The sequence below is a fragment of the Pinus tabuliformis genome, chromosome 1_2 (genome assembly GCF_031772625.1).
Source record: "Pinus tabuliformis cultivar Carrire ecotype Pingquan chromosome 1_2, CPIR1, whole genome shotgun sequence".
NCBI classification, from domain to species: Eukaryota; Viridiplantae; Streptophyta; class Pinopsida; order Pinales; family Pinaceae; genus Pinus; species Pinus tabuliformis.
In genome coordinates, this window is record NC_142298.1 from 269,981,355 (window position 1) to 270,053,443 (window position 72,089).

Below are 72,089 nucleotides of genomic sequence, written 5' to 3' on the forward strand. Positions count from 1 at the left end.
CTCATCAGAGCCATGTACCCAGTGTACCGATCTAGTGACCTCGTATGTTTGTGCTTTGATGTGGGTGCTCCCACATTCTCTAGCATCTTGCAATAATCTGTCAGCTTCCCTAGTCTGCTTCCTTCCTTATCTGGATGTATCTTCTTGAGTGGATGTCTCCACTCTCTCCTTCTCTACTTGTGGCTACTCCACAACTTCTTAAGGTTCTTCCTTTGAATCCAAAATCTCTTGACCAGACTGCAACTGAAGCTCCCTCAAAAGAAAACACCTCATTGCCTTCTCCTCATCAAAATTCACATCTTGTCTGATCATTGTCATCCTGAGGGATGAAAAGTACACCCGATAGTTGTGAAGTGTATCAGTGTACCCCTCAAATATTCCTAACTCTTTTTTCAGCTCTATATTTTTCCTTGCTTCCTTGGAAACATGATAGTAAATTTATGATCCAAAGATACTTAAGAGTGACACATCTGGTTTCTTCATTGAAAAATCTTCCTCTGGCATTCTCATCCCAAGAATCCTGTTAGGAATCCTATTTTGCAAATAGACCGATGTGTTGCATGATTTAGCCCACAAGTGTAGAGGTAGGCTTTGGTCATGCAACATCGCTTGTGATGCTCCCACAATAATTTTTTTCTTCCTCTCAGTGACCCCATTTTGTTGTGGGTTATGAGGTGTTGTCAACTCCCATTGAATGCCTTCCTTTGCACAAAAAAATTTAAAATCATTCGACATGTACTCACCATCGTTATCGTTCCTTAGAACCTTCACTTTCCTACCCGTATCTTTCTCAACAAGTTCTTTAAACTCAACAAATTTGGAGAATATATGGTCTTTGTTCTGCATGAAGTAGATCTATCACTTATGTGAGAAACCATCCACAAATATAACATAATACCTGTGCTTGGCAATGGAGGCTTCTAGGAAATGTCCACATACATTAGAGTGGATCCTTTCAAGGATTGCATGTACCCTGTTGTCCCAATCATTGAAGGTGGATTTTTTGTACTTCCCCAATGTACACCCTTTGCATGTATCTCATTTCTCTAGTGCTCCATTGGGGGTGGGGGGTGATGAGCCCCAAATTTAGTAACATTTTGGGCTAATTTGGCCTAATTATCCTTGTTCAATCCTTCATTTTTCATAACTTATGAATTATTTTTTAGTATGTTATGTCATTTGTACGAATAAGGGTAGTCACTCTTCCTAGGTGGCTAACACATGCTCATTTCAGGTTTTTTGACACATGTTGGAGCAAAACCGAGCAGTCATGGTCTAGGAGACAGCCAAGCTTGGGTTGAGGATTCGTAGGGGGGTTGTCTATGGCATTAAATAGCCTCCCTCGGGATCTTCACCCCCAACTCCGAGCTCCAAAGGCCACCAAAACCGGATCTAGAAGGCACCCAGACAGATTTTTGGAAGGAGTTGTTCACTCACAGTTTGGATAGCTAAGTCCCATAGATTTAGGAGACCAGCTAGGGCCTCGTGGTGTATAAATGTTAAGGCCTCAGCCTTCGTAAGGGACTTTTTGGAAACTCTTGCATACTTTGCACTACAGTGCTGCTAGCTCCATTTTGTTCTCTTGTAGCCATTGTTGGCATAACTCTTGACTTATGATTATTTTTTGATAATGAGAAGCAGTCAGATTTGATATCAGCTCTGAGTTTTCTATAGGAGCCATAGCTCTCGGGGTTGGGCCCAACCTGAGATCCTAGGGCCTCCTTCTTTGTATTGTTATCTTTTCTTTATGCATTGTGATTTTCCTTTTATGCATTTGAAATGTGGTTCTGTTGAGCAAGATTTAGTTGTGTTGGTTAAATAGGTCACTGTTGAGGAATAGAATTGCTTCAAATGTGTAGAATAGATTGGTAGGATAATAATTGATAAAGCTCCAGGAAAAGGGGTTGTCCACACTCTCAGTTTCACCTCTCCCTTATTGGATCAGGGGCTGGAATTGCAGAAACAGTGACGCCCAACAAAAACACTAGTTTGCTTGACCATGCAATATTTGGTGTAATGTCCTCATTTGTAGAAGTTAGTCATGCGTTTAGACCTTTTGAGATGTTTCTTTGCTTCAGTTTTGTACATGGTTCTCTTTATAAATAAAGCTGTTGTTCATTTGTTTCGTTGACAGTTAGGATAGATTAGCTAAGATTTCGATTGTGTGCAGGACTTGGTTGATTCGGTTAATTGTAAACCGTGCAGGGCATCTCCATCACTCTCTCATCCACCTAAGCTTCGTCCAGGCCAGCTGCTCCATCTCCTAGTTAGGTTCCTCATCTCACAACTGTTCTTCTGCCCACGTAACCCTACCTTCTTGCTCTTCCATTGTCTTAGCCTTCTTTAAGTCAAGTCAGCTTTCCACACCCTCTCATCACTCCATCCATCAGTCCCTGGGTCATTTCAGGCCCCTACCCTACCTCCCTATCCATTCATGCATCTTATCTCACTCACCCATCCTCCAAAATCCAATTTTAAAACATCCTGTAGAAATTCCTAAACATCCTGTAGAAATCCCTGAAACATCCTGTAGAACCCCTGCAGACTTCCTGTAGAAGCTCACAAATGAGGTTGCTAGATAGCCAAACTTTGTGAAACTCTCCAGAAGGGTGTTAGGGACTCCTTAGACCCTCTCTGAACCTTCCCAACCTTTTCCAAGCATTTCTCTTCCTTGATCCACCCCTGCACAGTAAAAAGCCAGTTAAAACACATGCATGATAATTCTGATAACTTATTTGAAAATACAAAAAGATGTTTCCTTCAAATAGAGGTAGCCTAGACATGTGCATTTTTCCTTCATAGAAGTAATGGCATCTCTTTTAATAGTTTGCATTCTCTCCTCTGCATCAGTAGGACTAGCTGGTAGAATTAGGGTTTGCTAGGGTTTATGTTACTTTTTGGCTTTCAGTTTCTTTCTGCAAGTAGATCAACTTCCTTTGAGTTAGCTTCCATCCATCAGTTAAAAGGCTTCTTCTAAGAGCTCATAGAAGTTGGCCTAATCCCCTAGCGGACTTGTGCCAGCTGACCAAGTGACAGCTGCGGCAAGAGCTAGTACTTGTGCATACAACACCATCGCTTCCAAGTTTGTTACGAACTACCGGGTTGATAAAAGTAAAGAAGGGAGTCCCAGGAGTTGCAGCATTATTGCTGCAATACTGGAGCCCACCATCTTTTTGGCGCCGTTGCCGGGGAAGCGTCAGAGTATTGGTGATTGTTGCTTTTCTTCTATTTTCCTACACTCGCCTTCTTCTAAATAGTTTATTTCATTTCCATTCTACAATTTCATTTCCACAATTTCAATTCTGCAAGCATAGCTAAGCATTTCAATTCTGCAAGCGTAGATTAGCATTTCAATTCTGCAAGCGTAGACTAGCATTTCATTCCTGCAATTTCATTTGAGCAACATAGCTTAGTCATTTCAATTCTGCAATTTCAATTCTGCAAGCATATATTAGCATTTCATTCCTGCAATTTCATTTGAGCAACATAGCTTAGTCCTTTCCTGCTTTCATTTCAATTCCGCGTTTTCATTTCAGCAAGATAGCTAGTTGCAGTTCAATCTATTTTCAGTTTTGCAGGTGCCAGAGACAAAGCAAAAAGCAATCAAAAGCCTTTCCATTTCATGCCTCATAGGAATAGAGATAAAACCGGCAAATTCTTACCCAACACCCCCACCCCTTCACTGAGTCACCCTTCTCTCTTCTTTGGTGACAGTGATCTAGAAGAACCTATAGGTGAGCCTCCTGAGATATACGAAGATCCTATAACAGAAGAAGAGTTAGAGAACAGTCCACCTGAAGCCATGGCTGAAAACCGAAACGGTAGAAGAAAAGATGAGAGAATAGAAGGTGCCTTTCCCATATGAGAGACCAATGGAGACATGAAAATGAAAAACATAAGCCCCTCCGCTTTACCTCACTTCCATGGATTGACTACTGAAGACCCTGATACCTTCCTGTTTGAGTTTGTTGTCCTTTGTCGAACCTATGACTATACAGAAGATGAGCAAAAAGTGAAACTCTTTCCCTCTACCCTCAAGGATGCCGCATTACGCTGGTTCATGGGCTTACCTGGAAACAATATCACCACTTGGGCTCAGATGCAACAAGCTTTCAATACCAAATACTGGGACTACTGTAGGTCCAAGGAAGCCAAGGGAGAAATCTTTCGGATGACCATGGGAAATGATGAGTCTTTAGAAGATTATGAGGAAAGGTTCCAACTTAGCTATAAACGGGCCAGGTGCACACTTGACCCTGAATCTCTCAATTTTGTCCTGCTCCGAGGAGTCCCTGAAGACCTTCTAGATACCCTTCACATGCTAGCTGGAGGAGATATTTACCAACTACCTTATGAGGATATAAAGACTGTGTTTAGAAACCACTCTAGGGCAGCCCGGAAAAGAGGCAGGGGAAACCCCCTTTCAGCTAGTACTACTTTCTCCAAGCATGAGTTTGTTAATCAGCTGGAGGACCTCAAAAGTGAGGTGAGACAGACCATTGCCATGCAACTTGATACATTCTGAATCTAGCAAAAGAAAGAGGAAGCTGAGAGGGCTTTGGCCATCTTCTGTCCTAGGTGTACAAGGAAGCACCCTAAGAACGAGTGTCCATTACACTCGGTAGAGGTATGTTTCGTTTGTGAGGAGGACCACCCCACAAACCAATGCCCAACCTTACCTGGGTTTAAGGCCATATACCAAGGAACTGAGGCACCCACTGAACCTCTCTACTTCCTCAACCAAAGGAGGCCACATGGACCTAGACCTTACCAGCAGGGGATGCAAGGGACATCCCAAGCTTATTATAGCCCCAACCAATCTTCTCCTATGCCTTCTTGGGGTCCCCCTGCTCATCCTTCCTGGTCTGTGCCTCCTCCATGGTCTTACCCACCTCAATACCATACTTAACCCACTACTCATTCGTTTCACTCACATGTCCAGCCACAGCCTCAGTGGAATGCACCTCAACTGGGGTGGAGGCCCCAGTATAACACTCCTCCCGCCATTTTGCCTCCTCCACCAGCTCAACCACAACCATTACCTCCTTCTCCTCCTAGACAACCCCAAATGCCTATTCAACCGAACCCGAATCCCAACAACCGACAGGCCCAGCAGGTATATACTGGGGAAACAACATGACCTACCTATGTTGTGGAGATCCAGGAGATCAACCTGCGATCCGGGAAGACTCTTCCGGATCGCCAACCTCCTCCCCCAGAGGACAAGGAAGATAAATAGGAAAGTGAACCCAAGGCCACTCCACCCTTTCCTGAGAGACTAACAGTAACCACACAACCCGACCCAGAGGAGAATGAGCTTCTGGGAGAACTCAAACAGTTGTGTGTGAGAATACCACTTCTCCAAGCCATCAAAGATGTACCGATATAAAACAAATTGTTTAAGGAAAAGTGTTTCAGGCACCCAGGCAGGCGAAAAAGAGATGCCTCAACCATCAATGTCATAGGACAACTGTCTGATCTTATGTTGGGGCAAGTAATCTATCCAAAGTATTTGGATCTTAGGAGTCCTGTAGTTGATGTCCACATCAATGGCACCATCATACCCCACACTTTGATTGATTTAGGGCTTCCATTAATGTGATGACCAAGGATACCATGCTCAAACGCAACCTTCAGGGTTCCTTAAGGAAGACCTCGACGGTCCTGCAATTGGCAGATCGCTCCACCGTGACTCCCGAAGGGATTGTGGAGGATGTCTTGGTCTCTGTTGACTCTTGGGAGTATCCTGCAGAATTCTTGGTTCTTCAACCAAAGGCAAAGCTTACTGGATACCCCCTTATTTTGGGAAGACCTTGGTTAGCCACTGCGGATGCTTACATAAGCTGCCAAGCAGGAAACATGACCATCAAAAATTGTCCTATGTCCAAGTAGCTAGTCCTATACCCTCCTGCCCAACCTCTATTAGAGCATGACTTACCACTTTGGTTGGAAGAAGGAGAAGAGGATGAGGTGTACTCTGCACCCTTGTGCACCTTAGAAACCACCAGGGGAGGTCCTCAAACCGAGGATGATTTGATTGAGACCTTGATTCAGAATCCGCCTCCCAGTGCATTGTCCTTAGAGAAATTGGTGGAGGATACTCAAGCCAGCACCTTAGTGGACCTTTGTGTGACTGATCCAATCTCTCCCATAGTTAAAAATGTGGAGTTTGGCCCCGAGAGAACGTTAAAGATCAGCTCCTCCCTATCTCCTTCCCAGGAAAAGGAGTTGTATAGTCTATTGGCCAGTCATCTAGATGCTTTTGCTTGGAGCTATAAGGAGATGAAAGGATTCCATCCTTCGGTCTGTACCCATCACATCTACATTAAAGAAGATTGTAAACCGGTCAGGCAACCTCAGAGGAGAATGAATCCAGCCCTTAAGGACATTGTCAAAGAAGAATTGCAAAAATTGTTGGATGCAGGATTCATCTACCCCATCTCGGATAGTGAGTGGGTGTCCCCTCTGGTGTTGGTACCCAAGAAAAATGGAAAGTGGAGAATCTGTGTGGACTACCGAGAACTGAACAAAGCCACCAAGAAAGACCACTTCCCTCTGCCTTTCATAGATCAAGTGTTGGATGGACTGGCGGGAAAGAAGTTTTTCTCTTTCCTAGATGGGTTCAGTGGGTATAACCAGATCCAAATCAGCCCGGAAGACCAAGATAAGACCACCTTCACTTGTCCTTGGGGTACCTTTGCTTACCGAGTCCTTCCCTTTGGGCTATGCAACGCTCCTGCCACTTTCCAAAGAGTAGTATTGAGCATATTTTCTGAGCTGATCCATGATTCGGTGGAAATCTATATCGATGACTTCACTCCTTATGGGTCCAACTTCCAGGAAGCATTGTCCAATCTGGGAAAAGTTCTAACCAAGTGCATTGAGATGAACCTGTCCCTTAGTCCATAAACACTCATCTCTTCCAAGGTTTGGGCGCAATATGGTCATAGTTTAGCCTTCTACAGGAAGCTACAGGACTTTCTACAGGAAGTTCTGTATTTCTACAGGAAACATCTTGTAGAACCTTTGGACGGGCCAGGACCGACTATGTAGAAGAATTTGAAGCTCGAAGTCCGATGAGGAGGCATGCAACCAATTTTTTTTCTCCATCCCCCACTACTGTCACCTCCTTTCACCACCATTACTGCCATATGATCGAAATACCTGCACAGTCATACCAGAACGTTGGACTCTTAGAAAAAATATTTTTAAGTGGGAAATAAAGCATGCAGAGGCTCAACACTTTACCTGTCAAGGAAATCTAAGGACCCTGCACCTGTGAACGTGACTCCACTATTTCGGCATGCACCCCAGGAGGAGAAACAGCTACAGGATGTCCTACAGGAATCCTGTAGCAGTTGATCTGGCTAGAGCACACACCATGAAGGAACCTGCAACTCATGAAGCCGGCGCATGCACCATCCACAGCCAGGAAACCGGTCTCGCAACCAGCAGCAGTCAATGAAGAGGAGCTCCCGTGGCTGTGCACGAAGCAGCAGCAAGCGGATCCATCATCCCTCGTCCTGAAGAATGATAAATATCACGTCCACGACCGCACAGGTAAGTGCCTCACCCTGTTTCGTCAAATTACATAAGTTGTACTCTAAAATGTGTGTAACTATGGAAATGAATGGATTGAACAAGTTCGGTAGCCATTCAACTGGCCACCACAACTAGTCTGACGGCCTCGTCGGATCCGAAAGGCTTTGGTTATGTCGATAAGACAAGAAATGGACATGTGGGAAGCGTCCAGTCGGAGAGAAGCGGCGATCTAACAAGAATGGCGGTGGTAGATATACAGGGAAGGATTCGGCGGTCAAGCATACATGCAGCGAAATGATAGCAGGTGACGTCGGCCAACGGGCCGACAGGGACAGCTCACCCCCGCGCCACGAATTCCGCAAGAATTCAAATCCGCCAGCTGAATCACTTATGGCGCACTGCAATCATTTATTCTCAACCGTTTTGCAGCCGAGTACGCATCCTAAATTCTCTTAAGGCTGTTAACCCAAGTTCTTGGCCTGTTCCAACGTCTTGTTGCTGCACAGAAGGTCCAGAACCACTGAAGCGCTCCCCAGAATCCGTGCATGACTTCTACAGGAAGCTGCGCTACAGGAAGTTCAACATTATGAAGGAATTTGGATTGTTCACGTCGAAGGTGGCAATTCTAGAATGAGGTAAGCCTGAACATAGTTCTCCCATGCAATTGGTTCGAAAGGTGGTGAAGTCGACGTGTTGAAGGGGTAGGAAACCGTGAATTAAAGTCTGTGCATGAATTTACAAGCGTTTTCTTATCGCTGCATGAGAATTGTCGTCGTAGTATGTATGCGGGATTTTCTCCAGGGTTTGATTTATAATTGAGCCACTGTTAAGGCTCACTCGTAGAAAGTTGTGAATTTTATAAACTGTGTGCATAACAGAGACATAGCTCTGTGCTATGTCTAAGAAAATCCCGAAGATCCACTTCTGTATACGAGCAAGCAAGCTCAGGACAACAAAGCAAGTTTTTACCATGCAGGGAGGGTTCATTAGAAAAGAGCCTACATATTCAAAGAAGTTACGGGAAACCCCTGAGGTGGTGGACTTGTTTTCTCGTGCACAATGGATGTCATTCTGTGACAAGCTTCAAGGTCACGATGACGAGGTTGTAGAAGAATTCCTGCGATCCTTGAAGCCAAAGTCAAAGACATTGGCCATTGTCAACTTCAGAGGATTGACCCTCAAACTCACCCCACAGTTCATTAGCAGAGTAACTGATCTACCAATGGAGGTACCCTAGGATAATGAGGAGAGAAAACTGGGTCAGAAAGCTAAGAAGGAGTTCTTCTTACCAGAGGAACAATTCTCAGAGGACAAGAATGGAGTTCGAAGAACTAGCCTACAGTTGTTCTAGAGTGAGGTCAGCCTCCAGATTATGAAGTATATTACGTGCGAAGGGCGATTTAGCATCGTGTATGGATATCATTTCCGGTTGCTCACAGAACTCAGGCACCAAATGGACCTACCCTCAGAGAAAAGGTTGAGCATTCCTTACTTCCTCCTGCAATCCATGACTGAGTGTGCCACCAAACTGAGAGAGGGAACGCCAGACCAGATAGCCCATCATGGGCTCATCAAGCTCCTCGTGGAAGATGCACTCCACACGTACACTGTCCCTCTCTCTTGGGAAACTTTTCGAAATTTGACTAAGGATGATGACATTCGAATTTTTGTTGAGGAGCTCACCTCCTCTAGCAGCGAGGAGAAGGAACACACTCAAGTAGAGAAGAAAGGTAAAGGCCAAGAAACCCTGGCCAAAACACCAAAGAAAGAACAGAAGGGGAAACAAGAGAAAAACCAAGCTGCCAAAATAGAGGGTGACAAAACCACACCAACACCCAGGGAGAAAAGACTACAGAGCAGGGTGGAAAGGACTGAAAAAGTCCACGTCAGTGAGGGCACCTCTAAGGCAGCCTCAGCAAAGTTAAAAGAAAAAGCACCCTCAGCCAAGCAGGCTAAAACGGTGCCGTCTGTTTCTACAGGAAGGTTAAAAACGGCTTCTACAGGAAGCCAGAAATCAGCCACTACAGGGCTTTCTACAGGAAGTCCTGAGAAAGGAAAACAGAAGGAGAAAACGGCCGAAATTCTTGCTAGGGAGGCAGCAGCTGTGCTGGCCACCCTAAGTACCTCTCCCAAGCCAAAGGAAAAATGAAAGAGGGAGACTCCTCTGTATTTCAAAGTAAGGAGGAGTGTAAGAATTAAAACTGGCAGGCCCCAACCTCCATCCAAAGACCCAATTACCATTGAAGACACCCCTACCTCGCCAAAGGAGAAGTCCCCCTCCAAAGTATCAGTCACTTATGAGCGGGGGAGCCCGAAGACAACTACCTGGAGGGAGAGAATGGAAAGGTTAGCTTCAAAAACCCCTCTACAGGATGCTGAAGCCGTTCTACAGGAAACATTGGCCAGGCTCAAGGAGACCGAAAGAATGGAGGGGGAGGCAGCCAAATCACCACAAAGGGAAGAAGAGGTAGAGCACATTATGGAACCTAGCCCCCAGCCCAGCTTGAGCTCTTATTATAACTTTTTGGAGGCCGGGAAAATCATTCCACAGAAATTCACAGTGCCGCTTTTCTTTGCACTGGAGGAAGAAAGAGTGAGGACCCACACATGGATGAGAATAGCTAAGTCTAAAGGAGTAGCAGATATAGGCCCCTTGGAGGAACAACTCAAGGAGGCAAGAAGAGAATTGGCTATGGCAAAACATGTGGGAAACTGCCAGCGAGTATTTCTACAGGAAGAGAATGAGAAGCTCAAACTGCAGCTACAAGGACAGAGGAAAGAAAGGGGCACAGCATCAGAGGACACTACAGCAGAACCTCAAGGCAAAGAAGGAATGCAAGCTGATCTTGAGGAACTAAACCAGCAACTACAAGAAAGAGAATTGCAAGCAAACATAGAGATACAAGCTCTCAAACAGCAGGTGCAAGAAAAAGAGGCACAACTGGCCTGCATGGCCAGTTGGGCTATGGATGCTCTGCAATGTAGACAGCCGGCCAAATCTTATGGCCTATACCTACGGGACTAGTGGCTGCAATTCCAAATTAATGCATTGGCATAGAGGGGTATCTCCCAAATCCAAAACCCCCAGCAATTCATAGATTTATGCAACAGCGGCTCAACAGAGGACAAGGCCAAGCTATCAGAGTTCTACCTCCACAATTTGGCCCTTCCAAATGTAACTTCATGGGACCCCAACATATTCGTGGGAGATATGCAGTTGATGGCACTAACTTCATGGTTAAACCACGGAGAAAAGAGAGCGACAGAGGTCAAAGATGTTATGAACCGAGAGTTACATGAACCACTGCTGATTAGAGCAGATCCAGGGGACCCCACCGCATTGATATCAGCCCACCAGCACCTAGAAACCAACTCTCATGCTTTATTAAAATACATGGATCAGTAGGCTCAGGCTATAGCACACTTCGAGGATATGGAGCGATTATTAAGGGACAATTGTGTTCATGCTTGCACCCGTAGGTGGAACACATTGTCCCACGGCCTCAAAATCAGGGAATATCACACTCCAACTAGAATGAGGGAGGCCCTGGCACGGGTGCCTCTCTACAAGAAGTCCATGCAGAACCTCCAGGCCAGCTAGATCGGCCTCAAGCTAAGCCCACCTTTGCTTTTGGGATTGGTAGAAGGAAGCACAGAAAAAGAAGAGCATAAGCAGTGGGAAGAGGTGGAAAAGAAGGTCGGGTTCCATGACAGTGAGGAGGATACTACTTCAGAAGCCTGGGATGTGAGAGTGGTGATTAAAGCAATGAAAGACGAGGAGCTTGACTAGTTGCTCAGGGATGAGCAATCATTTTAGCAGGGGGGTGATGATGAGCCCCAAATTTGGTAACATTTTGGGCTCATTTGGCCTAATTGTCTTTGTTCAATCCTTCATTTTTCATAACTTATGCATTATTTTTTAGTATGTTTATGTCATTTGTACGAATAAGGGTAGTCACTCTTCCTAGGTGGCTAACACGTGCTCATTTCAGGTTTTTTGACACATGTTGGAGCAAAACCGAGCAGTCATGGGCTAGGAGACAGCCAAGCTTGGGTTGAGGATTCGTAGGGGGGTTGTCTATGGCATTAAATAACCTCCCTCAGGATCTTCACCCCCAACTCCGAGCTCCAAAGGCCACCAAAACCGGATCTAGAAGGCAGCCAAACAGATTTTTGGAAGGAGCTTCTCACTCACAGTTTGGGCAGCCAAGTCCCATAGATTTAGGAGACTAGCTAGGGCCTCATGGTGTATAAATGTTAAGGCCTCAGCCTTCGTAAGGGACTTTTTGGAAACTCTTGCATACTTTGCACTACAGTGCTGCTAGCTCCATTTTGTTCTCTTGTAGCCATTGTTGGCATAACTCTTGACTTATGATTATTTTTTGATAATGAGAAGCAGTCAGATTTGATATCAGCTCTGAGTTTTCTATAGGAGCCATAGCTCTCGGGGTTGGGCCCAACCTGAGAGCCTAGGACCTCCTTCTTTGTATTGTTATCTTTTCTTTATGCATTGTTATTTTCCTTTTATGCATTTGACACGTGGTTCTGTTGAGCAAGATTTAGTTGTGTTGGTTAAATAGGTCACTGTTGAGGAATATAATTGCTTCAGATGTGTAGAATAGATTGGTAGGATAATTGTTATGAAACCAACTCAAGAAAAGATAGAAAAGAAAGATCAACGCCTTAGAATTCAGCCTCTTCGAGGGGGCAACCTCCTTTACATTACATAAATGAACAATTCTTGGATGATACAAATGGAAAAACCTCCTTTCTATATATAGGAGTCTAAGGAGTCACAATATAATCCAGCCGACCTAACAATAATAATATAAAGCCACAAAAATAACAATAGAGGAATTCTAAGGGGCACAGAAATAACAATATGGGGGTAATAGGGGCACAACAATATAAATAAGGGGTATAACTACAATATTAATGGGGTAATCACTAGTATTATAGGGACCCAACATGCCCCTCTCCTTCAAAAAAGTGTTGTCCTCAACGCTTGAGCAGTTCTGGATACTTCTGCATAAAATTCTCATCCTCCCATGTGGAATCTTCAGCGGATAAGTTCTTCCACTTGATAAGATACTTTGAAATTGATCGATTTCGTAGCTGTCGATTTCTTGTTTCTGTGACTGCTTCCGGTTCCAATATAATTTTTCCTTCCTCGTCAAGTTCTGGCAATATTGTTTGAACTGGGAGCTTGTCGCCTATAACCTTCTTTAAACATGAAACATGGAAAACTGGGTGCAATCGAGAAGCTGCAGGAAGCTCCAATTTGTATGCCATAGTACCAATCTTTTCCAACACCTTGTACGGACCATAATACTTTGGTGATAATTTATTATCCTTCTTAGCTTGCTTTAGGGACATTTGCTTATATGGTTGTAGCCGTAGGAATACCCAATCACCTACATCAAAACTTCTTTCACTGCGATGTTGATCTGCCTGTTGTTTCATTCTATTTTGTGCCAACACGAGGTTATCCTTTAAGAGTTGGAGGACTTGTTGTTGATGTTCGATGTGATGTTCCACTGCCTGAACCTTAGAATTTTCTCTTAAATATGATGTGATTGATGGTGGTTGGTACCCATAAAGTGCCATAAATGGGGTCATTTTTGTTGCTGTATGGAAGGAAGTGTTATACCACCATTCAGCCAGAGGCAACCATTTGACCCATTGTGTCTGTTTATCAGATACAAAGCAACGAAGATATCCTTCCAAACATTTGTTTACTATCTCAGTTTTCCCATCAGATTGAGGATGATAAGATGAGCTATGAGCTAACTGAGTACCAAGACAAGAAAATAATTCTGTCCAAAAATTTCCAGTGAAAATGGGATCTCTGTCACTTACAATAATCTTGTAGCTTTTGAACTGTTTCCATAAATGCAGTAGAAACTGTACTGGCTTTAAATGGATGTGATAATGCACAAAAGTGTGCATACTTGGTAAGTCTGTCAACTACCACCATGATGACACTCTTTCCCTCAGACTTGGGTAAACCTGTGATAAAATCCATTGAAACCTCCTCCCAACGTTGGCTTGGAATGGATAAAGGTTGTAATAGACCCGGTGTCTTAATTGTTTCAACTTTATTTTGTTGGCAAACCAAACATTCCGCCACAAACTTTTGAATATCTGATTTAAGGCCATCCCAAAAAATTCCTTCTTAACCCTGTGGTAAGTTTTTAAAAATCCTGAGTGCCCTCCTAAGGGAGAAGTGTGCAATTCCATAAGAATCTTTTGTTTTAGCTGGGAATTCTTACAGAGGTATAAGCGATCTTTGTACCATAACGAATCATTTTGCCAGCTAAATGTATCAGAAGTACTGGAATCTTGTTGTAGCTTTCGAATAAGTGCCCACACTTCTTCGTCATTCTTCCATTCCTCCTTTGCTTCGTTTATCCAATCTGGTTGGATAATAGAAATGGCACACAACAATGCTTCCATATCCTCATCCTTTCTTGAGAGTGCATCTGCCACCACATTTTGCTTCCCTTTTTTGTAGATGATTTCAAAGTCATAACCCAACATCTTTGTGACCCACTTTTGTTGCTCTTCAGAGGATAATCTTTGTTCTAAAAAGTATTTAAGGCTATCATGATCCGTTTTTACCTTGAAGTGTCTTCCCATTAGGTAGGGTCGCCATTTCTTAAGTGCATGGAGTATTGCCAACATTTCCTTCTCATAAATAGCTTTGCTTAAAAACTTTCCCTTGATTGGACGACTTTCAAAAGCAATGGGTCTTTCATCTTGCATTAGAACAGCACCAATTCCATTTCCTGAAGCATCACATTCCACAATAAAGGTTTTTGTGAAGTCCGGTGTAGCTAAGACCGGTGCTTGGCACATTGCCTCTTTAAGATGTTTAAAGGCCTTTGTTGCTTCCGGAGTCCATGAAAATGAATCTTTCTTCAATAATGTTGTTAGAGGTGCTGCTATTCTCCCATAATTCTTAACAAACTTGCGATAATACCCTGTCAACCCAAGAAATCCTCGCAGATGCTTTATGGATGTGGGGATTTTCCATTCCTTAATGGCTTTAATTTTGCTAGGGTCTACCTTAACTCCTTCATGAGATACAATATGACCCAAATATTCCACCTCCTGGACTCCAAAGAAACATTTGGATCTTTTTGCATATAATTGTTTCTCCTCCAATAGTTGTAGCACCTTGTCAACATGTTCAACATGATCCTTCCAAGACTTGCTGTAGATTAGTATATCATCAAAAAATACTAACACAAATTTTCTAAGGAATGGTTTGAAAATTGAATTCATCAAACCTTGAAATGTTGAAGGTGCATTGGTAAGGCCAAAAGGCATGACCAAAAATTCATAATGACCCTCATGAGTTCTAAATGCCGTTTTCGGAATGTCTTCAATCTTCATTCTGATTTGATGATATCCCGAACGAAGATCCAACTTGGTGAAGTAAATTGATCCATGCAATTCATCCAGTAATTCATCAATGACAGGAATGGGGAACTTATCTTTAATAGTGAGCTTGTTGAGCTCCCTATAATCTGGACACATGCGCCATGATCCATCCTTCTTGTGCACCAATACTACTGGAGCTGAGAAAGAACTTTGACTCGGTTGAATTATACCAGCCTCTAGCATTTCTGCAACCATACGTTCAATTTCACTTTTTTGGACATATGGATATCTGTACGGCCTGATGTTTGGAGGAACACTTCCTGGAATCAGATGAATAGCATGATCATGATCACGCATAGGTGGGAGACCTTTGGGAGTCTCAAATACCTTGGAATGATTGTCCAGGACTTTTTGGAGATCTGGAGAAATAGATGATTCCAATGTGGAAACATCTAGCGAACATAATTGTGCAATTACACCTCTTTGCTCCTTTTTTAGAAGCTTTGTCATGCCATTAGAGCTGATTATCTTTCCTGGTTTCCCTGCAATACCCCTTAATTCAACTTCCTTTCCTTCCATAGAAAATTTCATGAAAAGTTCTTGAAAATTAAAAGCTATTGTACCCAAGGATTGTAGCCATTGGACTCCTAGTACAACATCAGCACCTCCCATTGGAATGGAAAGCATTGGGCTAGTCAATACATATTCTCCCATGGATAGCTTGATATTATGGCACTTTCCAGAACAATTTATTGTTCCTCCATTTGCAATCATCACTTGACACTCTGGTGCTGGATATAGGAAGCAATTCAATTCTTTTGCTACCCTACAATGAATAAAATTGTGGGTGCTTCCTGAATCAATCAACACTATTACCTTTTTCTTCTTGATTTTTCCTTCTATCTTGATGGTTTGAGGAGTGGTAATTCCCGCCAATGCATTACAAGATATGGTCGGATTTATTTGTTCTTCATCTAGGCTTTGTTCCTGGAATATATCCTCTTCTTTTGACCTTTCTTGCTCCTTTTCTTCTTCCTCTTCACAATCTATGTAGAATAATTTCTTCTCAGCACACTTATGACCTTTTTTGTATTTGCTATCACAATTGTAACAAAGCCCTTTTGCTCTTTTTTCTTCCAATTGTTGTGGTGTCAACCTTGTAGGTTGTGGAAGACTATGGGCAACAACACTTCCGTCTTTATAGTTGTGAATGGTATGCTTCCTAGTTGCCATAATTTTGCTTTCCATTTTTCTTGCTAACCTGAATGCCTTCTCTAATGAATCAGGTTCCCAAAGGCGCACATCATGTTGGATATTATCCTTTAAAGACCCTATGAACACATCAATCCTATGCTCCTCTAGAATATCTTTTACCCTTATGTTCAATTTTTGGAACTCCTCAATGTGCTCCATTATTGAACCCTTTTGTTTGAGACTTATCAATTGGCTAAAAAAAGTGTTGCTTTTTGTATCCTCATAATGTGCTATCAATTCTTCCGTAAAAATTTCCCAAGTGATAAATTGTTTACGAGAGCAAAGCCATTGATACCATACAAACTGATTTGGTTCCAAATATAAAGTTGCCATACGTACCTTTTGTGTGTTTTTCACATTATTGAGATCGAAGAACTGCTCCATCTGTAATATCCATGTGGCGGGATCCTTGCCATCAAACTTCCTCATATCGATTTTTGGAATATGGTGGGTCTTCGATCCAACATTAGAGTCTATGGAATCATGATTAACATTTCTTTTGTTCACATCATGAGTTTCCTTTACAACCTTTTCACCATTAGTAAGTATTTCTTGTAGAAAATTTGTCAAATCTGTCTTCAAATCTGCCATGTTTGTCTTCAAATCTGTCCTCAAATCTGTCTTCAGATCATCCATCTTAGCTTCCATGCCCTTTATCTTAGATTCCATGCCATTTATCTTAGATTCCACGCCATTTATCTTAGCATCTGTTAGCTTTTGTGAGCGTGACATTTGTTGCACTTGTTCTTGTAATTTTGATATATCATGTAGCATTTCTTCCTCTTCTTCATGAGTCATGCTAGAGCTTTCAGGTTCCTTACTAGGTGTTTGCATTTTCTTTCCTTGGGGCATCAGTTACCAATAATAATTCTTTACTATGCCCTTTGAATTCCTTCAAACCAAGCTTATGCAAAAATTTAAAAAAAAAAACTACACACCTTTTTTTACTTTGTAGAAGCCTGATATTGAATCTGATGTATCTCTGTAATTTCGAATCATCCAGTTCTAAAACTGTGACCTGTAGTAGCCTTCTATGTCCTCTTTCCAATGCCACTAGTCTGATCCAAATTGGATTCTCCAAGAAAGAGTTATGCACAATCTCCCGCAGTGACCTGATTATAGACTAGTTCAGTAGAGCGAACTTGTATGAAGTGCCACGTGTCACTGTTCCAACCTTTGACTCTGAAAAATATATACAAGAAAACTACAGTCCGTCCTATTTTTGTACCTTCTTACGAAATTTCAATCCGATGCTCAGAAAGAAAGTTATGACGATTTTCCCCAGGTCACCTGTTTTGAATGTAATTCAGGAGTCTGCAAAAAGACCAACTTCCTCAGATCATATCTCTGAAAATATCACGCGAAATGCTCTGAAATTTGGACCCAAGGTTCAGCGCGATGTCTTCTCAAATGGGTTTTTTTTGCGACTTCTGAAACGTCACAGAAAAAAAGTTATAGCGAAAATGCCACGATGACCTGTTTGGAGCAGCGAAACCCTAGAATCCAAAGCTCTGATACCAAATGTTATGAAACTAGCTCAAGAAAAGATAGAAAAGAAAGATCAACGCCTTAGAATTCAGCCTCTTTCAGGGGGAAACCTCCTTTACATTACATAAATGAACAATTCTTGGATGATACAAATGACAAAACCTCCTTTCTATATATAGGAGTCTAAGGAGTCACAATATAATCCAGCCGACCTAACAATAATAATATAAGGCCACAAAAATAACAATAGAGGGATTCTAAGGGGCACAGAAATAACAATATGGGGGTAATAGGGGCACAAAAATATAAATAAGGGGTATAACTACAATATTAATGGGGTAATCACTAGTATTATAGGGAACCAACAATAATATTTGATAAAGCTCCAGGAAAATGGGTTGTCCACACTCTCAGTTTCACCTCTCCCTTATTTGATCAGGGGCTGGAATTGCAGAAACAGTGCTGCCCAACAAAAACACTAGTTTGCTTGACCATGCAATCTTTGGTGGAATGTCCTCATTTGTAGAAGTTAGTCATGTGTTCAAACCTTTTGAGATGTTTCTTTGCTTAAATGTTGTACATGGTTCTCTTTATAAATAAAGTTGTTGTTCATTTGTTTCGTTGACAGTTAGGATAAATTAGCTAAGATTTCAATTGTGTGCAGGACTTTGTTGATTCGGTTAAGTGTACATCGTGCAGGGCATCTCCATCACTCTCTCATCCACCAAAGCTTCGTCCAGGCCAGCTGCTCCATCTCCTAGTTAGGTTCCTCATCTCACAACTGTTCTTCTGCCCACATAACCCTACCTTCTTGCTCTTCCATTGTCTTAGCCTTCTTTAAGTCAAGTCAGCTTTCCACACCCTCTCATCACTCCATCCATCAGTCCCTGGGTCATTTCAGGCCCCTACCCTACCTCCCTATCCATTCATGCATCTTCTCTCACTCACCCATCCTCCAAAATCCAATTTTAAAACATCCTGTAGAAATACCTAAACATCCTGTAGAAATCCCTGAAATATCCTATAGAACCCCTGCAGACTTCCTGTAGAAGCTCACAAATGAGGTTTCTAGATAGCCAAACTTTGTGAAACTCTCCAAAAGGGTGTTAGGGACTCCTTAGACCCTCTCTGAACCTTCCCAACCTTTTCCAAGCATTTCTCTTCCTTGATCCACCCCTGCACATTAAAAAGCCAGTTAAAACACATGCATGATAATTCTGATAACTTATTTGAAAATACAAAAAGATGTTTCCTTCAGATAGAGGTAGCCTAGACATGTGCATTTTACCTTGATAGAAGTAATGGCATCTCTTTTAATAGTTTTCATTCTCTCCTCTACATCAGTAGGACTAGCTGGTAGAATTAGGGTTTGTTAGGGTTTATGTTACTTTTTGGCTTTCAGTTTCTTTCTGCAAGTAGATCAACTTCCTTTGAGATAGCTTCCATCCATCAGTTAAAAATCCTCTTCTAAGAGCTCATAGAAGTTGGCTTAAGCCCCTAGCGGACTTGTGCCAGCTGACCAAGTGACAGCTGCAACAAGAGCTAGTACTTGTGCATACAGCACCATCGCTTCCAAGTTTGTTACGAACTACCGGGTTGATAAAAGTAAAGAAGGGAGTCCCAGGAGTTGCAGCATTATTGCTGCAATACTGGAGCCCACCAAGGGGTTGTAGAAATATGTTGCATGATCTGCAAAGCACCATGATGAAAATGGCTAAGTCTAATATGCCATAATTCATCGACATTTTTGTAGAGGTTCTTCACTCAAACCTTGATCACTTTCACTTGTACCGTGGTGATGTTTCTCAATAAATCCTTCCTTTTGCTGAATATCACATCGTATCCACATTTTTCCAATACCGTGACAGAAAATAGATTATTCTTCGGACCTGGTACATACATCACATCCTTGATCCTGAGAGGGAAGGAAAACTCTCTCTGAAAATTAATGGTACCAATGTTGGTCACATTATACCTTCCATCATCTCCCATCTCGATGTGCATCTAGAGATCCTCCTCCTCCAAGTCACTGAAAAATTATGTTTTTCCTGTCATGTGGAATGAGGAACTGTTGTCGAGATACCACACATTACCCATCAGTGTGCTTGTCATGCATGCAATGAGTGTTTTGGAGAATTTACCATCTACAGATAAACACTAATTTACTAGACAAGTAGATGTGCCTAGAACAACAATTTAAAGTGTTTTAGACTTTCCCTATAAGAAATAGATAAGAAGAGAGGATAGAAGGCCTACCTATAGTTCTGATTTCCTCTCGTCTCCCTTGTATCGATTCTGTCTCTCCTTCCCATACTCAATCCACTTGAAAAGCACCCTATCAACACAATAGAAGATGAAAACTGATCAAAGCACATGATCCATTGAATATAAATGGAAGGAATCAAAAGCAATTCATACGTATAAGCATTATGAAAGAACACATCATATGGAAAAAGGTTCAAACACTTTATTAGATAGAAGAAGGAACTACAACCATCAGTGTCTGATTCAAAGTCATTCCTCCAGCTTGGATCCCATCCACATCACATCAAAAGAAAGACAAGATTGTGGCATCACATCATTTGCTCCAAAGTTAAGTCGCATAGCAGCATTATCTCCTTACAATTCAACATAATCCAGCTAGCCCTTGATCACTTAGATGAGTGGTCAATTTATAGGAAGATGAAGGAGGTTTTGTCATTAATGGTGACATTGAATGGCCTTCCATACTTAGAATTAGTTCCATGGAGGAAGGGATGAGAGGATAGGATGATCCTTAACTCATTCCTCATCCATTTTCAAGCTCATAGGAGTTGATAAGACAAAGAAAATTCTAGATGACTCCAAAAGATAAGAATATTCCCCAAACCCTATGTGAATTTCGCTCACGCTCACCTAGCGTAGGTGAAAGGAAGCCTAAGTGCTCTGCAGAGCACCCTAGTAGTGGACTTAGCTGCTCTGCAGTGTATCTTCATAAGGGCTTACCTACGTTGGTCCCTCTAGAGGCAATTTCTGTATGTCTTCAAGTCATGAAAATTTCTTGGAAGGAGGCATTCAAAGGGTTTACTTGTTTAGGGCATGAAACAACTGAAATTAGGGTTTGATGAGCCCTAAAACACTGATCTAAATGCTGGGATTTTATGTGCCCAAATGGATCTGTAACAGTTGTCCCCCAAAGCATGAAGTCAAAAAAATGCTAATGTCGAATGAAATGCTTTATGATGTGATGAGGAGGTACTGAAGTGGAAGGTGACCTGCATCAATTACAATACATATTTCATGATATTTGATTTTACATGAATTGTTGAGGGAAGGCATACCCATGCTCAGCTTATAAACTTTCATTACATGTACATAAACAGTCGTCTACAGATATAGACCCATGATCGGAATGACTATCAATGTAAAGCCATTGCACATATGATTTAGTACTCCTGATATCACAGCCCGAATGGATGAAACTAGATCTGGGGTCTTCAATCTCATTCAACCGTTCACTCAAGTACGAGTCTAACCATGTGAATACATGATCTGAAGTCGAACATGGGAAGACACCATCTGATTACCATTCGATGATGTAAGTTGTTATCAGATGCGAGATAAATCACCGATAATGATAATGATCCTCAAGGCACTGCAGTACATTCTGCATGGTTTGAATGGATGCTTTGATGTCGAACACCATTGAAATTCTTTTGGTCGAAGGCCATTGATGTATGCCTATCGTTGAAAGTGAGAAACCTGCCATTGATGCATGTAAGCTTCAAGGTACTGAATGGATGTTTCTAAGTCAACTTCTTGGATAATGAGTTGATGTTGACAAGAAGCGACTCGTCGCAGGAGGGCCTTGATGTATCCCACATCAACGACACAAAACAAGTGTAGTGATTTTAGAGATGGAATTTGATTGACGACACAAGGTTCAGGAATGACAGTCATGAAAATGAAGGTTTATGGTATTGCAAAAGATGGATTTTGACTGAATGACTTCTCTTAAACATGTCGTTGACACTAAAGTGAATTGGTAGCTTTGACCCAAAACAAGTGATGGATGGTATGATAGACCAACGGTGTAATAACCATCAAGCTAATAACCCAACCCAGATAGTCAACGTGATGGACTGAAAGTGTCATGTTTAAGAGCGACCTGCTACCATAAAGTGGTTTTCCCCTTTTTCAATTTTCCCCAGTCATTGCTGACTAGTACCTCTTTATTTTTATCAAGCTTGAGGAGGATAACATATGCTTGTTGTATAATTTCACCCTTCATGAAAATCCATCGCTATTTGATGTTTTAACGAGTCTAGTGAAGGTGAAACTCGATCTTCTCTAGATGGACAAGTTTGTCGCTATTTGATGTTTTAAGGAGTTTAATGACAAATATAACTCAGTCATTTTCATGTTTAGAGAGTTTGAAAAGGGACAAAAAGAAAACTCCACAAGTTCTTTTTCATAAATTAATCTCTCAAGTTCGAAAAAGCGTAAAATAATACAAGAGAGATATCGTTTCCAATCCGTTAACGAGGTGGAAAGGACAAGTGTTTGGCAATCTTTTCATATTTAGAGACTCTTAAAAGAGCTTAAAGAGGACTCCATTTTGAGGAATGAGTGGTGTCTATGGTAGCAATTGGTTCCAGTGATGTTGGAACTTCTCAAAACATGTTGATTTATGTGAAGAGGCTGGCTAATAATATCACTCATTGCAATTTTTCCTCAAAACGGGTAAAACAACCTCAAAACGGGTAAAACAACCAAGTGAAAGCATATGATTGGCCGAAGGGATTTTGGCGATGGGATGAAAACAACCAAGGATCATTTGACGAAAGAGGCTGATAGAATGGCAATCACGAGGGTTAAAATTGGAAATGAGTTCATTTTTACACAAGCTTGAACCATAGGGAACTATTCTTGGATTCAGCTTCATGTTTACACAAGCTTGAAACGAAAAGACTATGCTTGGATTAAGTTTCATTTTTACACAAGCTTGAAACAAAGAACTATGCTTGAGATTAGTTTACATGCCCCCTGCATGATGAAAGGGAGAGTCTCCTGTAACCAAATGGAAGTCGTTGTGGTGAAGCAGGACAGCTACACACCTTTTTGGCTTCGTCTAGATAGGGAAAAAGGTGAATGGGGTGATTCCCTTCACATAACCTACAGGGAAACTTAATTTTACCATTAGGTGCATGCCCCCCCAGCTTTATTACATTCACCTAAGTAGACTACTTGTGGCTATCAGGTGGATGGAATGAAGGTTCATTTAAGAGATCAAGTGAAAGACTCGACTGGGATTTTACAAGATCTAATCAAAGACTTGACTTGGAACTTGGGAACTTGTTTCATTTTTTAATGAGCTTGACACAAGACAAGGAACTCTGCTCAGATTCCTTGTTTCATTTTTTACAAGCTTGACACAAGACAAAGAACTATGCTCATGGGAGTTGTTTCATTTTTTAATGAGGTTGACACAGTAAAAGAACTATCCTCATGGGCCTGTTTCATTTTTTAACGAGGTTGACACAGTAAAAGAACTATCCTCATACTCCTTGTTTCATTTTTTAATGAGGTTGACACAAGACAAGGAACTATCCTCATTAACCTGTTTCATTTTTTAACGAAGTTGACACAGTAAAAGAACCATACTCATGTCCGTGGATCACAACTCATAAGAGGTCATGAAGGAGAGATCTAGTTCCAATGCCCCCAGTACATGATGTACAACATCACTGAATTGAACGTCAGTTGATGTGGGTATGGAACAGGTTGCCACATAATTGACCTGCAGGGAAAATTTTAAGAACCCCCCCAAATTTACATGTATAATAAATGGGCAAATCTCCATGGTATATAGGAAAAATGGAAGGTGATTTTATCAGTAATATGATATGTATATATAATTTTTTGGCGAATCCCTCACCAGGCATGGCGAATATTTTACTCAATTATAAAATCTTGTGTTTATTGAATACACAAATGAAATCATTGCATTTCTTTAAAATATCTTTTGTAATCAAAATTACCGAAATTACATATCAATAACCTAGTAGGTGTAGGATAAAATTCACCCGTGCCATTCATAGAAAGCATGAGAAAAAACCTAATACTATATATAAAACCAAGAAAAATTCAAATTCATCACTTCTAGGGACCTCGTAACCACCCTGCCAATACACAAGTATGTTCCTATTTGCAATTAGAAGAATTACCCAAATTACAATCTGTTTACTCCAGCATATGTCGGAAAGTTATAGAAGGATGACTAGTGCAATCAATCCATTCCTTTTAGCCCTGGATTTCTTTTAGTTTAAAACAGAAGTATACAAATATACTTGTCAAATGTCTATGGTTTAACCATTCACCTTAAGATGTTTTTACAATATAATTTCCTAAGTCTATTTAATATCTTCATTATCATAAAAACCAACCTCTATCCATCTTAACTCCACATCTACCACTCTTAGGGGGATGAAATCTATTTATCCCTCTGAGCACTTGGTAGACCAGAATTAAGATGGATCTAAGATGATCGAATTTCCCCTTTAAATAGTCTATGCTCACATGAATACCATGGTATTACCATGGGTCAATACCATGGGTTATCCTAAACCTCGAGCTTAAAAATTACTATTAGTAATTTATAAAAATTAATAAAATTAATAGTTGATTTTTATTTTATTTTTTATTTTAACCAAGCTAAAATGTTTAACATACATTAAATTACAACATCCATTTTTACTCTTGATCAGATCAAATATTTTTTCACTCTATGCTAGTTTTCATATCATGATATTTGATAGTAAAGGTGGATCTATGCTGGTTTATTCCCCCATTTAAATAGGCTGCATTCCAGGTGAATACCATGGGTCAATACCATGTGCCATTTTGGTGAATACCATGGGTCAATACCATGTGTCATTTTTATTTTTATTAATACTAATATTAGGGTTAATAATGTTTTTTTTCATGGTATTAATAACAATCTAGTCCATGGTATTTGTCCCATAGTATTTTGCCCATAGGTTTCCCCTAAATATAACCCATTTTTTGAGTGTTTGTAAATATAAGGTGACTTATGGAGTAAATATAAAAAAATGTTTTATTTGTTTACCATACCTCTCGTTTATTTATATTTTTATTAATTTACCATACCTCTTTTACAAATATGGTATTTGGCCCATAGGATTCACTTAAATACAACCTCTTTTTTTAGTCTTCATAAATAGAATGAGGGTTATGGACTAAATATAAAAAGAGGTTTTATTTATTTACCATGCGTCTAGTTTATTTATATTTTTATTTATTTACCATACCTTTTGAGTAAGTATAAAAAGACGTTTTATTTATTTACCATACCTCCACTTTACTTATATTTTTATTTGTTTACACCCTTGCATGTATATAACGTGACTTATGGAGTAAATATAAAAAATGTTTTATTTATTTACCATACCTCTCATTTATTTATATTTTTATTAATTTACCATACCTTTTTTATAAATATGGTATTTGGGCCTTTGGCCCATACGATTCACTTAAATAAAACCTATTATTGAAAATGGGCGAATAGATTCACTTAAATAAAACCTATTCTTGAAAATGGGCGAATGGAAGGTTGTAACTCCTAATTTCAAGGGCTAAATTTACCTTTTTTACCCTCTCCCTTAAAATAAGGTGGGCTATTTGAGGTGATTTGTAAAAATGTACTATGATACAAAATATTCGCCCACTAAAAATTTAAAACCCCTTAATTTCGCCAAAGGGCGAACATTCGCCCCTAAAATCACCCCTATTGACCTGTGGTGGGGATGATACCATTGGTACAAAAGGACCAATTAGGGAAGATGGTTGACTGGGAGCCATATTTAGATTGGGAAATGAAAGCTGGTCAATGGTGACAATTCTACCTTCATGCGGGAAACAAATCACTCAAAAGAGTGTTGAAACAATAGCTCCCATGGCATAAACATAGTCGCGCCCAAGAAGTAAATTATAATCTAAAGGGCCTGGGACTACCATCACGTTTAGATAAATGATTTGTCCTCCCAAAGTAATGGGTAACATAGGGAGGAATCCTAATGGTTGACAAGTTCCTATGTTAAAAGACAATAGATTCTGGGTAACTAGCACAAGCGGCAGCGCACCGAGTGCTTGCCAAGCAGTTGAGGAAAGGATACTCACAGATGCACCTTCATCTATAATAGTGCCAAATACAATCATATTACAAACTTGTACTATGATATGGAAAGGTACATAAGAAGGAAGATGGAATCCTGCCAGTTGATTCCAATCAAAGGAAGTAACTAGACTACTTGGAGGGGGTACCGTAGAAACGGGAGAATTAACCCCTTGAGTTATGAGAACTGGAGGATTTTCCTCCTATCTTGATGGAACAGGAGGACTGCCCCCAAGCTCATTAGAATCTGAAGAAACAAAAAGAACCTGAGTGGTATCATATTCACTCTCTTTGGGAAAGGTACAATTAGCTAAAGGTGAAATCGGGTCAACTGTTACCTCGACCTGTTGATTTGGGTCAGGTATAGACTCATAGGATTCACTTTCAGAGAGAGTGGGTTTGACCAACGGTTGATTTTGGTCAGTCAATTCATCAACTAGTGAAGTATTTAGGGAGAGTCTCTTGTAACCAGATGGAAGTCACTGGGGTGAAGCAGGATGGTTATCCAACACTCTTTTGGCGTCATCCAAATAGGAACAAAGGTGAATGGGGTGATTCCCTTCACATAACCTACATGGAAACTTAACTTTACCCTTCTTTACATGAACTTTACTACCACTAGTTGATGGTGTGTCACTAGCATGATCTCTAGAACTTGATGACACAGGATGATTTGAACGGAAGACCATTCTTCTAAGATCTGAGGAATATTAGGACAATTTCTAAGAATATGGTCTCCCGCACAAACTTTTCATGGATATCGAACTTTGTGAGGCTTGACGGATGGTTTCTCATTAGATGTTGCATTCAAAGCAATGGTTGCTTGGTTGCCCCTCTTCTGGATTTTCTTCTTCTTCTTCTTCTTCCCTTTCTTCTTCTTATTAGCCACTTGGTTACTAGTACCAATACTTTCACTAGGCAAAGAGGAAGAAGGGGAGGAAGAAACAACCGAAGAAGAAGGCAAAGGGTCAACTTTAGGATCAACTGGAGGTTGATTTTTTCCAGTTGGAGGTGTACTCAATTGCAAAGAAATCATGATATTTTGAACCAAGGAGGTTGAAAACAACCATACTAGCAAGCCAATGGTAAATCTCGGAAGGGACAATGTAGCCATATAAGGAGCACCAATATTTTCGAAAGAAGGAAAAGGACTAGGATTCCCATCAAAAGGAATTCCTTAATTGGTGGACTTTGGATTTGTTGCCATATGTTTCAACCTGAGATCAACTAAGGAGTGAGCATGGAGGATGTTATTAGTGTTCAATTAATTTTATTTTAATCAAAGTAACATAACAAAACAAAAGAGGGATAATCTAGGTAAAAGGTTTACCAAGCAACTGTGAACTGCAGAATACCTCCTCGTGAACCAAGAAGTACGGGCAGGAAATCTCCCCAAATGCTGTGTTTGGTGTATCACAGTGTACAAGGTGGCTGACTCAGTTACCTAAGGATGGATATCAACCTAGTGTTGTCCTCCCATATATACCCGAAAGTACGTGAAGGCCCAATCCATATAAGCGTTGTCTAATGCAAAACCGCATAGTGAGAGCATTCCCATATACTTTACCTACTGTAACACCTCCCTATATACCCGAAGGTATGTAGACAAGCTATGTTATAATCATGTATGTGGAATGAGGTATCACACTCAAGATGTATTGTAGACAAGTTAGCGACAACTTCTTTGTTTTACAATGTTGGAACACGTCTCTAGCCTACACCTCTAAATGTTTTTCGTTAGGTGACAATGCTCCATTAGGTAAATTCAGATAAATTTTAAGTTGATCTTCTTTAGAATTTTCCTTTCAAGGTTCACCATGTGATGTATGTTTGCAATTCCTAAAATGCAACTAATATGATAAGCATTCTTTCCATTCAATTTAACAATGAAAATCCTTAGCTAGTAGGGATAGAGCAATCAAATATTTGACAAAGAGAAAAGAGAACATCTAATGGAAATTCCCTAGCTATTCCTTTCAAGCCTTCACAAACTACAATATGAACAATGCAAGTTTTTCTTTTCAAATTCCTTAATGTTATAATGAACAAAAAGGAAATATGCACATAAATTCAATCAATCTTTAATAAGAATGAAGACTTTTACGACAATTCTAATTCGAAGGAAGAGAGGAATTTTATGACACTTGCTTTCGAATGAAGATTGATAAAATATATTCTAACTTTGACTATAGATTGATAATTACAAAGAAAACATTAAAGAAACATTAATCAATCAAATCAAAGTAGGGTTGGAAAAGGAGATAAAATTTTGTTCTCTGAGACATGACATTATTTGATCAATCAACAAGCAAAAAAACAGAGAAAAGTTGGCAAAAACACTTTCCAAAGGTGGGAATTTGACCTAGGGTTGATCAGTGCAGGTCAAAGAGGGCCTAACTACACTACAGAGCATTGTCTATCACTCTAGGGTTCTCTACATAGCACTGTCACCTGACCAAGCCTGTGCTGATCTTTGAGAGGCCACTCAAGAGTCATCTAACCTCAATTTTTGACCAAAATTCAATGTAAAAGAGTTGAAATAGAGTCAATGAACACAAATAAAGTCTACAAGGATGTCTTAGGAGGTGAATAAGCTACTAGGAAAGGTGATAGTTTCCCAAGTGGAGTCACCAATTTGTTTTGGAGAATTTAGCATCTACGGATAAACACTAATTCACTAGACAAGTAGTTATGCCTAGAACAATAGTTTAAAGTGTTTTAGACTTTCCCTATAAAAAATATATAAGAAGACAGGACAGAAGGCCTACCTGTGGTTCTGCTTTCCTCTCATCTCCCTTGTATTGATTCTGTCACTCCTTCTCGTACTTAATCTACTTGAAAAGTACCCTATCAACACAACAGAAGACAAAAACTGATCAAATCATACGATCCATTGAATATAAATTAAGGAATCAAAAGCAATTCATACATATAAGAATTATGAAATAACACATCATATGGAAAAAGGTTCAAACACTTTATTAGATAGAAGAAGGAATTACAACCATCAGTGTTTGATTCAAAGTCATTCCTCTAGCTTGGATCCCATCCACATCACATCAAAAGCAAGACAAGCTTGTGGCATCACATAATTTGCTCTAAAGTCAAGTCCCATAGCAGCATTATCTCCTTACAGTTCAACATAATCTAGCTAACCCTTGATCACTTAGATGAGTGGTCAATTTATAGGAAGATGAAGGAGGTTTTGTCATTAATGTTGACATTGAATGGCCTTCCATAATTAGAATTAGTTCCATGGAGGAAGGGATGAGAGGATAGGATGATCCTTAACTCATTCCTCATCCATTTTCGAGCTCATAGGAGTTGATAAGACAGGTAAACTTCTAGATGACTCCAAAAGATAAGAATATTCCCCAAACCCTATGTGAATTTCACTCATTCTCGCCCAGCGCAGGTGAAAGGAAGCCTAAGTGCTCTGTAGAGCACCCTAGCAATGGACTTGGTTACTCTGCAGCGCACCTTCATAAGTTCTTACCTGCGCTGGTCCCTCTAGAGGCAATTTCTGGATGTCTTCAAGTCATGAAACTGTCTTGGAAGGTGGCATTCAAAGGGTTGACTTTTTTAGGGCATGAAACAACTGAAATTAGGGTTTGATGAGCCCTAAAACACTGATCTGAATTTTGGGATTTGATGTTCCCAAATGGATATGTAACAATGAGGGTAAAATCAAGTTTGAACTATGAATCCAAGGCTTCACTTGCTTTTCCTCCTGTGGTCTTCTTTCTTGATTTCTTGCGTGGAAATTTACTAGCATAACGTCCCATTTCATGATAGTGAAATCCCTTGGTTTTGGACAAATATTTCTTCTTGCCTATTTGATCAGATTCTGCTTTGTATTGGCATTTATTCCCTTGCCCTTTATTTTCCTTTACAGCCAAGGCACAGTTCTCTTCATCCTCTCCCTTGGATATAGTCATGTCTCTGTTGATCCACCTTATTTCTTCTTGCATTAGATCAGACCACAATTGCTCCTAGCTTGGTAGTTTCTCTCTATCATTTATGGAATCTTGATAAGTATGCCAAATCTTGGGAAGGCCCAGGAGGGCTAGAGCTACCAGATCTTCTTCAAGGATAGTAATACTAACCCTGCCAAGTCATCATGAAACTATGTCAACCTATGTAGGTATTGCAAAATTATTTCATTCTTTTGCATCTTAATACTTCGAAGCTTATCCTTGAGTGCCATCTTCGTAATATCACTATTGTTCTCAAACAACTATGTCAGTGTTTTCCACACCATGAATGGAGTCTCTTTCATGTGGACATTCAAGACAATATGATCCTGAAATCCCTCCAATATGATCATCCTCGCTTTAGCCACATCCTTCTTCCACTAAGCAAGATCTTGGGCATCATATGCTGGGGGTTTTTCTATATTTTTCTTAATGTATTCTAGCAGCCCATTATCATCCAATACTTCCTCCATTTGGATCATCCATGCCATAAAAATTTTGGTTCCTTCGAAAGCATACTCGAACTTGAGTCCATTGAATGCCATCTTCGCAATATTGGAGAAACCTGTAACTCTGATCTTCAAATTCGAACCTCCTGCAATGACAACTTTGAAATCTCTTCTCTACTGTGAATCTAGCTTTGATACCACGTAGAAATTAATGTGTCGATTCTAAACTTCTCATGAAATGTTCTAAATCACAAGACTAGAAGCTACTCTACTCATCTATGGAAGAAAATTCACGGTCGAGAACAAAAATCATTAACATGCATCAATATTTAACACACATACATAGAGATTTATCTAGAGGAAATCAACTGCTCAAAACCCCTTACTATTTTTATTGCATTAATCAAAGAATCTGGATGAACACAATATGTTTTGCTCAAGCTTGAGCTCAACTTGGACCTGTATCTTCTACCCTCTACCTGACTGACCAACCTTGGCCAATAATTAGCCAAACTTTCAAGCCTCCAAGCTCCTATTTACTTGCATTGTTCCTCAAGGAATTAGCCCCCTATTATTTAGGAAATTCCTTAATCTGTATTGCGTAATTCCTATAGGTCCTTATATGATTGCATGCATAACCTGTACAACTTGGAATAATTTACAACTGATAGTACATTGCCATTGAAATCCATTCGCAACTAGGTAACTAAAAATTATCTACATGAAACAATTATTTTGGGTTGATTGATTAATTAACTGGATGATCACTCAGTGTGAAGAAAGTTACACACCCTTAATTGGACCTCCACTAGTTCTACTAATAGTGAGAACTAGTTACACTGACAATAACTTAGATTAATTGAAAACGATTGCTACAAATTAGTAATCAATCATGTAGAACTGAACTCAAGTTTCTCCAACTCAAATTTACTGAGCTAACTGAGTGACAAGAGACATGTATCCTCAGTTAACTACCACCAAGTATTATGTTGAAATTGATATTTGAATTTCTCCTAATTTAATCAAGGGAAAATTAAATTGGGAATTTCTTGTTTCATTTTCAATAGTTTAGGTGCATGATTGAAGACATTGTTTGAATGTGTAAATTGGATACATATACCAAATGCCTTTTATAAATATTCATTGAAACTTGTGTGTAAGCACATGAAACTATAGAGTTGTGACTAGTATGTGAGGTTGAAATTATTTTAGGGGTTTTTGAATGTTGCAACGTTAAGTATGCTAAGAAGCAAGTTGAACTATTTGAAAATATATTAGCTAAGAATGCATGTGATAGTAGCTCATTAAGTAGGGTAAGCAACAAGAAAAGGTAAAAATGTAAAGCAATTAGGTATAATTCCTTGCAGTTGAATTTGATATCTTTTTTTTTTCAAATCAATGCATGCATTGCATGGATGTCAAAGAAGGATATGGTTAAGGAAGAAAATTATCAACACATAAATATTAGTAAAATCTTAGTAATATATACATGCATTGAGTTGCCATGTTCAAAACAAAAATAAAATGAATGAATAATATACTCATGAGATAAAATATGTTTGCTAATGCATTTAGATAATGCATGAAAATGTGGGATGTATGAAGCAAATGTAGGGACTGCAACTGTGCTCATGAGTCCATGAGTATTATACCAATAGTTTCTAATCTTGATACAAGTAATTCTATCATATAATGTTGAGTTTGTTGGTAAGAAACATGCAATTAAAGGATTGGTTTTTTCTAGTTAATGTGAAAATTATATGAAATTTGTTGATATATGAAAGTGAGTTTGTCATTAATACCTAAAGGGTCATGACAAAGGCAAGAAGCTTTCATTGTGTAAATATTGTTAGTCTATTTGTGATGCATCCATGAGTTGTTATAGCATGATTTGCAGGGAAAATTTTAAGAACCCCCCCTAAATTTATGAATATAATAAATGGGCGAATCTCCATGGTATATAGGAAAAATGGAAGGCGATTTTATCAATAATATAATATGTATATATAATTTTTTGGCGAATCTCTCACCAGGCATGGTGAAGATTTTACTCAATTATAAAATCTTGTAAGATCTTGGCGAGTCTTTCACTAAATAATAAAACTTTGTAAAGTCCTAGTGAATCTTAGCATAGGTTACATGCTGGAATCTCTCACCAGGCATGGTGAATATTTTACTCAATTATAAAATCTTGTAATATCTTGGCCAGTCTTTCACTAAATAATAAAACTTTGTAAAGTCCTAGTGAATCTTAGCATAGGTTACATGCTGGTTTAATTCCCCCATTTAAATAGGCTACATTCTAGGTGAATACCATGGGTCAATACCATGTGCCATTTTGGTGAATACCATGGGTCAATACCATGTGCCATTTTTATTTTTATTAATTCTAATATTAGGGTTAATAATGGTTTTTTGCATGGTGTTAATAACAATCTAGTCCATGGTATTTGTCCCATAGTATTTTGGCCATAGGTTTCACCTAAATATAACCCATTTTTTGAGTGTTCGTAAATATAAGGTGACTTATGGAGTAAATATAAAAAAATGTTTTGTTTGTTTACCATACCTCTCGTTTATTTATATTTTTATTAATTTACCATACCTCTTTTACAAATATGGTATTTGGCCCATAGGATTCACTTAAATAAAACCTCTTTCTTGAGCCTTCATAAATAGAACGAGGGTTATGGATTAAATATAAAAAGAGGTTTTATTTATTTATGATACGTCTAGTTTATTTATATTTTTATTTATTTACCATACCTTTTGAGTAAGTATAAAAAGACATTTTATTTATTTACCATACCTCCACTTTACTTATATTTTTATTTGTTTACACCCATACATGTATATAAGGTGACTTATGGAGTAAATATAAAAAATGTTTTATTTATTTACCATACCTCTCATTTATTTATATTTTTATTAATTTACCATACCTCTTTTATAAATATGGTATTTGGCCCATAGGATTCACTTAAATAAAACCTATTCTTGAAAATGGGCGAACGGATTCACTTAAATAAAACCTATTCTTGAAAATGGGCGAATGGAAGGTTGTAAGTCCTAATTTCAAGGGCTAAATTTACCTTTTTTACCCTCTCCCTTAAAATAAGGTGGGCTATTTGAGGTGATTTGTAAAAATGTACTATGATACAAAATATTCGCCCACTAAAAATTTAAAACCCCTTAATTTCGCCAAAGGGCGAACATTCGCCCCTAAAATTATCCTTGATGATTTGGTCATGACACTCATATTATGAATCATGATAGTACATATTCTTAGTGCATTGAGTGCATGCATGCTTGTATGAGACAATAAATTTCATGATTGAATGTCATGAAAAAAAACCTTCTAATAATTTTAAGTAATTGTTGAGTAGTGGAATGAGTGGCATGGATATCTCATCCTGCAAAGCAAAGTGGAACCTAATTACTCATGAATTTAGAGATATGTATCTTTTAGTTTTGACCCCTTAGTTGTTGGAATAAATGTTTGAATGCATTATGGAATACTTGGAATGGTTGTGATGCAAATAAATAATGCAATGATGTATTCATTTCAATTTATTTTTAAATCAATTGGTGATTGAATTATTATGTGTATAATAATTCTGAGATCACTTCAGGGGATGTTATGAGGGAGGCGATTATGACACCCCTTTCATTACCCAAAAATTTTATAATGTAATTAAGAACATATAATGTTGAGGTGTCATTATTGGTGCTAATATGTTGAACTCTATTATGTGATGTAATGCTTATTTTTATTACTAAAAATTCTATAGTTGAAGGCAAAGCACAACCAATAGATTATGATGCATCGGGGAGGGGGAAATGTGACTTAAGAGGAGAAATATACCTTGGTTGAATATTTCCCTTTGATGTGATGGTTAGTCTTCCCAAGAAGCTGAAAGGTTAGGACGATGAAGGGTCAATGTAAGATTATAAAAATATGAGGGAGGAGCAACCAATGGTTCTTCAATATTGGTTCTTAAGCTTCTAGTTTTTCTCTCTTCTCTTACTCTCTCATACATCTCTTGTTCGGCAAACTTGACTCGAGGAAAGAGTTAAAGTTTATCAGGTCAATAGTAGTGGTTCTTGGCCCATGGTTTTATGCTTGTGGAATTAATGAAATGGAGCCTTTAAAAGGATGACAGGAACTCTATTGCAATGGGCCAGGAAGGTGAGTAGTGCAGACTCACTTGTCCAACTTGGTCTTTTTTTGGCCAAGGGATCCAATGGAATTTTTTAGTTGGGATTTTCCTCAAAATTGGGGTTTTCTTAGAGTAAATTGTGCACATTATGTGTATGTTTTATTATTTTTGTTGATTTATTGTTTTAACTATTGGTAGAAACTTATTTCCCTTCAATAAATTTATACATTTGGTATTAGATCTAGATATTGGATTTAGAGGGATGACTCTATTACCAAGGGTTTATATGGCCTACTGAATGGAGAGATTAATAATTTTTGCAAATATGGGTGCAAGTAGCATGGTGTTTTTAGGAAAGTGGCAACATGAAGTTGGTGGTATGCCTAAGTTATGAATGGCATGGATTTTTTAGTGATCAAAAGTGTCAAGGCACTAGGGAAGATTGATGCTTGGGCAATCAAGTTGGAGCCTATGTTGATGGCTGAGAAATTTTTTTGAGATGAAATCCACATGCCGACATCAAGACATTGCTAGTAAAAACAGGTGGCTAGAAGTATCAAAGATTAGATAAATGAAGTGGTGCTCAAGATTGAGCAAGGCCATGGTGAAAAGTTGTGGAAATCGTAGATCAAGTGAAGCAAACTTGTGGAGGGAATTATCTGCACTGGTAGACCTATTGATGATCACTTATAAATACCTACAATAATCTAGGAAAATTAATAGATGATCCTGATGCTTTTAGAGGTGTTGATTGATGAGAATTCCCATGCTAAAAGTAGCAATCATGGTTGGATGACAATGGTTTATCGAAAGAAAAAAAGAAGATAAGCAGGGAAGAATAAGGGAAAATTGTTCTAAGCGTCAAGTGGCATAGAGTGTCCCTAACACATACGAGGATAATCATAATCAAAGAGGGCCATGGAATAGATATTGAATTTGAAAGGCATGGCAATAGGATATGCATCATGTGAGTTCGATTCCTTGACCGGTTTGGTGGGTTAGAGGGGTTTCATTCAATGCTCTAGTATATTTCTATGAGATGGGGGTGGTTTCCAGTAAAACAGAAAGTGGTTTTTTGGATTCCATCTCCCATGGTAAATCTACAACCAGCGCAGGTAAAGAATTTTCCTTCCATGTGTGGTTTGACAAGCTCATTTGAAGTGTTGTGTGAAATGGGCTCTTAGACCCCCCCCCCATGTTAAATGGTGGACACCTTATGTTGGTCATGGTAAAGCAAGGTGGAAACATACAAGAGAAGAAGTAAGAGTCCTCATGTGTGATCGAGTGACATACATCAAAGGAATTGTGTGGGTTTTTGTCTTGTAGAGAGGCAATGAGAAGATAAAGTTGAGGCTATGAAAACCGTGTTCCATGGTTATGGCCATGGCTCAAGTTATGAGCACCTTGTGACATGAGTTGACATTAAAGCGAAGGAATTGGTATCACCATTGATAGAAGTGAGTGTTTTAGGAGGCGTTGAGGTGAATTCTAGTGGTCATTAATGGCAAGAACTTCTTGTTGGCTTGAGGGGGCTTGGACCCAAGTTCAGAGTTAGTTGCGCTAACCAACAAAACCGTACACTACTGGCCCTTTCATTAATAACTCGGGTAGCACAGGCTATAGTCTCACCTGAGGCCGTATTGGGGGATGCTGGAACCAGGTTTATGCATCCAGAGAGCTATGTGATGTGTTTCTATAAAACTTAGGGCTTTATCTTGACCTTCGTGAACCTTAATCCTTGAAACCCAGAACTTACAATAAATGAAAATAAACAGACTTTTTTCCTTCGCCGATTGTGCTAAACATGCATAACATCATATAAATACACAAATCTACGTCTTCGAAAATCTATTAAGTACTTTTCCTGATTAATTGTATTCAACAGATCATAAATATAGTAAGTTCATAAATAAAACATTAACACATAAATGCACAGATAGTTCTTCAAAAGAAGCCTTTTATTATGCTTCAGATCTTCAATTACAGATATTCCCAACCCTGTGCACACAGTTGCAGGGGCCTGCACACTCAGCTCTGAAATTACCAAGGTCTCCACGCACATAGTTGTAGAAGCCTTCCCCTTCACCCAAGTACAGAATAGATAAAAACATACTCAAATTATGCACTTCTATTGCTTGGTTTATGACTCTTTTATGACTCCTTTTTATATTCTTCTTCATTACAAAGCTATGGTTCATGAACCATGGGTGGGTCAAAACAACTTGACTCTAACAAACTAAGGGGCTTTAACCTTCCTAAGGCCCCTTTGACTCCTATCGACCTGTAATACTCACACCCGGCTCCTCAAAATGCGAAGACTTTACAATATTTAGCAAAATCTTAACAAAATTTAACCTAGGGGACCCCGTCCCAACATGCCCCCAACACAAAGTCGTGACTCATCCTGAGTCACTCTGTTGGTGTTGCCTCAGCCTTTTCTTGTAGACCGTTGAATTCAATCTTCAATGCTTGAAGATCTGTTGTTCCCTGCACAGTGACCTAGAAAACTTCTTCAACCGATTTCTTTGTTGTTGGACCTTCAACTGCAAGGCCCATGGTTCTTTATGTCTATTGAAGAGATTTGAGCTTTCTCTGAATGGTCTGTGACAATTGGCTTGCCTCGTTGGCCCATGGTTACATCCTTGAGGAACTAATAGAGGCTTTCTAATGCAACTCATCAATCTGGGTGAGTATGAATTTTCATTCTTGATGTTTGGTGAACCTTTCCACAAGTGCTAAAGTCTCTGCTGTCACCCTGATCTCATCAAACTACAACTGCTTTTCACAGATGTTTGCTTCAATCGTCTACAAGTGTGGATCCTCCTACAGTGAGGTCCACATCTCCATTGTTTGCTCTAACAATTTCCTGCACTCCTTGACTATAGAGGCCAGAGTGGTCATATCATCTTTAATAGTAGCCTCACGCTTCTCTCTGACTTTCAAAGGAGTGGTTGGCTGCAGCTTCAATTGAAGCTCTGAAATCTGCAACTACAATTCCAATTTCCTCCTTGGATTCCTTCACTGCAACAACTAGCTTGTGAATTTTCTCTCTGGAGGCCGCCTCTGTTGGAATTTGGGGCTCAAAGAGCTTGTTGCATACTTGGGTAAGGGTTGCCTCGAGATATTGATTACACTGCATCACCTCATCATAGGCCTGTAAGGCCTACGCTTTCTTTGCAAAAATCTGTTGAATGTTAGTTTTTACCTTGTCAATAATCAACAACACTCATTTCTCCCAAATGCAGAGCTCATCCGAAACTCCTTGGTGCAACTCAAGCAAGGTCTGGATCAGCAGTGCTGCAAGGTTGATACTTAGATTTTTCTATTACTGTGCGCATGCTCCTAGCCTTCAATTGTCTCAAAATGGAGAGAGCCCCTTGGTAGTTGCACTGCTTAGAGCTCAGATGTGATTTGTGTGGAACCAAATTTCAGCACACTTGCTTGATTCGTGCTCGCTCGCACCACACTCACCTGGATCACTCCTGCCTAGACCTATAATTCTTTCAGGCCCTATTGCACTTTGTCCAATACCTAGTGGTACTGGTCCTTGATGTTTCCCCATATAGTTTTAGTGGTGGAGCGGACAACATCACATATCTCATCAAGGTCCCCCTCCATGAGGACCAATGGTGTCATACTCGCAAACTTATCAGACTTCTTCTTCTTACGAGGTCCTGTGGAAATTTTCTTTGCCACTTCCTGAGCCAGAAGGGAGACTCTAAGTCCCTCGATTCGAGATAGGGGTTTATGCCCTCGTCTTCTTCATCTCTGGTTTCGACCTCTACATCAGTGCACTCTATCCTACGTTCCTCGAGGTCAATGGTGACCTACGATGTTGCTGCTTGTGCAACTTTTTCCTTCTACACTTCCTTCTCTTTTGTATAATCCTTCTATGATTCTTTGTCTTTCTTAGAATCCTTTTGTGCTTCTTTCTCTTTGTCTTTCTTGGCCTGTGTCACAACTGTTGTTTTCCCCATTTCACCTTCTACGACCTTACTTGTTTCTGTGGCTTCATCAAATGGGGTGAGCCAATAGCTTGGACATTTTCTGATGACCCCCATAATATCATCCACTACAACTAAATATGGAAACTTATGCCATGTTCTTGTGGCATCCCTCTTCCCGCGTATGGACAGATTGTGGAAATCTGCCTTGAAGTCTGTTATATTTTTGTATTGTGCATGTAGGCTTGGTGATGACCGTGGCCATTGGTTGATCACCATCCATGACTTTGACTCTAACAAGACCCATAACATTTTTGTTTCAATGACACGGTTAGGATCCTTAATTTCCCACAGTGAGGCGAATTTTGTAGCCTTGCACAAATTTGGATCTTGCGTTGGGAACTGGTTATCCTCAAGTGTCCTCCAGGCTACCAACATGATCAATAGTAGTAACCATGTGTAGGGAACACCTTTCCATCCTCCTGGGCTTCACGACAATCCTCCAAGAATTCATGGCGAAGGTACTTTGCCCAATTGAATTGGACCAAGGAAAATTTTAAGGATGAAAATTTATTTTAAAGTTTAGGAACCTTGGCGAATCTCACTAGTACATAATATGCAATTTGTAAAATGTTTGGCAATGTTTTGTAAAAGTATTCAAATTTCTAATAATTTTATATAGTCTCTATAAAAAAAATCGGCAGTTTTTAAGGTAAAACAATTTTATGCTATAAAATTTAGGCGAATAATTTTTATAAAAAGTGGAAATTAAGAATATTTCTTTTGGAAAAATCATGGAAAATTAGCCCACTTGCAAATATTAGCCCCTAAAATTTTCCTTAAACTGGACCCTTTGGATGCACTAAAAAGCTAAAGATACCACTGGCGTCGACACTTCATTAGTGCGACACTTCCACATTATTTTTCCTGCCAAAATCTGTGCAGCAAACTGCATAGCACTATCCGAGCTAGAGCTAATGGTGTAGCCATGTGACTTCTTCACCAACCTGAAGTCACTCTTCATCTAATCTACAAGATTCTTTTCCTGTGACTTCCCAACAAAAGCATTTACGGGGTTTGCACCCTGATAAGGTAACAAGGTGATTTCGTGGACCAGCATATCATCAATTGGAATAGGCCCTCCAAGCTAGAGGCACCCATCATGGACCAGCGCCAAAAATTGACACGCATAGATATTAAAAATTGACCGCGCACTTCATTGGCTCATGCCTAGTGACACCCACTTCCTCGTAGTAGACCGGTTTTAAGTATTTGCTGGGTTCTAACTATGGAAACTTCGCATGATCACCCAAATCCCATAGTCAATTATTCTTCATCCAGGTCCATGGATTCCATTGATTTCTTGCTTTTATCCATATGGACCTTTTGTCTAACCTCATTTGGGTTTTTACACAATGATTTCCAAACTAGAGCTTGTTGTGGATTCTTTTGCTTCTTCTCGCCTATCGCGGAGGCAATTGGTTTTGCCTCGACGACTTAGGCACGGTGGTAGGGATTGGTGGGTTTGCAGTCATTTTTTCAATGCACTCCCAGAATAGTTTCTTCTACCACTCAAACAAATCTTCCTCAAACCCAAGCCCCTTCTACGAAAACTCTTTCACTATCTCTTGCCAATCTCATCTAGACATGCAGCAATCATCTCGGCTCAAACTTAGGTGAAAAATCTCAAGGAAATCTCTCTGGAAGCAAAGTGTTTGAATGTGGAGTGGGATGCGGTATTTATAGCCCTTTTCGAATTCAACAATTCCCTCCAGATCTCCCTCATTAATGCTCTTTTGGCAGCAAATTGCCAAATATATTCTCCTTAAATTCTTTCCCCCTGCTCCCTTTAACAGAAAAATAGTTGTCCAATCATCTACAGTGCCTTCAAATAGCCACCTTTTGGCCAGGATGTGTGAGACCCACCTTGCTAGCATAGCTCCTATGTCACAAGCTCCTATGTCGCAAGCTCCCATCTGCGCCTTTCTCCTAACCATCACGCAGCCCAATCTCATTTCCGAACTTTCTTCCTAGCAACATAGTTTAAAGTCCCGCACTTCCTTGCAACTTCTTGAAGTACTAAGATTGTCCTACATCCATATAGTCATTGTGCAGGGGTGGGATCACCCTTATATAACTTCAACCGACTCCAATTGATCTATTCTGGAAATATCTCTCCATTCAGCTTCACGAGATGAACTGCACCACCATCTGTAATCTCCTTGATGATATATGGTCTCATCTAATGCATCTGAAACTTTCCTGGAAACTTAGTAAATTTTTTATCATACATCAACACTAAATCTCCATTTTTAAATGCCCTTTGCTTAATGTGGCGATCATGCCACACCTTTTCTCAAGCCTTGTGCACTTGTTGATGGAATCCTGTGAGGAAGTGATCTTCTAACTCAAGTATCTACACAAGGTGTTCTTCCATTATATCTCGATCTGCCATCTCCGTGACTGCAACAATCCTCAAACTGGGCACTATGTATTCCATCGACATCACCTCTTCTTATCCATAAACCAGTCGAAATGGTGTCTGTCCAGTCAGCTTCTTATAAGTAGTTCTATATGCCCAAAGAACAACTGGCATGCGCACATCCCAATCATTCTGATTTGTGTTATAGATCTTCATCAAAGAATTCTCTAGGATCATATTGAAAGCTTCAATTTTTCCATTTGCTTGAGGATGGTATTGCGTACTCTTATGATAATACATCTGGAATTCCTCTAGCAAAGAAGAAATCATTTCATTTAGGAAATGTGAACCCCTGTCATTCATAAAAATCTTAGGACAACCAAACCTAAGCAAAATGTATTCAAATATAAACTTTGTAGTTGTAGTTGCGCAGAGTAGTCTATAATGCGACTTTTTGGAGATTCCGATCATCCGAAAAGTGCATTATTCCGGCCAACCACCCAACCGGCCTTTTCCTCTCCGTCTCCGTCACCTCCCTGGAAAGTCAACTCTGTTACCTCTGTCACTGTCACCTCGCATGCCGACTGCCTATTTCAAATTCACCAATCCCGCCAACCCCGCGTACAAGTGTATGGCAATTGCGCCAACTCGATTTGAAAATTTCAGCCGAACCGGAGCATCCCCTGCTACCCCGCCCTTGCCCAGAGCAGAACCACCGACTGAGCAAAATGCTATCAGCGAATAAGATATCAATGCAGATTAACACAGGTTCGATTCGTTGGGGAAGAATTTCTGGAATTTGTACGCTCTGTCAATCCTGCGAGGAGCCATCAAATATGATCACAGCGTGAGACAGAGAGCAAGGGACGCAAGACTTAATGGTCGCGATCAGAATTTCTGTCTTTATTTCCCGTCTGTTGTCATCGACTGAGTCAACTATGAGTGCGTCTGGATGAAGTTTTCTTCTTCGGGGCTGCAATTTCTTGTGGAATCAGACACCCAATTTCCCGTACTGAAGAAAAAGCGTTCAAAATCGCCGAGTAATTTCCGTCTTTATTTCCTGTCTGCTGTCATCGACTGAGTCAGCTGTGAGTGCGTCTGGATGAAGTTTTCTTCTTCGGGGCTGCAATTTCTTGTGGAATCAAACACCCAATTTCCCGTACTGAAGAAGAAGCATTCAAAATCGCCGAGTAAATGGCTCTGAATTCTATCCAAGACACTCATTTCTGCGTACTATACTTCTTGTTTTACGCTGTTGGATGGCATCTCATGAAAGGCGAATAAAACTCAAAGCTTATTGACCTCTTTGTAAAAATTTCGTTTAGTCCTCAGTCTATAGATTACTCCAAATTTAGTTTCCATAAAGATGAAGTTTTGGGAAATTATTTGCTAGAGAAAGGAAGTCTAGAAGGCAATTCTACTACCAGGAGTTCAGGGAGTGTTCTTAAAGACTGAATCCAAAACAGAAAATGACAACTTCAGAAATCAATTTTGTCTGAAAACTGCAAGCATGATCGACTTCCACTGCTCGAATATGTGCTGAAGGTGGCTTATTATTCAATTCATTGGAATGGGAATGGACCACACATATATATCCATAAAGTAAAATTAAAGTAAAATTACGACAACAGGGAAGTTTTGCAACTTGTTCTACGATCTCATCAATTGGACCCATGTTAAAGTTGAAGTTTTGTATCTCACATAAATGTTAACCCTACACTACATTTATTTTAAGGCCAAAGCTAATGTGGTTCCCACATTGTGAATAGGGTACAACTTATCAGGATAACAATCCAGTGCTATCGTATTCAAGAGGCATTATGCGAAGTTCTATGTCTCATGTTAATGCTAGCTTCTAGTACATTTCCTTGAACGCTGAAGCTACTGTGGTTCCCACATTCCACGCTATGAATGTATCTGCAAGTTGTGACCATAAAAATCCCATGGTATCAGATTCTGCGGGCATCAGGTACCAATCTGACATCAAGTTGACCATAAAAATCACGTGGTATCAGATTCTGCGGGCATCAGGTACCAATCTAACATCAAGTTGATGATGTTAGTTGGTCCATTGTTGGAAATTGGTTGGTCCACATTTTTTTGCAGACATTGAGACAACATGGAAAAGAAATGGAAGACTATTATGGGCCTTGAGGTGCAAGACCCTAAAGAGAAAATCATATTTTCTAGTAAAGATTTAGTTTGGTCTGAAGTATACAAGACGAACATGAATATTGACCGCGTTGCAAAAATTCCTAAACTAATAATTAATGATTTTATTCAAGGAGAGGAATCGAATCCAGATGCTCCATGTTCCTTCCAGCGTCGAAAAAGCAAAACTCCAAGCTCAAGGCCTAGTGCTGCCTTACTATGGGAACTGTAAGTATTTTAGAAAAGCCTTCTTTACATGTTGATATTAACAATGCTTTATCATTTGTCATATGTGTTGACATTTCAAAATTTATTTTGTAGTTATACTTGCTCATATGGCCCAGAGGACAAGAGAGAAGAATGGAAAACCAAACCAAGGCGTTCAATTTTCAAAAAGAGGGGTTGCCAATGCCATTTTATTATAAAGATCATGGTTCAAGATCCTGATGTTGCAATAATAACATACAACATGTATGATCATGAAGATGGGCAAGGATGGCCTTGTCATGGCAAACACGACACTTTTGGTGATGATGGTCCTCAGAGGAAGCCAAGACTTTCAAGAGACATGATTTCTTATTTAGAAAGTTGTTTTTTCCTTCAAGTGCCAATTGACTCTGTTTATAAAATGCATATTAAGAAATATGTTGACATACATCCCACAGCTCAGGTTAGGGATTTTTTCTTACGCAGAAAAGATGTTGTAAACATCTATAATCGTCTGACAAAAGAAAATTACCAACTGCATAGCAAAGACGAAATGAGTGTGAATCTCTGGTATGAAAAACACCATAATGATTTCTTCTTCTATCAGAAACCCAATGGTGGAGAGATCCCTTTTATCGCTGGAATACAAACAAAATGGATGTTGGAAACTATGGTCAAGTTATCCCATAATAGCTTGATAGCTATGGACTCAACATTCAGTACAAATAAATATGGAGTGAGTATATTTGCAATGATAGCCTTAATGAATCATCTTGGTTATAATGATTCAATATGATTATTGACTTAAAATTAACTTCATTTTTTTTAATATGACAGTATCAGTTGTACACGCTTGCGGTGTTTGATGAGCAACAAAGTGGGGTTCCAGTCGCATGGGTGGTGATGTCACGTAATACATCACAAGATATAGCGGTATGGATGGAGCACCTCATGCATAGGTGTTTTCAGCTTCGTCCTGACTGGAAGGTCAATGCCTTTATGGTTGATGATGCATTGACTGAAATCATTGCTTTGAGGTAACATCAATATTCTTATTTGACATTGCAAGTTGCATTCGTTCTAAATATTTCTCACTTAAAATGAATTAAGTTTGGCAGGAGAATCACCAGATGTGAAGTGATCTTGTGTATTTGGCATGTAAGGAGGGCATGGCTAAAGAATGTTAATCGGTTGGCCAGCAATTTAGAAAAAGCAAAAGAGATGTTCAATGAACTTGGTTATATCATGCCCCGGATGCGGGTGTCATCAAGTCTGGACGGGGAGAGCCACATGCCCAGCATGGGCTGCCACGTGAAGATCAAGGGCCTTTAATGCCTCTCGCCGCCGAGACTTCAAGTCGGGAGAAGCATAAGGGTAGCCTTAATGAAGGCGCTGGAGGCGATGGCAAGCCAGCAGAGAGTATTCAATGCGGGAAAGTACCGAGGGAATGTTAATGGGTTTAAGAATGATGGATTGTTGGGGTGCGAAGCTCAGTGCGACGAGAAGACTCCTCAGAACCCTGAGCGAAGATGCTGCGATTTCATTGCTGAGAGCTCGGACGAGGTCCGCTCCATGCTTGTTTTTTCTGATCTTTGGCTATGCTCATTTGTGCTCAGCCTCGACCCAATTTGGAGACAGCAAGCAGTTGGTAAGGAACGAAGTAACAGTAGGCCCTCCTCTGCTCTGGAACAGGATAAGGAATTTGCGGATACCATGGCGCGGCCGCGTGAAAGGATGCCTTGCAGAAGAGGTTCAGGGCGTGGTGAATCCTCACGTCCCCCTGCAGCGGATGTTCACCATCACTGCTGCTGCTGCTATTGTTATAGAAGGGCAGGAGCTACCCCAATTCAAGCCAGTCAGCTTCTGGAGGCTGGTAGCTCCAATGATGGAGCGCCCATGCTCCCAGCGTTTGGCTCTGTCATTTTTACATTGGGCAGCTCCAGGGACAATGCTGGAATTAATGCACATATCTCAGTGCTTTTCACCAAAATTCCTGAGGAGAATGAGGAAGGATCGTCAATGGTCCCTGCTGAGGAACGTCCAGAGGACAATAGGGGGAAGCGCCCATTGGGGGAGCCATCGAATGCAGAGGGTAATTCAGAGAGGGAGCCTCAGCAAGCCCCCTCCCGAACTCGAGAACAAGAGCTGCCAGCCCCCGCGCAAGACCCCATGGCACTATGGGAGGGTATCCCAGAGGGACAAGGATGGTGCAGAATACTTGAAGAGAAACCAGAGGAGTAACCCCCAGCGGCACTCCCGCGCATCTGCTTTCTTCTCTCAGGTCGGGTACGGGGTCTCGGTTGATATCTAGTTTACGTCTTATGTCTTTGTTCGTTTCCTTTATGTTCTGAGTCATGTTAGCGGCTACTCTAGTCTTCCTGCTCTGGGTTATGCTCGCGGCTTTTATAGTCTTTCTGGGTCATGAGTCTTTTGTGGGATGCCCCTGCGTGGGCCGTTTTGGTGCTACATTGGAATATCACCGTGTCATGTGTATCGTTCTGAACTCGAATATCGCCCTGCGAGGCAGAATTATGAGTCTGATAGAGCCGCCCAAGGAGCCACAGTTGGTCCTGGGCAGCCAGTCTTTTTTGGATGTAATGTTTACCTGTATATAATAATATAGAATAGTTAGTGTTGCCGAGAAAAAAAAAAAAAACTTGGTTATATCATGAAAAATGTTTCTAATGATGAAGTAGATAATGCAATCAATGGTTTTTTCACCAAATTTGCAACCGAGGAGAAGTTTTTGGACTATTTCCACAGGAATTGGGTTGCTGGTGAAAAGATGCGTAAGTTCGCATACTATTTTTTTTTAGTTCATACATTTTTTATTTTATAACGACAAGATATATTTACTAGTTCAAATTTTACATGTAGGGATGTGGGTTAAAGGCTGCCGAGATTTTCCTCATGCAAATCAGGAGACAAATAATGATGTGGAGTCATACCACGGTTATCTCAAGACAACCTTTCTATGTGATAGACGAAATAAATGTTCTTGTAGGATGGATTGGCTATTCTATACTCTAATAAAAAATGTTGAGCCATGTTATCGATTCAAGGAAATTCTGAAAAAAGAAGGATATTTGAACAACCACAAGAAAGAGAAGCAGCTTGAATCATCAATGGAAAAGGCTAGAATAATTCCAGACAGTGATTGTAGGCCTCATGAGAGCATATCTCACGCTTATTGAGCGAGGAGTCAAAGTAAACCTAATAAGCAATATCTTATCATATGGCATCGCACAAATTTTATCACTTGTGATTGCCCATGGTCTATTCGTGGAAACATTTGCAAGCATGCCATAAAGGTAGATTGGTTACATTCCTCCTTAATGGATTCAAACCCTTTATTGGATCTTGATACCACACCTAATACATTGAATTCCCCTCCTGAGATAAGTATTGAGGCACCAAACCTTGATGCAGATACTAGCACAACTATTTTGGATGATGAAAATGTTGAAGACCTTAATTTGTTGAGAAATGAGTTATTTGGCTATCTAGACCTGTTTCGGAATAGTCCTCCTTCTACTGTGAGTAAGACAAAACAATTAATTGATTTGGCTAAAAAATTTGTGGATGATGTTAATGATCTTCATATTATGGATTATGACTTCACCCTTGGGTTGGGTGCTTATGAGTCATCTTTAAAGAGGAAGAAGAGTTTCCTTAGTCCTAAAAAGAAAAATAAAAGAAGCAAAAAAAATGCCAGCTTGGATATTGATTTGAATGTCCCTACATCTGAAGATGAACCAATTCAATTTCAACACCTTAACAAGCGTGGTCGTCCTCGCTCTAACAATGCATCCTCTACTGTCCCAAGTAAGTTCTATAGAGAGATTATATGATATGTGTTTTCTCTTAACTATGTGCATTGGTTGTTGTTGATGTAGTTAATGTAGTGTTTGAATGTTTGCAGGGGTGCACTATCCAAATATTGTGCCTTCACTTGAAGCACGTAGACAGAAGAACCATCACTCTATTTATCACATGAATCAAGGTGAATTTGATGGGACACCTAATGATGTAGTCTATATTCTGATGCCTCTATAAATTAGCATCATATTATTTGCTCTGATGGAAATTACGTTGTTATCTTACAGATACAACATCTTCTTCAATGGATCGCCCTCCATCCAAACATGATTGGCTCATTGACAACACCCAAATTGGTCATTTTCCAGGTTTGTTGCTATGTCATTTCTCTTATCTGTGTGCACTGGTTGTTGTTGATGTTGTTAATGCAGTGTTTGAATGTTTGTAGGGGTGCACCATCCCAATAATATACCTTCACTTGAAGCACATAGACAGAAGCATCATCCCTCTATTTATCACATCAGTCAAGGTGCATTTGACAAGACACCTAATTGATGTAGTTTGTATTCTGATGCCTCTATAAATTAACATCATATTATTTGCTCTGATGGAAATTACATTGTTATGTTACAGATACAATAGCTTCTTCAATGGATCTCCCTCCATCCGAACATGATTGGCTCATTGACAACACCCAAATTGGTCATTTTCCAGGTTTGTTGGTATGCCTTTTCTCTTATCTGTGTGCACTGGTTGTTGTTGATGTTGTTAATGTAGTGTTTGAATATTTGCAGGGGTGCACCATCCCCATATTGTGCCTTCACTTGAAGCATGTAGATAGAAGAACCATCGCTCTATTGATCACATGAGTCAAGGTGCATTTAATGGGATCCCTAATTGATATAGTTTGTATTTTGATCCCTGTATTAATTCACATGATATTATTTGGTCTGATGGAAATTGCATTGTTATCTTACAGATACAAAAACTTCTTCAATGGATCAACCTCCATCCGAACAAGATTGGCTCATTGACAACACCCAAATTGGTGATTTTCCAGGTTTGTTTCCATGTTTATGCTCTTAGTTTGCTCTTAAATTGTGTATTGGTTGTTGTTGCCGTTGTTAATATGGTGTCTAAATGTTTGCATATTGACCCAGGACACAGAATAAACCAGCAGGGCTGAGGAAAAGACATAAAGGTTAACCAACTTGTAGGCTTCTCAAACAAGTTGTCAGAGAAAATCCAGCTTCTTCTTCTTTAATCTCCCACATACCAGCATTCGTGTCATGAATGTCATTGCAGTTGATGATGCTAGGTTGTTGAGGATTCTTGGTGTAGTGACCAGCTTTTGTTAGGTGTGATTCTTATATATGAGGAGTTGGTTGTTAGGGTTTTCTTGGTTTCACTGGCTAGGGTTTGAAATTGTTCCAACTTGTGATAAGTTGCAAGTATGTACATGTACTTCATCTTTTCTATATAAATAAAGTGTTCAATGGTCCAATAATCAAGTACTTGCATATTTGATTATGAGCTTGTTTTCTCTTTCTTCATTGGGTAATTTCCAACACTTTTTTTTATAATGACAATTTCACATGATAGAATGCAATAAATCATTATATACAACAAAGACTGCAATGCCTCTTGCACCTGAAGCACTTCTTATATAAAAGGGAAGTAGCTGATATGTATGGTATATGTAGACTTGAAGATGTGTCTCTTTGACAACACATGTTTTTATTTTTGGTTTAAAAATAAATCAACTTTACCAATACATTTGTTAATGGTTATTGCTGTGCATGCTCATATTTCTTCAAAATGGAGTTCTTCTGTGGTATTTTCTAAAATAAAATTCACGTGTCTATACTAAAACAAGTTGCTGGACCTGTACATAATTTCTGGGCAGATTCAAACATTTGAAGGTGACATATGCATACTCCTATGTATGCATTGTCCATGTGGAAGGTGCTGATACTATTGATATTTTATCTTAATTAAAGCAACACTTATATGTAGTCATATATCTCTTATTTGCTTGCTGATATTTCTCAATCTATCCCACAATTGTTGGCTGCCCCATGGGTTATCAGTGGTATGTGTATTTTCATCTTTAATAAAAGTGATCTTGGCATGTTCAAAAATATTGCTACCATATGGATTTTATGTTATTTGTGTTATATTGAAGTCTCTTTGGCATATATGTTCATTGTACCTTCCTATTTGCAGATAAAAGCTCAAACAGTCACCTACAACAGTATGCAAACCAACACTTTGACAAAATATCAAAATGGCTAGAATCGTATAAACATATAATATCAGTGGTCATATTTCTTTAGGATGTAGTTTTTTTTGGTATTTTCTAAAATAAAATTCATGTGTCTATACTAAAACAAGCTGTTGGAAAGTGTTCTGCAAAGCAGAACCTGTGTTAAATAATTGAGCTCAAAGCAATTAGATTAGCACAAGAAACATTCTAGGTGTTATTTGATAAAAGGGAAAGCATGTGCGTTCAATTGTTTAAAATAGTTTCCAAAAGTAGACAATGACATTGATGAAGATGAACACAAAGAAAATGTAAGACAGCAAGACTTAGGAAATCAAAATTAAGCATTCAAATAGGTACATCTAAAATTGTTGATATTTGATTTGATGATCCTCTCACAATGACTTGTTCAAGGTATCATACAAAGGTTCCTATCCATATTCCCCTTGTTTGGGCTTGGGTGTTTCTTGGCTTCAAAAAAAGTGAAAACTAGTTGAAGGAACTTTTGAGTGATGGACAACTTCTTTGTTATATGCTCTCAAGCATTAACAGGATTGTTTTAAATATTTAAACGTCTTTTCAATGACCTCTCATTGCTTAATATATAAATCATATTAATGGTTTCCATGCACTAATAGTTGGTTCTAGTTCATCTCACACATGGTAAATACTTGTGACGGGATTCCTTAGCATGCTCTGTGTTAGAAAATGTTGGAAATAATACTGAGAGGGGGGGTGAATCAGTATTATCAGATTAATCAAACTTTTCAAATGCCCAGAAACATATACGCTACTTCAGTTAAGTGAACCAGCGTGTACACGCTACTGTGACGAAGTAAAACAGCGTATAAGCAGAAAACTCACAATTTAGTTAGCTTATTCTTCAATTAAGTGCATCAGGACATTATTCATCATATTAACAGTAAACATGTGCAGTATAACAGAACAGATAAAAAGCCACACACATGAACACCAAGATATAAGGTGGAAACCCAATGTGGGTGAAAACCACCTGCTGCAAGTTGTCTCTATCTTTCTTAATATGAAACTTCAGTTTACAATCTTTTGTACTGGTGCAGCCTTATACCAGTACGCAGGCTACAACCTACAGAAGGCTTCAACCTTCTCTCGTTCTCCAAACTTCCTTGGAAGGGAGCTCCAACCCCCTTTGCTCTTGTACTAGCCAAGATACTAGTACATAGGTGCTGACCTACAATCTTCCTTCTTCCAGGTATCACTTTTCATACATTTTCAGACTTGGATATTCCTGAAGCACAACATTACAATCTGAAGACCACAATTCATTCAATTTCCACAACAGATCATTGAAGCATAAAACAACCAAACTTTGAATCACTGAACCACTGAACCCTGTCAATCACCAGTTACCAGAACACAGAGCAGACTACAGAACTCTGCAATAACAGTCAGACCCCACTGTAAACCCAAATCAAGCTTCAAAAGATATACGCTACTTTAATGAGCAGAACCCGCGTATACACGCTTTTTTACCGAAGCCAACCTGCGTACAGATCTAAAAATAAACTTTCTCAATTTGCAGCTGTACCAGACATTAGTTAGACTCAGAACGTAACATTGCGACAATATGCAGATCTAGAAATACGCATAATCAACCATATCATGATAGTGCATTTCAAACCATTAGATCCCGATCTATCCTTAGATCTAGTCTTCCATTAACCGATGTGATCTCTCCTTGGCTTAGATCATGCAACTCAGAACCTGCATATCAGATCTCTTTCTCTCTTAGATATTCATGCCTTGTCAAAAGATGATTTTGCCTAATGATCTTCTTCTCCTTATATAGCCTTAGGCCTTTCTCAATACCAAGAGCCAAAACCATAGTAACACAATACCATCAACTTTAAAACTAGGGATCGACACGCCCGTCGAGACATAATGGTCCAAAATCATAGGCACAACTTCCAAGGACTAACCACCATGAACCAAAGGAACCTTTCCACATACACGCGCTTTTTCTGAATCGAACTAGCGTGTACACGCGACTTGGGCTTAACGAAACAGCGTGTATGAGCTTCCTTGGCATGCTGTACTGAGATCTGTCTTCTGATTAAGTTGCCATCACCTGTACTAACCTCTGAGCACCTGTACCATCCACTGAGTGAGTTGCCATCAAGGACAACACTTGAATCATAATGCCAACAATCTCCCCCTTTGAACTTGATGGCAACCACCACACCAAGTTACTCTCCCCCTTTGACATCAAGGGCAAAGGGCTATGCTCCCCCTGAGGACATGCTGATACTTCTGCTTGGCTGTGCTGACTCGTGCTCCCCCTGACAGTAGGCCAGATCTGCAAAAGATGTTCTTCAACAAGAACCAAGACTTATACACCATATGGGACCTTTCTATCACCAAAGGACTCAATACATACAACCATAACATATCAGAAACAACCAATTATATTACAGCATTCATCCCAGGCATAGTGGGGAAACCAACAACGGCCGTTACATGACCTTGACACCATAAAAGAGACAAGAGAGATACATGACATAGAGACAACAGATCTAGACCAAGACTTAGGAAAGACATCAGCAGCATCTGATAAACATCTTGTTAGATCAGCAACTAGAATTTCTTTCTGAGCTCCTTCTCCTGAAACCAACAACCAAAAACATCTGAATGCCAACAATGCTTTATGAGACTTTTGAGCTGCTCCCCCTGAACCTGTGCCTGTTGCACTCCCTGAAACTGTGCCTGAATAATTCTGACATTCCTATTGCTGTTCAGAACTTCAGAGTTTTCCCTTGCTGTTCAGAACTTCATATACGCGTTTTATCCTGTATAAAACAGCGTATGTACGCGGATATTCTTTCTGCAACAAGCGTCCAGCATACACGCGACTTACCCACCATGAATCCGCGTGTATACGCTCATATTCCTTCCGTAACCTGCGTATACCAACTTTTCTGTAGAACAAACAAATTTCAACAACAGGATGAAGCATTAACTACTCCCAGCTTTTGTCTGAGATATTCAAAAGTTTCCCTGGGCAGTGGTTTTGTGAGAATATCAGCAACTTGCTCCTTAGAAGGAACATACTCCAACTTGACCTTCTGCTCAAGCACTTGTTCCCGAAGAAAATGGTACTTGATTGGTATGTGCTTGGTCTTTGAGTGCATGACTGGATTCTTTGAAATGCTGATTGCACTTGTATTATCACATAAGATAGAGACAGGTGGAGTGCAAGTGATTTGAAAGTCCTGCAAGGTCTGCATCATCCAAAGAAGTTGTGTGCAACAAGATGCTGCAGCCACATATTCTGCTTCAGCTGTAGATAAGGCAATCGAACTTTGTTTCTTGCTGAACCAAGATACTAATCTGGAACCCATGAAGAAAGCACCTCCACTTGTGCTTTTCCTATCATCCACACTTCCAGCCCAATCTGCATCTGTGTAAGCATGAAGAGTGAGATCTGTATTTCTAGGATACCATAAGCCATAGTTTTGGGTCCCTTGAAGATATTTGAAGATTCTTTTGACTGCCTGAAGATGAGTTTCCTTTGGGTTGGCTTGAAATCTTCCAACCATTCCTACTGCATGTGTAATATCTGGTCGAGTACCTGTCAAATAAAGCAAACTCCCAATCATGGATCTATAAGTGGGTTGGTGGACTGCTGCTGATTCATCATTTGCACTGAGGCTGCATCCTGTAACCATGGGTGTACATACTGGTTTTGACTCTTCCATGCCATACTTCTTCAAGATCTGCTTGAGGTATTTGGTTTGAGACAAGAAGATACCTCCTTCATTTTGTTGGATTTGCAATCCAAGAAAATATGTCAATTCTCCAAGAAGTGACATTTCGAATTCTTTCTGCATAACCAAGGCAAAGTTTTGACTCATAGTCTCTTCATTGCTGCCAAAAATAATATCATCTACATAAACAACAAGAATTAGCAATTTGTTATTTTCAACTTTTATATAGAGATTGCTATCTGCTGATCCTTTTGAAAAGCCTTGTTGGTGAAGATATTTGTCCAACCGATAGTACCAAGCCCTTGGAGCTTGTTTGAGCCCATAGAGAGCCTTTTTCAATCTGCATACAAGGTTTGGATCATTCCCAAGAATGAACCCATCTGGCTGCTCAATATATACTTCTTCTTCTAAGTCTCCATTCAGGAAGGCTGATTTCACGTCCATTTGAAATACCTTGAAGTTTTGAAAGCTTGAGAGAGCAAGGAACATTCGGATGGCCTCTAGTCTTGCCACAGGAGCAAAGGTCTCTTCAAAGTCTATTCCTTCTTGCTGTGCATACCCTTTACAAACAAGTCTGGCCTTGTTTCTAATTACTTCTCCATTTTCATTTAACTTATTCTTGAAGACCCATTTTGTTCCTATTACATTCTTATCTTTTGGTCTAGGAACTAATTCCCAAGTGTTGTTCCTTTCGATTTGCTCAAGTTCTTCATCCATTGCTTTGACCCAACATTCATCTTTGCATGCTTCTTTCACATTTTGTGGTTCAATGGAGGAGAGTAGAGCCAAGTAGCTTGAAGCTTCTGCAAGTGTCCTTCTTGTTTGTACTCCTGCTTCTTTCTGCCCCACAATCTGAGTTTCTGGATGATTCTTTTGGACATATCTGGATGGAGTCTTCTCTTCTATTCTTGTCTGCTCCTCTGGTTCTTCTTGAGATTCTTCTTCTTCTTGAGGTTCTTCTTCTTCATCATTTCGCCTTTGAGAGTAACCTTCATCTTCTTCATGATGAACTTGCCTAGGAATATATCCCTTCTCATCAACCACTATATCAATACTGTCAACAATTCTGCCAAGTCTTTTATTGTAGCACTTGTATGCTTTGCTATGTGGAGAATAACCAAGAAGAATGCCCTCATCTGCTCTAGGTTCAAGTTTGCCAAGTTGCTCATCAGTATTCTTAATATAACATTTGCTCCCAAAGATTTTGAAATGCTTCACGGAAGGAGTTTTACCACTCCAAAGCTCATGAGGTGTTTGAGTGCTGTTTACTCGGACATTTGTTTTGTTAAGAATGATAACAGCAGCATGTGCGGCTTCTCCCCAGAAGGTTGCAGGAGTACCTGATTCATCGAGCATAGCACGAGCCATTTGTTGGATAGTTCTGTTCATTCTTTCCACAACCCCATTTTGCTGAGGAGTTCTAGCTGTAGAGAATTCTCTTCTTATCCCATGTTCATCGCAGAAATCAAAAAATTCATTTGATGTGAACTCCCCACCTCTGTCAGATCTGAGGCACTTGATTTTGTGTCCTGATTCATTTTCAGCCAATGCTTTGAAGGATTTGAATTTTTCGAATGCTTCATCTTTGTGCTTCATAAGCCCTAACCAAACAAACCTTGAGAAATCATCAATGAATAATATCAGATATTCTTCCCCTCGAGGTGTCCTTTTCCTAAATGGACCACATACATCTGTATGGACTAGCTCAAGAGGCAAGCTAGCTGATCCTTCCTTCTCTGGAAAGTTAGTTCTGGTCTGCTTTCCAAACTGACAAGATTTGCATATGGTGTTGTCTGGAATTTTGATATCTGGAAGATCGCGAACTGCCTGATATTTGCATGCTTTCCTTATTTGTGAGAAGCTTAGATGTCCCAACCTTCGATGCCATAACCAGTGCTCTTCATCCTTGCTAAGATAGCATTGTTGTTGTCCTTCTTCAAATATGTACAGATTATTTGGAGTTCTTTTGCCTTTGAGAACTGTTTTACCTGTATCAAGATCACGAACAAGACATCCATTCGATCTGAAAATAACCTCTGTTTTTTGATCACACATCTGGCTGACACTTAGAAGATTATGCTTCAATCCATCAACATACAAAACATTTCCAGCCTTGACCTTTTCTTTCAAAGGAGCAATACCTTTTCCTTTTATAGTTGCAGGAGTATCATTTCCAAAAGAAACTTTCTTTCCCTTTTCTAAAGTAGAATAAGATTCAAGTTTTTCTTTATCACCTGTCATATGTTTCGAACATCCACTGTCAATGTACCATAGATTTTCCTGTCCTTCTGCATAAAATGCTATCCCACATCTTTCTGTTTGAGGTTCCTTTATTCTCCATGTTTTGGTGCTTGTGGCTTGTTCCTTTTTCTCCTGAAACCTGCTCCTGCATTCAGAGTCTTTATGACCAAAATTATTGCAAATAGAACATTCAACTTCATTTTCAAGCACCGAAAAGTTGTTATAGGTCCTTTTTGTAATCCCTGTCATACTTCTTTGTTTTTGAGCTTCCCTAGTCATGATTGTTTTATATGCAACACATTGAGCTGCTCTGTGACCAAAGTTGTGGCAAGAAAAGCATTGTCCATTGAAGAAGCTTCTGCGGTTATTGAATCTACCAGCCAACTGATTGTAATTTCTATTTTCATCTATTCTTGAGCCAAACTGAGAAGATTTTACCTGTGGTTGGTTGTAGCTTTTGTTCATCCTTAAGGAGGATTGTCCCTGATAGTTTCTGTTTGTAACTCGTCCCTGCTTTACCTGATTATCTTCATTGTTCTTCCGCTCATTTCCTCTTGCTGCATCAAGATAACTTTTTGAGGTGGATGCTTGAGAGGTTTCTCCATTATAGCCCAAACCTGTCTTGTTTAGAGGAGACCGCTGCACACTGATAATCTCATCCAAAGTTTCAGATCCTTTGACAAATTTAAGATTAATAGCTTTTGTTTTCTCAATTTCTTTTCTGAGACCAACAATTTCACCTTCTAGTTTTTCAAGATGTTTTTCCTTTTCATCAATTTGAAATTGCAAAGTATCAATGATCACATTCTTTTCTTCTATGCCTCTCTTGAGTCTAGTGATTTCATTATAGAGATTATCCACATCTATAGCATCCTCATAATCATCATCTTCAAATGCCATTAACAGCTTATATTTATTACCTTGTTCATCTTCATCACTGTTTGATAAGCCATCACTATCTTCATGGGTGTAGTAGCTTTTCCTATTTGCACTTTGTTTCTTGTTCCATCTAGCAGGTTCTTTTCCTTTATCCTTATAAGGACATTTTGCAGCATAATGACCTACTTTCCCACAAGCAAAGCATTTGAAAGGTAGCTTACCTCTGAACCTTCCAGAACCCCTTTGAAGATTTCTGACAAAATTTGATTCCTCTTCCTCTTCTTCTGGAACATGGCTTGCTTCATAGTAATCTTCTTTTCCTGATGCCTTAAAAGCAGCTTCCCTTCTGTCAGATGGACCTCCCTTTCTCATTTCATAAGCGGTTAGAATTCCATGTAGCTGAGACATAGTGAGAACACGGAGATTTTCTTTTTCTTCTATTGCAGATACTTTAGATTCAAACTTGGGGGATAAAGATCTTAGAATCTTTTGAACTACTATAGTTTCTCTTATTTCTTCACCCAAATTTTTCATACAATTAACAATCTCATCTACCCGAAGAAAATAATTAGCCACACTTTCATCATTATACATCTTGAGAGTCTCATATTGAATCCTGAGTGTTTGAAGTTTAGCTTGCTTTACCTGTTCATCTCCTTCATAGCTAGTGATCATTTTGTCCCATATTTCTTTTGCTGATTTGAAGTGCATGACCTTCATGAATTCTGTTTGAGATATACTTCCTAATAGAGTACTGACTGCTTTTGCATTTGTTTCATATGCCTTTTTCTCAGCTGGATCTGTAGGAGTAGCTGAAGGAAAAGCATAGCCTGTTTCTACAATGTCCCAAACTTCTGTACCAAGAGATTGAAGATATGCAGTAACTCTTACCTTCCAATAATTGAAATTTGTTCCATCAAAAACCGGTGGCCTGATTGATGCTTCTTTCTCGTAGTTGCTCATGATGAATGATCTTCCTTCAAGCGATCAAGCTTCTCTGAAGGACCTGCTCTGATACCAATTGTTGGAAATAATACTGAGAGGGGGGGTGAATCAGTATTATCAGATTAATCAAACTTTTCAAATGCCCAGAAACATATACGCTACTTCAGTTAAGTGAACCAGCGTGTACACGCTACTGTGACGAAGTAAAACAGCGTATAAGCAGAAAACTCACAATTTAGTTAGCTTATTCTTCAATTAAGTGCATCAGGACATTATTCATCATATTAACAGTAAACATGTGCAGTATAACAGAACAGATAAAAAGCCACACACATGAACACCAAGATATAAGGTGGAAACCCAATGTGGGTGAAAACCACCTGCTGCAAGTTGTCTCTATCTTTCTTAATATGAAACTTCAGTTTACAATCTTTTGTACTGGTGCAGCCTTATACCAGTACGCAGGCTACAACCTGCAGAAGGCTTCAACCTTCTCTCGTTCTCCAAACTTCCTTGGAAGGGAGCTCCAACCCCCTTTGCTCTTGTACTAGCCAAGATACTAGTACATAGGTGCTGACCTACAATCTTCCTTCTTCCAGGTATCACTTTTCATACATTTTCAGACTTGGATATTCCTGAAGCACAACATTACAATCTGAAGACCACAATTCATTCAATTTCCACAACAGATCATTGAAGCATAAAACAACCAAACTTTGAATCACTGAACCACTGAACCCTGTCAATCACCAGTTACCAGAACACAGAGCAGACTACAGAACTCTGCAATAACAGTCAGACCCCACTGTAAACCCAAATCAAGCTTCAAAAGATATACGCTACTTTAATGAGCAGAACCCGCGTATACACGCTTTTTTACCGAAGCCAACCTGCGTACAGATCTAAAAATAAACTTTCTCAATTTGCAGCTGTACCAGACATTAGTTAGACTCAGAACGTAACATTGCGACAATATGCAGATCTAGAAATACGCATAATCAACCATATCATGATAGTGCATTTCAAACCATTAGATCCCGATCTATCCTTAGATCTAGTCTTCCATTAACCGATGTGATCTCTCCTTGGCTTAGATCATGCAACTCAGAACCTGCATATCAGATCTCTTTCTCTCTTAGATATTCATGCCTTGTCAAAAGATGATTTTGCCTAATGATCTTCTTCTCCTTATATAGCCTTAGGCCTTTCTCAATACCAAGAGCCAAAACCATAGTAACACAATACCATCAACTTTAAAACTAGGGATCGACACGCCCGTCGAGACATAATGGTCCGAAATCATAGGCACAACTTCCAAGGACTAACCACCATGAACCAAAGGAACCTTTCCACATACACGCGCTTTTTCTGAATCGAACTAGCGTGTACACGCGACTTGGGCTTAACGAAACAGCGTGTATGAGCTTCCTTGGCATGCTGTACTGAGATCTGTCTTCTGATTAAGTTGCCATCACCTGTACTAACCTCTGAGCACCTGTACCATCCACTGAGTGAGTTGCCATCAAGGACAACACTTGAATCATAATGCCAACAGAAAATTCAATATTAACAAACTAGAGCTTTCAGTGATTAACCTCCTTAGTTAATAGAAAGGAACATTAGAGGGCACAGTATCTGATAAAGGGTTTAAAATAATTAGAGGACTGGTAGGTCTTTACCAAAGCATGAATACCATAACTTGATCTTATTTTGAACTTTCATTATAGCTGTCATGGGTTATAGTGTATTAGAATTGCAGTCTTAAAAAACTCTATTATGCAGATGTTGAATATTTGATCAAACTATACACAATTTTTATTTGGAAGAGTTTATAACTGCATTTTTGTTTTGCTGCAATTTATTATGGGTTCAGAATACAAGTTTTATCTTGTTTAGATTCAGCCGTTGGTTCCAGATAGCAATTTCTGTGCTGGATGGTGGTACTTACAGTGTCTAATAGATAATTTCTTGACTAATGGTTGTCTGATTATGTGCTCCTAATTTTCAAGAACACAGTTATGGTTTTTCCACTTCTATTATGGTTCCAAGAAGTTTGCTTAGCATTATGAATTATGATATTCTAAGAGGTTTGCCTGGTCATTTTAGAAGTAGTTAGTTTCTTTCTTTTCATAGTCTCCCTGATCCTCTATTCACTACATATTCCTTAAAATTCAGTCACTCCTGCAAGAATCTCGCTGTGTGTGTATATATATATCTATATATATATATATATATATATATATATATATATATATATATATATATATATATATATATATATATATATATATATATATATGGTCTTCTGTTGACATAGACTTTATATTGGCCACTTGATGAGTTAGTTTATGAGTGACTGGGCTGCAGGGCCTAAAGAAAATAATAACATGAACAAGTTAATGGATTCCATGGTTAAAGATATGGAGGAGGACACATTGAATTCAGTGTCTGCTATTAAATTACAACCCCCTTCACAAGCGAGAACCTGCAATTCACAAGAGGCTTTTGTGTTTCAAACTTATAAAACTTGGCAAATGAACCACATAGAAAAAAGTATCTTGTAATAGTGGGTCTCATGATAATCCTGGGAATAGCTATTGGGACTGCTTTTGTGGAAAGCCTCTATGAATATAGAGTGAAGTTTTTGAATTATGGTGATGTGTATTCCAGGATGTGGGAGGGTCCTCTTTTGATCATCATGTATACTTTTGTGGTGCTTATTGATGCCATGATGAGCTGCATCTTCTATTTCACTTGCAAATGTTCAAGTTTGGAAAGCTTTGACAACCATTCTCTGTTGGAACACACCACCAGTTTTTCTGGATCGATGGAGCAAGCTAATGTGAATGATATCTCCCGATCAAAGCTATTGGTGGGAAGCTAGTGGATCGACTACACTGCAGAGAGGATGAAAGTTGTTGTGCATTATTTATTACCCTTAAGAACTTCAAGGAAGGGACATCTCTGTCAGGCAGATAATAGGTATTCTTTGGTTGCAGCTATCATATTAGATGCTGGCATGACTTTCGTTTAACATGCTGTAGCCATATTCTGTGACCCTATTACTGAATTGATGAACAGTCAATTTTACATTATCTAGTCCACATCATATATTATGTGTTTTCCAGCCAAAACCGCCATATTATTCCTTCCAATTTTGTAATTACATTTGCTACCAACATTATTTATGCAGATACATCTGTTCTTTTAATAAATCATTCAATGACATCATTCATATCCTAGCTCAGTGAGTTGGTGCCATTGTTAGTACAAATAGAGGGAGAAAGAAAACATGTTCATTTCATCGCTTACTCCTCTAGTTTGTGTGTTGCCATTGTATTCTGAAATGGAAAGCGTTCTCAGTAATATTTTGAGAATGTTAATACTGCTTGTGCAAGTTTATGTAGCTCTATTGTTGAATGAATTCATTGTCGGACTCTCTGAATATCCAGGGCATCGGTTTGAATTGCTACCATCTTTCCTCTCTGAAGAAGCTGTGCAAATTTTTTAAGAGTCCTTGAGAAGCATGAGATGATCTCTTGACAGTCATTTTTCCTTCTAATGCTTGTCAAGAAGGTTATTTTTCTATGCTAAAGGCTAAGTGTTTGGATTAAACATAAATGTAACCTGCTCTTCAGGACATTGTTAACTTCACACAATCATATATCATGATTTATGATCTCTAAGGAAACTCGTTGTTTCTTCCTTTTTACATCTAAATTATGTAGTTATCATTAGCCCTGCTTTTGGGCATAAAACAAGCAATACTTAGCCCATTTTGTCAGTACCAAGGTCCTTAAACAAGCAGATTGGATTATAATTTCTCAAACAATACTTTTTTTTCGCTTGTTTATCTACTCATATTGCACTTTCATTAGCCTATAGATCACTGAATATCATATTAGTTCAAAATTCAAATTATAAAAGAAGACATCTAAATTATGTAGTTATCATTAGCCCTGCTTTTGGGCATAAAACAAGCAATACTTAGCCCATTTTGTCAGTACCAAGGTCCTTAAACAAGCAGATTGGATTATAATTTCTCAAACAATACTTTTTTTTCGCTTGTTTATCTACTCATATTGCACTTTCATTAGCCTATAGATCACTGAATATCATATTAGTTCAAAATTCAAATTATAAAATAAGACATCTAAATTATGTAGTTATCATTAGCCCTGCTTTTGGGCATAAAACAAGCAATACTTAGTCCATTTTGTCAGTACCAAGGTCCTTAAACAAGCAGATTGGATTATAATTTCTCAAACAATACTTTCTTTTCACTTGTTTATCTACTCATATTGCACTTTCATTAGCCTATAGATCACTGAATATCATATTAGTTCAAAATTAAAATTATAAAAGAAGAAAAGATTATTTGATGATTTGTTTTTTTTCTAAATTGTGTATGTAAAGGCAATGTTTACTTTGAAGACATCCTAAAATTGTGTAACTTCTTAGCTCCTTTTGAAAGTTTGACTGCATATGTTGAAGGTTGGTCCTCTCCGTTTTATGTTGATTTGGTTGGCTTCCTGCTGGTGTACGGCCTTTTTAGCTGAGATATTTTGTATTGAATATGTTGTAGATTTTTTTTAATAAAAGAGCGTGTTGTTCTGGGGGAACAGCAGTCAATAACTAAACAACTAGAATTAATCTAGTGAGCCTAGGATGAAGTAACAAATTCAAACCAGGTATGCATTTGCAAGATGGACCACAGGCCGCAAGATAACCTGATAACCTGGGGGCAATCAGATAACTAGATCTAGGTCATTGCAAAAAAAGTTTCAAGCAACCTATTTGGGGCACTATCATGGCTATCCTTCATAATAGTGTTGTCTCATTGGCATATTTAGAATGGACAATAGAAAATATAATTTCAAGTTACTGGAGAGGAGACATAAGATGAGACTTTCAAAGTATGTATGCACATTCTAGGAAAGAAGATGTACAGGAAAGTACACTTTGCAAACACGATAAAAATATTGCTTGAAATTCATTAAAGCAGCGATAAAAAAAACATATCAATGGCATTTCTTTCACCAGTGGAAGTCGATCATGCTTGCAGTTTTCAGACAAAATTGATTTCTGAAGTTGTCATTTTCTGTTTTGGAGTCAGTCTTTAAGAACATTCCCTGAACTCCTGGTAGTAGAATTTCCTTCTAGACTTCCTTTCTCTAGCAAATAATTTCCCAAAACTTCATCTTTATGGAAACTAAATTCGGAGTAGTCTATAGACTGAGGACTAAACGAACTTTTTACAAAGAGGTCAATAAGCTTTGAGTTTTATTCGCCTTTCACGAGATGCCATCCAGCAGCGTAAAACAAGAAGTATAGTACGCAGAAATGAGTGTCTTGGATAGAATTCAGAGCCATTTACTCAGCGATTTTGAACGCTTCTTCTTCAGTACGGGAAATTGGGTGTCTGATTCCACAAGAAATTGCAGCCCCGAAGAAGAAAACTTCATCCAGACGCACTCACAGCTGACTCAGTCGATGACAGCAGACGGGAAATAAAGACAGAAACTCTGATCGCGGCCGTTAAGTCTTGCCGTCCCTCACTCTCTGTCTCATGCCGTGATCATATTTGATGGCTCCTTGCAGGATTGACAAAGCGTACAAATTCCAGAAATTCTTCCCCAACGAATCGAACCTGTGTTAATCTGCGTTGATATTTTATTCGCTGATAGCATTTCGCTCAGTCGGTGGTTCTGCTCTGGGCAAGGGCGGGGTAGCAGGGGATGCTCCGGTTCGGCTGAAATTTTCAAATCGAGTTGGCGCAATTGCCATACGCTTGTACGCGGGGTTGGCGGGGTTGGTGAATTTGAAACAGGCAGTCAGCGTGCGAGGTGACGGTGATGGAGGTAACGGAGTTGATTTTCCAGCAAGGTGACGGAGACGGAGACGGAAAGGCCGGTTGGGTGGTTGGCCGGAATAATGTGCTTTTCAGATGATCGTAATCTTCAAAAAGTCGCATTATAGACTACTCCAAATAAAAATAGGAAAGAGGTGGGTGTGCACGAGCTCCTTCAATGATTGGTCTGTCTGTGTGGTTCTGGAAGCCGAGGGAGTGGAGCTCGGTGTTGGTGCCCTTCTACGCCGTTCCAAACCTGTCATCGGTGTTAAAAATATCATTGACACGTGGTCTAAAAATATTTGTTGGAGGACGATGAAAATAGAGGGTTGTTGTTGCCTTCGCTGAATAGCATTTGCCCAGCCCATCACAAAAAAAACACACCTTCATATTAAATAATAAAAAAACACCTTCCTATTAAAGAATAATAAATATAATACAGTGATATGGGGTTTAACAGTAAGTTTTTCTGAGTGTATAGGGTAAGTTTCGCTGAGTGAAACCCACGAGATGGAAGTTCAAATTTCATTGAGTATATGGCTTTTTGTGTCTTGGCTAGAAGAGTAGGCGACCCCCGAGCAGACATCTTAGCTCTTGTTGAGGCATAAGTTAATTGCTGCTATTGTGTGTGCCTTGTAGGTTGTTGCACCTAGCCTAGGTTTATAGTGGCAGCCAGTTGGATTTGAATCCTGAACCTGTTCAAGATAACTCTCACTAGTTACCGATTATCCTAGATTAATATATATATAAATCATACTTATAATTAATATTGAATAAATTCATATCTGATTAGATATATATTTTATTTATTAAATTCTATAATAGTCACTATTAAGCCTTACTATTAATGTTATTAATAAAACTTATTATTAATATTACTATTAAATATTATCAAACCTTTTCAAAAATTCTCATGGCATTGTGATGAACAAAACTCAACTTTGCAACATGATGAATAAAAATTTATAATATAATATCTTATTAATATAATGTCATTAACACTCATTGATCAATCTTAACAGTAATGTTATTAATGCGACTTATTATTAATATTATTATTAAATATTACCAAACCTTTCAAAAAATTGTCTTGGTTAATAAAACCTATTATTAATGTGATTGTTATTGATAAAACTTATTATTAATATGGTCAAACTTTTTCTAAAACTCACATGGCATTGTGAAGAATAAAACTCAACTTCGCAACATGATAAATAAACAAATCAATGTCGCAATATGATTATAAAAAAAACTACGCCACAATATGATAAATTATTAATTCTTGTTATTGTTGAGAAATGACAACAAGAAATTCCAATTTAATTTGTCCTTAAATTAAACTGTGAATTAAAATCGAATTCTATTCTCATAGCGACTTGTAAATAGTTAATTAAGTTTAATTAACTTAATTATCTTAGGAATTTCGAGTTAGAAGTCTTTCTATAGTCATGTATATGTTCTCCCTAAATTTTATGGGTTTAGGATGACTTTATTTGAGTTGTAATTAGATTAACTCAGTTTATTGAGTTATGGTAAGTTAAATTAGTTCTAACTGTTTGTGGAACGAATAGAGGACTAACAATCAGCTAGTGCACTGGTGCATCCACAAGTGTTACTCCAGTTAACTGAAGATTACCTCAGGATAAATTCATGCATGTCAGTTCATAGAAAGACCCAGTTGAGGCTAGAGTGCAGAGACAGTGTACTATCAGTTGTATGATTTACTGAGTTGTAAATATCATGCATGCAATCAGAGAAGGACCTATGTTTGGATTGCGTAGTTTTGGAAGCATGAATTCCCTTTAATTACGGGCTATTCATCCTAATTTCATCCTAGGAATTACACAAGGAAATAGGGACTTGGCGGGCCGTGGAAATTGGCTAAGTGTTGTCTAATAGCGAGCTTGTGAGGTAGAAAGTTGAGAATACTTGTGTGGAATTGTTCTTATGAGAACAAGCTTTGTATCTTCACTCATATTTCTAATTTAATGCAATACATATAGGCGGGGTTTTGATCTATGGCTTTCCTTAGGAAAACTTATTGTGTTATGTGCCATTGATTTGTCTTCTTCTTGTTCATATAGTTTTCATCAATCTATTGGCTTCCACTGGTTGAAAGTAGAAGTAGATTCTTTAACTGTGCTTTAGTAAATTGCATGAGCTTGTGAATCTACAAGAAATTCTACATGGTATCAAAGCTGAATTCAATATACTAGAGGAGATTTCGAAGTCTCGAGTTTTGGGTTACAGGTGAAATTCGAATTTGCAATATATACTTCAGATAACATTCTACGGTTTGCAACTCGAGTATGCTTTGGAAGGCAGCTCGAATTATATAGCCTAGAGGGAAAAAAATGGAGGCTATGTTGGAGGATAAAGGCTTGAAGTAATTCATTGATCAAGACATCCCTAAGACAGCAGCATCAGATGCACAGAATCTAGCCAAATGGAAGAAGTGTGTGGCGAAGGCGAGGCGGATAATCCTTAAGGGAGTTCGAGACCAAATTTTCTCGAATCCCCATGGCAAGGAAAATCCATATGCTATGTGGAAAGCATTGACAGAATTGTATCAAAACAACAGTGACCAAAGGAAATTGGCACTGAAGGACAAACAACGAAAAATAAAAATGGAGAAAGGCAAGACTAATCCAAAATACTTGACCAAGTTCACTCAATGTCGTGATGAACTTGGAAGTGTGGGAATCATAGTTGCGAGGATGATATGGTGAGTCTTTCTCTTTTGAGACTCCCAAAGACTTGGCATAGTTATTAGGATTCTGTCAATGGTGGGGAGAAGCTGCGAGATTGGGAATGACTGTGGTCGGATTTGATGCAAGAGGATATCAGGAGGAACACCAGGGATGGCTCTTCATCAAAGACTAATGATGAAGAAAATTGTACCTTAGCTATTAAGGCGAAGGAGGGGAAAGGGAAAGCTTCCCATTGCAAATTGGATTCTTGCCATGGAGGTAAGAAGAAATACATGACGATAGTTAAGTGCTTTCATTTTCATGAGCTAGGCCATTTTGCAACAAATTTTCCACTCAAGAAGTCCAAGAAGAAGTCCTCAAGAGGAGCAACGGGTGAGGCTTTGGACCCTAAATTCGAATTGGAATTTTCCCTCATTGCATGCATGGTCTCAGCAATGATGTGAAGTGTATGGTACTTAGACAATGGAGCTTCATTCCACATGTTTAGCAACAAGAAGTTATTCAACGACCAGGAGGAGAAATATCTCCAAATGCATATCGAGATGGGTGACAACGGGAGGTATCATGCTACTGGTAATCTAAAAATCACCCTTTGAGTGATCTCAGTTAAAGAATTGCTGAATGAAGGTATTACAGACTCATGTGCTGGTGTGTGTCTATGTTATTTTAGGCAACGGATCAATCAGATTACAAAATACACAGACACTGGAAAATGGAAAACAACAGAGAAATAAAGTAAGCAAATACAAGAACACAACAATTAATAAGGAGTTCACCCTATCCTCTAGGGCTATGTCTCCGGTCCAACTCTCAGTGGCGGCCTCCTTTTATTGTGTCTTAAAGCAGAGAATTACAATGAAGGAGCTCAATATGAGTCTCCTAAAACAGAATTTGCTTGGCAGGGTGGTTCTTGGATTCCCCAAGCCACTAGAGTGCACAGACTCTTTTCCTTACCAGTTCTTGACCTTTTTGGTCTTTAATGGAAGGAGCCCAATGTGGTGCTCAGCCTTGACAGATCCTCTCAGGGATGGCTTGAACCTCTCAATCTCTCTGGTGCTCAATGCTGCCTGTGGTCTGCTCGGCCCTTTGTCTTTCTGCTTTTTGCTTCACTGTCTTGTCTTCTTCCTTTTCCTCTCTTCTCCGTCTTCGGTGTCTTCTGCTTTGTCTGTTCATGGCTTTAAATCCAATCGATCTCATGACTGTTCGATTCCCCTTCTTCCTCTGTTAGATCACCTGCTTCTATTCGCTTGGAATTCCCTGTCTTGGCGTCATCATCAACGGTTCACAGGGAGTGGCCACTTGTCCTCTTGCGAACTGCACCAGCTCTTCCTCGTCGGTTTGGTTCTTCGATTTCCTCATGGAATGAGTCATCCACCACCTCGGCGATCAAATCGGACCTCAAATCCTTATAGATCTCGGCTTAATCCCATGTTAAATCCGATTCTTTCATCGGGTGCTTTCTTTGTCGTTAGATCTGGAGCCTCTAGATCTGACGCCATTCACTCATTTCACGCAGTTGACTTGCTCAACCATTAGCGTGCGATGAGCGGCGGTTTTCTCTCTCCTCTACTTTCCACGCGTCAAGCACTGAATGGAATCGCTAGGTTTTAGCCAAATCCGCTTACCGCCCAAAGGTGCCCCCGATAAATACCACCGGTTTGTGGAGCGCAGGTCCCGCCTTTAGCCTTTTGCGCTTTTTCCCACTGTTTTCCTGGCTTCCATGTGACCGAGTGCTCGGGGCCTTTCCATTTCGAGGGGTTTTGCCCAACAATGCGCAATCATGCATCAGAAACTACCTCCTTTTCTCGATTCGGGCTTCCCAGGTGCCAGTTTGCCTCCTGTGCAGTCTCCATGGGCCTCGATCAACGTGCTTTGACCGAGGTCCTCGTCGTTCCACACTGGCTGCCAACTGCCATTGTTCAGAGGTTTTTCTGATCGCTCTGTGCTCTTGAATTTGAAGTTTATCCCAATCTGATACAGTCACGGTACTTTGATTATTCTTCATGGATCCAAGTCGGATCACAGACTTCCCACTAAAAAAGCTTTTGGACCACCAAAAGTTGGTTTTCAAGCATTGACTAAGTGAGGGTACTGTTGTCTCACTTGTCCAATCTCAATCCACTTTGCACTGCTCAGCTTTGAACCCTTGAGCCCTACTCTGAGGTACTCAACATCTCCTCTGCGCGTTGTCCTCACCTTCCTGTCCAGAATTGTGTCTTCTTGCAATTCATTAAGATATTCAGGTAGCAGGTCATCAATAGAAGGCAATTGACTCTACTCTTTGAGATCCTCAATTAGAGAGGGTTCAAACAATCTCAAGCAATCTGCATTTAAAACTAAGCAAATGTGCATGTAAGCTGGTAGATCAAGGCGAAAAGCATTTTCACCAATCTTCTCAAGTATTTTGAAAGGTCCATACCTAATAGGATTTGGCTTTTTACCTTCACCTTGCATCCTGTCCTTGCTGAGATACAGCCAAACTTGGTCACAAACTTGGAAACTATGCTCCATCCGATGCTTGTCATGCCTAGCCTTGTATTTGGCTTGGCTTTTTTCCAGTTGTTCCTGTACTGCCTGGTGGATCTCCTGGATTTGTTCAATGAACCTAGTTTCCTTGTCCGCATCACTGTGTCTCTCAACTGTGGTATCTTTACCAAAGACAAAATCCAAAGGAGACCTTGGTGTGAAAGTAAAATAGGTCTCAGAAGGAGATCTTTGTTTAGAACAATGTTTTGATCTGTTGTAAGCATGTTGCACATAACACAAATGTTCATCCCAAAGCTTAGGATGTTTGCTACAATATCCTCTGAGTAACTGGATCACTGTCATGTTAACTACTTTTGTCTGGCCATCAGTTTGTGGATGAAAAGCGGTGCTTTTCTTCAGTTTGGTTTCCATCAGTTCCCACAGACTTGACCAAAACTTCCCCACAAATTGGGTGTCTCGATTAGATATAATGGAAGTGGGTAATCCAAAATGAACCCATACATGTTCAAAGAATAGTTTTGCATTTTGTTCAACTGTAATCTATTTATTACAAGGTATCAAAATACACATTTTTCTAAACCTATCCACAACAACATATAGATAATCATGACCTTTCCTAGATTTAGGCAGTCCTCCAACAAAATCCATGGAAACACTTTCCCAAGGGTGAGAAGGTACTAGTAATGGAGTGGACAAGCCTATTTTTCTGTTGTTGGGCTTGCTTTTAGCACACATAGTACACCCTCTTACATATCTAGAAACTGTCTCATTCATTTTTGGCCAATAACAAAATATTTGCAGTTGTGCAACTGTTTTACTTACCCCAAAGTGACCTGATATCAGATAAGTGTGTGCTTCTCTAATTATCTTTACTCTCTCAGTTTGTGGAATGCAGAGATTTCCATAATGGTATAAGAGTTGGTTCTTTACATGATAATCCAATTCTTCTACCCGTTTGCCTTGACTCAAAGTTGCATATACATCTTTTAAATCTATATCTTGAGCATATTGTTCAATGTAACTCTCATGTAACACATAATTATGCTTAAGTATAGTAGATGCATTTATAATGGGTCTAGGTAACATCTCTGCAACTTTATTGTGTATGCCCTTTTTCTATTTGATGACTAAATGAAATTGTTGTAGAAAACCCATCCATCTATAGTGTCTTGATTTCTGCAACTTAGTTTGGGAGTGTATACATTGAAGTGGTTGATGATCAGTATGTATTACTGTCTCTTTGCCCATTAAGTAACATTTCCATTTTTTCACACTCTGAACTAATGCATACAATTCTTTATCATATGTAGGATATTTAACTACTGCAGGATTAAAAGTCTCATAATGATAACATATGGGTTTACTGTGCTGTTTCAACACTGCTCCCATGGCAAAGTCACTGGCATCTATTTGGATCTCAAATGGTCTTTTCAGATCAGGCAATGCTAGTACAGGTGTTGTACTAATCTTTTCTTTCAAGGTGTCGAAGGCTTTTTGATGTTTTCCTCCCCACTGAAACGCCTTGTTCAATCTTGTTAAAACATGTAAGGGAGTTGCAATTGAGGAAAAGTTAGAAATGAACTTCCTCCAATATTGTGTTGCCCCTAAGAAGCTTCTCACTTCTGTAGCAGACTTGGGTTTAGGCCAGTTCACAATGACTGCCACTTTAGAGGGATCTATTTTCAATTCACCAGCCCCTACTATATGACCCAAATAATTTAGAGATGTTTTGCCAAATTCACATTTTGAGAGTTTAACATGAATTTTTTCTCTTTTCAAAACATCTAGTGTCTGCTTAACATGCTTTAAGTGTTCTTCCCACATTTTACTAAAAATCAGAATGTCATCTAGATATATAATAACAAAATCATCAAGAAATGTTTTGAGTACATCATTCATTAATCTCATGAAAGTAGCAGGAGCATTAGTTAAGCCAAAAGGCATAACCAGCCACTCATACAATCCCTGCTTTGTTTTGAAAGCAGCCTTCCATGCATATTGTTCTGCAACTCTGACCTGATGGTATCCACTGTGCAAGTCTAGCTTGGTGAAATAAACAGCTTCCTTCAATTGATCTAAAATATCATCTATGCGAGGAAGGGGATAACGATTTTTTATTGTTATCTTATTCAGTGCTCGATAATCAATGCACATTCTCCACGAGCCATCTTTCTTTCTCACCAAAATGATTGGTGACCCACATGGTGATGTGCTAGGCCTAATGAACCCCTTCTCGAGCAACTCCTACACCTGCTTCTTGATTTCAGCATTCTCTAAAGCAAACAACCTGTACATTCCAATGTTAGGCAAAGGAGCATCTTGCTGCAAAATAATATCATGTACTATTTCCTTTTTGGGTGGCAGACCTTTAGGTTCTTGAAACAAGATATCATACTCTGAAACAACCTTTTCTAAATCAGCTTGCTATTTAGCATTATAGCCCTCAAATACATTGGTTTTATCAGGTTTATTTTCCTTTACAACCATCAGTAAGAATTGTTTGCATGAATTTATCATTCTTTTCATCTGCCCTAAGTTTATGAGAGTATAATTATTCTTGAGCTTATGAGCTCTTACAAAGTATTCGATTCCATCTTTGACAAGTAGATACTTGTTCTCAGCTCTATAGAAAATAGCTTTTCTATCATACAAGTAAGGACTTCCTAAAACAATTCCACATATATCCAAAGGAATTGTGTCTAACTCAACCTCTTCTACAAATGCTGACCCAAAAGAAAACTTGAGTTTGCACTGTCTAGCCACTTGTAGTTGTGCTTTATCATTCAACCATCCTAATGGGTATGGTTTCTTGTGAGGTGTAGTTGCTAATCCAAATTTCTTTACAATTGCTTTAGAAATTAAATTTACTTGTGAGCCACTATCAAACAAAGTATCAATCTTTTGATGTTTTGAAATAACTCAAATATGGAAAGGCTCATGTCTTTTTCTCTCATTCTCTTCATCAGTAATAGATTGTGCAGAATTACTAGTAGATGCTTCAGGATTCTTACCTTTTATACCTATGGCTATAATGGTTGTTTCATCTCCCGAGTCTGACCCCAAATATTTTTGAATAGTTGCGGCAGTCTTCTTCTTCTTGCCCTCGAACTTCTTAGGTCTCAGCTCTAGATGCAGAATCCAACAATGCTCATCATCATGCCCATCCTTTTTACACTGAGTGCATGAAGTCTTGCTTTTCTGTGTAGTGTTAGCCTTCATTTCTTTCCACTTCTTCTTTCTTTTCTCCTTGCTCTTTCTTGTAGTGGGTTGGGATGGTCCCCCAACTTTTGGATTTCCATTCTTTCCTCTAGCTTCTAGATGAGTAACTTGTACAGATACCTCATCTATACTACTGGGATTAAACATGAGGATGGTATGCCTCATGTAGGTGTGTAGACCACCAATGTACTTCAACAGAGTCTCTAGTAAGTCTAATGAGATTCCTAGAATCAATGCTCTCTTTCTAAATTCTTGAGTGTACCCTTGCACACTTTTCCCTTTCAACTACCGAAGAGTTTTCCAACTCATCATGGCTTGTTGCATGTAGGCCAATGGATAGAACTGCTTTTTTGTTGCAGACACAAATTCGCTCCAGACAGAAATAGTCTTACCATGTCTTTTAAGGTCAGCTTGGGTTCTGCCTTCCCACCAAACCAACGCAGTGCCTCCTAGGCGTATGCTTGCCAGCTGAATCTTTCTCTTGTCTGAGTCGATGTTTTGCACTCTGCAATACACATCAATTTGTCTAATCCAATTGTCCAACTTTTCTGCATTTAGCTCTCCATCATATATAGGCAAATCAAATTTAACATATAGCTTGACCAGAGATGCTTTCTTGTTATGTATAGGGCTATTAGGAGGTGTGAGAAAACTTTCCTCTTTCCCTTTTCCTTTTGAGTGGTCATGGAAATGTGATTCATCTTCTCCTTTGTCTTGTTTAGAGCCTGATGAATCTTCATCCTTGTGTTTTCTAAAGTCCTTATACATTTCTTCTACCATG

At 39.3% G+C, this 72,089-nt stretch overlaps 1 protein-coding gene across 1 annotated transcript; it reads left to right on the plus strand.

Annotated features, from left to right (window-relative positions):
- The first annotated feature begins 42,911 nt into the window (after positions 1–42,911).
- Positions 42,912–44,482, plus strand: LOC149205386 (uncharacterized). Its single transcript, XM_089397391.1, has 4 exons — positions 42,912–43,171; positions 43,265–43,613; positions 43,988–44,187; positions 44,269–44,482. The coding sequence occupies exons 1-4, from the start codon at positions 42,912–42,914 to the stop codon at positions 44,480–44,482; spliced, it is 1,023 nt and encodes a 340-aa protein (XP_089253517.1).
- The last annotated feature ends 27,607 nt before the right edge of the window (positions 44,483–72,089 follow it).

Bases quoted from the DNA above. Each gene is read 5' to 3' on its own strand.
- LOC149205386 (XM_089397391.1), top strand. From the start codon at position 42,912: ATGGAAAAGAAATGGAAGACTATTATGGGCCTTGAGGTGCAAGACCCT. The intron at 43,172-43,264 runs GTAAGTATTTTA...TTTATTTTGTAG, and splicing joins GCTGCCTTACTATGGGAACT to TTATACTTGCTCATATGGCC. The intron at 43,614-43,987 runs GTTAGGGATTTT...TTAATATGACAG, and splicing joins ACATACATCCCACAGCTCAG to TATCAGTTGTACACGCTTGC.